General features: G+C 42.2%; 1 protein-coding gene across 3 annotated transcripts; it reads left to right on the top strand.

Annotated features, from left to right (window-relative positions):
• The first annotated feature begins 5,081 nt into the window (after positions 1-5,081).
• TMEM63A (transmembrane protein 63A) lies at positions 5,082-57,887 on the top strand. Of its 3 annotated transcripts, XM_060245605.1 has the most exons (23): positions 5,082-5,278; positions 7,641-7,839; positions 10,110-10,189; positions 14,023-14,086; positions 19,130-19,167; positions 20,406-20,548; positions 23,864-23,915; positions 24,667-24,775; positions 26,052-26,122; positions 28,207-28,287; positions 31,484-31,607; positions 33,068-33,201; positions 34,780-34,917; positions 40,226-40,379; positions 41,127-41,233; positions 42,716-42,802; positions 43,157-43,219; positions 45,128-45,290; positions 47,236-47,341; positions 49,268-49,435; positions 51,342-51,457; positions 52,274-52,333; positions 56,791-57,887. In XM_060245605.1, exons 2-23 carry the CDS (start codon positions 7,651-7,653, stop codon positions 56,947-56,949), a joined length of 2,406 nt encoding a protein of 801 aa, XP_060101588.1. In that variant the 5' UTR covers positions 5,082-5,278; positions 7,641-7,650; the 3' UTR covers positions 56,950-57,887. The 3 variants fall into 3 exon arrangements, with proteins under 3 accessions (XP_060101588.1, XP_060101598.1, XP_060101607.1); XM_060245615.1 differs by lacking the exon at positions 51,342-51,457 and having other exon boundaries at positions 56,791-56,952; XM_060245624.1 differs by lacking the exon at positions 5,082-5,278 and having other exon boundaries at positions 7,704-7,839; positions 10,139-10,189.
• The last annotated feature ends 14,202 nt before the right edge of the window (positions 57,888-72,089 follow it).

Here is a 72,089-nt window from a genome sequence, read left to right on the forward strand (position 1 = left end):
ACCGAATTAATCCTTCACTAATGTAATGTACTGAGAACTGAGACGGTTTGAAGGCAACATAGTTTATTCAGTAGCACATTACAAGAGGGAGAGCACGCGGGCCGGGTGTCACGGCTGGGGCCGGGTCAGGCAAAGTCCAGGGGCAGTCCGAGGTCTGTAGCCAGTAAGCAGGAGGGTCCGAGGCGCCAAATCCGAATCACTGTACAAGTATCGCAGGTCCGAGGTCCAGAAGCCGAGGTCAGGGAGTCCAGAAGTCACAAGCCAAAGTCAGGGAGTCCAGAAACCAAAGTCAAGCCGGAGTGGATGCTAGAACGTCAGGGAGATGACTAGTTGCTTCCACAAAGCCTCCTCCCAAAGCCTACAGCTATATAGCCCTCTGCTGGCTGTTGCCCATTTGGGCTAATTGCTGGCTCAGAGAGGCAGCCAGGATCCTGTTGCAACTCAAGCATCCTTGCTCTTAGAAGGGCCAGAATCCTCTCAAAACTCAGGGCTCAGGGAGCGTCTTGCTTGTGAGCGTGCCGCCCTCCTCCAATCCTTGAGGTCCTGACGGAGGCGGTCACGCACATACGCCACCCGAGAGGGCGAGGCAGGGGCACTGGTGCAGGTGGCAGGGGCACAGTTTCTTCTGCAGGCTCAACTTCCTCTGCAGGGTCCCCAGCACCCATGACACCAGGCCCCACTTATATACAATGCCGGGTACAGCCCCCTCATCCGACCAGGCCAATCCTGGTTGGTCAAACTTCCCGCCACAGATCTTGATGGGCGGGGCCTCAGGTGAGTTCCATCCGGGGACCCAAGGGTCGCCTTTAGTCACGATCGCCATGAGGTCTGGTTGCTTATGTTCGATACATAACAACTAATAACTCAACTTGCTTCCATTCCTGAGGACTGGAAGGTAGCAAATGTCACCCCCATCTTTAAAAAGGGTTCCAAAGGAGATCCAGGTAACTACAAGCCAGTCAGTCTGACTTCAATACTGGGGAAGTTGGTAGAAACCATTATCAAGGACAGAATGAGTAGGCACATTGATGGACACGAGTTGTTGAGGAAGACTCAGCATGGGTTCTGTAAGGGAAGATCTTGCCTCACTAACCTGTTACATTTCTTTGGGGGGGTGAACAAACATGTAGACAAAGCAGACCCGATATTGTTTACCTTGACTTCCAGAAAGCTTTTGATAAAGTTCCTCATCAAAGGCTCCTTAGTAAGCTCGAGAGTCATGGAGTAAAAGGACAGGTCCTCTTGTGGATCAAAAACTGGCTGAGTAATAGGAAGCAGAGAGTGAGTACAAATGGACAGTCTTCGCAGGGGAGGATGGTAAGCAGTGGAGTGCCACAGGGCTCAGTACTGGGTCCTATGCTCTTTAACTTGTCATAAATGATTTGGAGTTGAGAGTTTGCGGATGACACTAAATTGTTCAGGGTGGTGAGAACCAGAGAGGATTGTGAGGAACTCCAAAGGGATCTGTTGAGACTGGGTGAGTGGGCGTCAACGTGGCAGATGTGGCCAAGTGCAAAGTAATGCACATTGGGGCCAAGAATCCCAGCTGCAAATACAAGTTGATAGGGTGTGAACTGGCAGAGACTGACCAAGAAAGAGATCTTGGGGTCGTGGTAGATAACTCACTGAAAATGTCAAGACAGTGTGCGATTGCAAAAAAAAAGGCCAACGCCATGCTGGGAATTATTAGGAAGGGAATTGAAAACAAATCGGCCAGTATCATAATGCCCCTGTATAAATCAATGGTGCGGTCTCATTTGGAATACTGTGTGCAATTCTGGTCACCGCACCTCAAAAAGGATATTATAGCACTGGAAAAAGTGCAGAAAAGGGCAACTAGAATGATTACAGGTTTGGAACACTTTCCCTATGAAGAAAGGTTAAAACGCTTGGGGCTCTTTAGCTTGGAGAAACGTTGACTGCCGGGTGACATGAAAGAGGTTTACAAGATTATGCATGGGATGGAGAAGGTAGAGAAAGAAGTACTTTTCTCCCTTTCTCACTACAAGAACTCGTGGGCATTCAATGAAATTGCTGAGCAGTCAGGTTAGAATGGATTAAAGGAGGTACTTCTTCATCCAAAGGGTGATTAACATGTGGAATTCACTGCCACAGGGGGTGGTGGTGGGTACAAGCATAGCCAGCTTCCAGAGGGGGTTAGATAAGAATATGGAGCAGAGGTCCATCAGTGGCTATTAGCCACAGTGTGTATATATATATATAGAAATTTTTGGCCACTGTGTGATACAGAGTGTTGGACTGGATGGGCCATTGGCCTGATCCAACATGGCTTCTCTTACGTTCTTATGTTCTTACAGTACGATCTACACTTTTTAATTACCAGATAACAATACCTAGCAACCTTGCGTGAGACGGATTCATAATTGTCAGCCAATAAAAATTTCATCACTTGTTCCTCGGCATATTTACAATCATTTGCCAGTGGTTTAAAATGTGAGAGAAGGGGTATCAGCAGCTGCTGTCTCTCTTCATCATACACAGGGCAATGAGGAAATATATGGGCAGCTGACTCCACCTGATTCAACGAACAAAAACAAATCCTCTGATGCATGGGAGTCTGGGTATATCTACCAAAAAGGACTGCTGATGGGAGTGCATCGAAACGGGCTCTAGTAAATGCCCATCTGTAATTAGGATTTTTTTATAAATCCAAAATAAGATGCGGATCTTAGGCTTGGTCCCAGTTTCAGTTTCTTGTAATAACAAGGTAGGGCTGCATAATCATTTTGTGCTTCGATATCCTTAAATCTTTGAGAAATCAAACTCCTTGCATACTTCTGCCCTCCCTCTAATAAATTTTCAGGATCTAACCCAATTGATTTCAGGTTATCAACTACTCTATGAGACCATTGGGAATAAGGAGTTGATGTCAGAAAATCTGGGATAAGCCCCAACGGGTTCAGATGAGTCTTAACCCAATAGTTACCCCTCTGAATCCAGACATTCAATGTGACTGTAGATAAACCAGCTTCCTGTCTCAATATCAAACTTGGTGTACCTTTTGGGGTATAAAAAAGTGCTTTAAGACATTTCAATTGCGCCAACTCCAATTCTTTAATTTTACTCACAGACAATATTTGCGTTCCATAAATCATCTGAGGGAGAACTTTGCTCACAGTTTGAGCAGCCGGCACATACTGGGCTCCCTCATTCCTAAAGAAGTGCAGTATAGCATTTGTGCTCTTTTGTGCTGAACATGCTGTATATTGAATATGACTGGAAGCCCTGCCGTTAAATGTAAAAGTTAACCCCAGATATTTAAAATGTTTAACCTGATCTACGCGGACCCCATCCATTATCCATTTCATTTCTTTGTATTTTTTATGGAAGCGCATAATCTTTGTTTTTGAGTAATTTATTGCAAGTGACTCTTTTTGGCATTGCATGCTAAATTTTTCCATTGCCCTATTTAGACCCCCTCTAGATAAAGCATCTGTTCTTCTGCGCTTGGCCTTCCTTATGATCCAGCTCTCACAGCCATACATTACTACTGGGAATACCATCGCTTTGACTATACAGACTTTTGTTGGCAGGGTGATGTCTCTACTATTTATTTATACTGCCCAGGTTTGCCATAGCTATCCTAGCAAGGAGCAAACATCTTTTAATTTCATGGCTACAGTCATCATCGGCAGTGATCTTGGATCCCAGAAATGTGAAGTCTGTCACTGCTTCCATGTCTTTCCCTTCTATTTGCCACAGTGTGATGTGGCCGGATGCCATAATCTTAGTTTTTTTGATGTTGAGTTTCAAGCCTAGTTTTGTGCTCTCCTCTTTCACCCTCAACAAGAGGTTCTTTAGGTCCTCCTCACTTTCTGCCATTAGAGTGGTGTCATCCGCATATCTGAGGTTGTTGATGTTTTTTCCGGCAATCTTATTTCCGGCTTGTGCTTCATCCAAGCCAGCATTCTGCAAGATGTGCTCTGCATATAAATTATGCAGGGTGACAATATACATCCTTGTCGAACTCCTTTTCCTATTCTAAACCAATCAGTTGTTCCATATCCCGTTCTGACCGTTGCTTCTTAACCCTTATACAGGTTTCTTAGGAGACATGTGAGGTGGTCTGGTACTCCCATCTCTTTAAGGACTTGCCACAGTTTGTTGTGATCCACACAATCAAAGGCTTTAGCATAGTCAATGAAACAGAAATAGACATTTTTTCTGATACTCCTGTGCATTCTCCATAATCTAGCGAATGCTGGCATTTGGTCTCTAGTTCCTCTATCTCTCTGAAACTCAGCTTGAACTTCTGGTAGTTCCTGATCTACATACTGCTGAAGTCTAGCTTGTAGGATCTTTAACATGACCTTGCTGGCATGTGAAATGCTTGCAATGGTGCAATAGTTTGAACATTCTTTGGCATTACCCTTCTTTGGGATTGGAATATAAACTGATCTTTTCCAATCCTGTGGCCACTGTTGCATTTTCCAAATTTGTTGACATAATGTGTGCATCACTTTAACAGCATCTTCTTTTAGGACTTTAAAAAAAACTTAAAACATGCTTAAAACATTAGCACTTGTTGGTTTTAAAGGTGCTTTCTTTGGATTTCTCCCATGGGAACTAGGGAACGGGGCAAAGGAAGCTCTGGCTCTTTGCTTCCTTCCCCAGGGTGGAGGGGGGAGCTTCAGCCAATAGAAGTAAGAGAGGCTTGGCTCAGTAGCTCTGCTGTGTGAGAGAGCCTGGGAAAACAAACTCTGCCTCCCCCCCCTCTTCCTCCCCAACGGAGGAGACTCAGCCAATAGAGAATATAGAGGTTTTCCTCTGTAGCTCCTATGCAATTGAGCAAGCCTTGAAAAGTAAGCTGTTATGCAAAAGGAAGCAAGAGAGAGGGAGAAGGAAGCAGATGACAGCCAGCAAAACCCAGAGGTTCCTTCCTCTCGTTTCTTCCTCACTGCTCCGGGAGAAAGAATAGGTTGAGAGAAATTGCCTAGCGAAAAGACATCGGGTAACACTCGAGGAAACACTTGAACGCCTTGCGGAACGCGAGGGTCACGTGGGTTCCACGGTCACGGGGACGCTCTCGGAGGCACCGGTCAGCCTTATCCGCCCAGAAACGGGCCTTCGAATGACACCCTGAAGACAAGTGCCTTTACTTTGGGTGAGGGCCATACACCATGGACGCATGCGCGTCTCTAAGGCCCACCTGTCGCTTCGACTGTGTAGGGAGATAAGACCTAACGTGTACGGGCTCCAGTTTCCTCACCACGATCCGCGCAGTTCGTCACTGAGCGGACAGCTGCCCTCGTCTCAGGTAACGGGGTACTTCTGCCTAGTGGTTCATGGCAGGTTAAAAAAAAAATCTCGTCCGAAACCGTTTTGATTTTCGAGCGTCTATGTTGGCAGTGGAATTCCTTCCAGAGCAAGGAAGGGGGGGAGTGCGCCAGGTAGCCCCCATAATAAGTAGTTGTCCGCGTAGAACGCACTTCCTTCTAGCCTCCCTTGTCTTTTCTCGGGGCGAAGCTGGTGGGAAGAGCTGCTCCTTGCTGGCCCTCTGTTGTGACGCCCAGTATGTTCCCAGCCGCTTCCTGCTCCCTTTTTTAGTGGAAGGCGAAGGATGGGGGTCTGGGTGGAGCCCTGGGGCCTTTCGAAGTTTCGACTCTTTTTTGTAAAGCCTCGCCTCACGAGCTCTGTGGTTTCAGGCAAGACTGCGTCATCTTTGCGTAACCCCTAGTTTTCTCTTTTGTATGAATAAGAAAGATAAATTGCCTGTCAAGAATGCAGGGAAGTTACCATTCTGTTAGCCTGCTTTACTTGTTGAAGTGGACTTGCCTTGCCTGTTTCACGACTCTTCCAAAGCTGCTAGTGTTTTTTTTTCTCTGACAGACTTTAAAAGTTTTATTAGGTTAACAGTTTCCAGCATGGCGATTCAATAATAATGCAGACTGTGTGTGTTAAAGCACAGAATAGCCGTAAAGCCACCCTTCCTTCTCCGATAGGAGCACAGTTAGGTCCATAATTGCTGATCTGCTATAGAGTAGGTGCCATATGGCAGCATTTCATTTCATTTATTTTATGCTGTCATAGATTCAGGCCTTTAAAAAAATCTAAAAAAAATAGTAGTGTAATTCCTCTTTCTTATGACCACTTAAAATGGCTCAATATCGTGAACTCGGTTTTGAGTTCTGCAGAATTCACCAGATAATCACTAAAAGGAGGGCTTTAATTTTTTGTTGTGCTGCAAATTTTAGCGTCTAATCCTCATAAGAGAGATGTAGACATAACACATGTTAGTGTTACATATCGTTTCTAAATGTATTTCTTAAGTTTCTCATTCTTTTTTTTTTTTTGAGCAAAGATTGGTCAGTGTTGTAATTGATGGTGATCAATCTGACTCCCTTCTGCCCTCTGCAGGGTTTAGAATGGTTTTAGATCGGGGTGGCCAAACTGCAGCTCAAGAGCCACATGCGGCTCTTTCACACATATTGTGTGGCTCCTGGAGGTCAAGGTGGAACTTAATGCAGGCTCTCAGGTAAGGATGATTAGCATCAGGACAGTCAACCTCTGAGCACTGACCCATAGGTAGGCAACTATTTCCACCATGTGTGAAGCACAGAAGGAGGGGGAAATAGGCAGGCTTGCAAGCTCTTCACCACCATCACAGAGGTTATCTGGAGACCTAGGTCGTTTTCGCAAGCACCTTAATCAGCAGCGACGACCCTCTTCACCGCGCAGAATCTGTGCGGATTTCGCACTAATTGCCGCGGAGCACCCAGAAGAGCCGGAAAGTCCCGGCGCTTTTGCGGCGCAAACGGAAACCGCAAAAAACCAGTTTCCGTTTGCGCCGCAAAAGCGCCGGGACTTTCCGGCTCTTCTGGGTGCTCCGCGGCAATTAGTGCGAAATCCGTGCAGATCCTGCGCGGTGAAGAGGGTCGTCGCTGCTGATTAAGGTGAGTGCGAAAACGACCCTAGAGTGGAGAAAGGGAGCATAAGAGCCGAGGGAGCAATTGGAAGGAAGGATGAAAGTAAAGAGAGTGGTGCAGGGTTCCCCCTTAGCTCATAGCTCTTGTAGGAGTTGTATTTACTAACCTTGGTGTCAAGGCACAAAGAGATGCATAATGATGTGAACAGTGATCAGTAATTTATATGGTACATGTGGGTTTCCTTCTCCCACTGGTGCCAAAAAATAATATTGTAACCTTTTTCTATGCATGTTTTATGGGGATTGTTATTCCCAGGTTTTATTTTTGTAAAAGTCTCCTTCTAGCTTGGTTGTGTTGTAAAGTGCATTCATTTTATTTATTTATTTCTGTAGCTTTATAGGCTGCCCTTTCCCATAGTGGGCTCAGGGCAGCTTTCAACACAATAAAACAATCAAATCAATTTAAAACAATTAAAACAGTTTAAACACTGTTTCATGTGTATTTTATCTTTTTATGCAAAGAAAGTATTAAGAGTTTTAATAAAGACGTGTGTGTAATATTTGTTCATGTCTTGTGGCTCTCAAACATCTGTTTCACCATTTTTAAAAAAGTTTGTTTTGTGTGGCTGGAACTAAAAATCATCTACTTCAAATTATTATACCATCTGGCTTTTTAACATGTTGAAATTAGGGGATAACATCACTGAACTATTGCTGTGTATAAAACAATGTATTCCTATCTTATTTATTTTAGGAGAGACAGCATGGGTCCATTCCTGTTTCTGGATGTTGAACATTCACGCCTAGCTTATTTCTCAAATAGAACTAATGCCAACTTTAGCTCTCCAAATGGAACATACTGCTACAACACTGCGCGTGGAAGTACTGTACTGCAAGGTGTAACCTTCGGTGGTGTGCCTACTGTCCTGCTGCTTGATGTAATTTGCTTTTTGGTACGTTTGTTTATGTCAGCACTCATGAATGGTAGAGTTCTCTGTTACTTAGAATCTTGTTCAGAGACATCAAACTCATTTGTTACAAGGGCCAGATCTGATATAAATGGAACTTTGTTGGGCTGGACCACATGTGTCAAAAAATGTAATGCCAGGTAGTAGAGATATAAACTTTATAAAAGATACAAACACAATTAAATATTTTTTTAAAAACTTAAAATACAGACATGAATAAAAACCTTGCAATATTTTGTTTAAAATGGAAATGTGGAGAATAGTGGTATTTGGCAATGCAATTTTAAAAATAGAACATCAAGAAAAAGCACAAGGATCACAGCGGAAACTAAAAATATAAAATACTCTGAACCTAGAAAAACATGACATGTCTGGGCATTGCAAGTTTCTCTACTCCCCCCCCCCCCGGTCTACTCAAATTGGTAATGGCTCTCCAATGTAATTATCCCCCTTTGGATGCGAGTTCCCAGGTAAGAGTATTCACTAGGCACTAGTTCTCCAGTCCATCCAGTAGAGACAAGCTGGCTCAAAGCATTAACCCTTTATTTGCAAGGATACAACTCCAGTAAACAACAGCTTCTAACTAGCCATACAAATGCTGGAAAATGAAACTACTTGAGCTCCACTCCATTGAAATACATTGCAGTGCAGACAAAGTTGCAAGGAATATGTGGAATTGATTTTCCATTAGGGTCTCTGGACCCAGATAGACTACTCCCAGAGTGCAGAGACCATAATGGAAACTCCATTCTGCATTTTCTTTGCAGCTTTGCAAGCCCAGAAGAGCTTCTTGCTGAAGCAGGTAAAGACAAGGCAGAAAGGGCTGGGAAGCCTCGAAGCTTTAAAGAGTGAGAACAGGAGGGGAGAGAAAAGAGCTGCAGGATTGATTAAAGTCCTGGCAGGCCAGTTGCAGCCCATGAGCCATAAATTTGACACCCCTGCACTAGTTACTAGGTGAAGAAGAGTGGAGTCGGCATGCACGTTACTGTTCTGAAATGGCAACTGGAAAGGGGACACCAGCATCACTCTGTCTCTTCTCAAGATTGATCATGCTGCAGTGTCTAGCAAAGTGATGGTAAGGTTGTCCAAAGTCTTTGGATAACAAGATAGCAGCACTGAAAGCAGACATTTTGGTTATCTCAGAAGTTGGGTTAAAGGGACTAGGTCAGGGGTGTCAAACGCGGCCCAGGGGCCGAATCAGGCCCCTGGAGGGCTCCTATCTGGCCCTTGAGCAACTGGCTGTCATCTGCTTCCTTCTCCCTCTCTCTTTCTTCCTTCTGCATAACAGCTTGCTTTGCTAGGCTTGCTCAATTGCACAGGAGCTACAGAGCAAAACCTGTATTTTCTTCATTGGTTGAGTCTACTCCATTGGAGAAAAAGGAGGAGAGGCAAAAGTTGCTTTGCCAGGCTCTCTCAACTGCACAGCAGAGCTAGTGAACCAAGCCTCTCTTCCTTCTGTTAGCTGAGGCTCCTCCCCCTCCTGGTCTCCTGGGAAAGAAAGGAAAGAGCCAGAGCTTCCTTTGCCCATTTCCCTGGATCCCATGGGAGAAATACAAAGAAAGCACCTTTAAGATCAATGAGTGTTAATGTTTTAAGTTTAAAAAAACCTTTAGTTGCGTTTGTCTGTGTCCTTTATAAAGTTTGTATCTCCGCTACCCAATCTTAAATAAGTACACACCTGGGCCGGCCTGACATGGCTCGGCCCAACAAGGTCTCAGTTATGTCAGATTTGGCCCTCATAACAAAATGAGTTTGACACCCCTGGACTAGGTTATAGTGAAAGACCTTGATGTGAACCCTGGAGAACTATTGCTGGTCAGAGTAGATAGTGCTGACCCTGATCAACAAATGGTCTGACTCTGTGTGAGGCAACTTCGTGTGAGTGTATCAAGTTGATATCTGCCAAATTAAAGTTTATGAGTACACTGACAGAGGTTATTTGGCTGAAATTAGCTTTTAGATAATTTAATACCAGAACACTGAATAATCTTTTATTTTCATTCAGGGTACATGTTTTACCAGCTTGTCAGTGAAAAATAATATCCACTGTGTTGAATATCAAAAGCTCAGACTTTCTGGTGGTGAGTCAAGGAAATCAACTGGTTTATGCCAAGTGCAAGTTTATTTCTGGATCCTTTATTTGCTGCTGTCAAGTCTGAAGAGCTAGAAACCAGTTTAACTCAAAATGATTAATACTTACGATGTTACATTATGATTAAAATTGATTGTTCCTTTTTTTATAAATTCTTTCATAGATTTTAATCTTGGTGTTCTCTATTATAAGGAAAAGATTCTGGGATTATGGTCGTATTGCACTTGTGTCGGAAACAGAAAGGTAAAGATCTATAAAATAGGAGTTAAATTTCAATTTTCAAAGCTGTAAGAAGCTCTGTACAACGTAGACAGGTACAAAGATGACAGTGCCATGCTGTGTGCTGACCTTACAACTAGTATCCATAAGTCTGTGAATCACAAGGGGTAAAAAGATAAGAAACACAACAGGAAGCACATCAGAGAAAGAAATCCCACAGTAAATACCAAGTCGATTGAAAAGTGAGATTTTCTGCCGCTGATTGCTTTATGTAGAATTCTGCTATCTATGTTGTACCATAGCAGCTCTATTCAAGCAGCTACAGTGCAGTTGTCCATGTAATTTATGTAGCAATTTGATTTTTCTGTCACCCAAAGTCAGGGAAATGGGCTTGTAGCTACAGCAGAGCCATTCCCCCCCCCCCCCGACAACTTACTGCCAAGGCCCTGACTTCTCATCCAGTCCAGTCCCCCTGACTTTTTTAAAAAAAAAAATTTTTTTTTGCACCATGGCAGGACCATACTGGGGAATGCTGTTGCCCTCCTCCCCTGCCTGCCAGCACCCTGTAGGTTTGCAGCATAGATTGGCAGGCTGTCAGTCAGCAGGAAGGGAGGCCTTGCCACTGGTCTCTTTTGCCTCTTGAAAACATCTGCCTCCTTCTACACTCCCCCAAGATCATGATCAGGAAATTGACAGGGCCGCTGTGAGGTTGAGCTGCTGAGGAAGGGCAAAATGAAGGAAGAGTGGGAATTTTACTGTGGCATCCTGTAGTGTTGTGGTCTCTTGCTTGGCTGGAGGAGCGGCGGCCTTTGAGAAATGGCAGTTAGCTGCAGCTGGGCTGGTCCTGGGGCCTGACTGGGAAAGCAATGGGATGATGTGCCAGGCACAGTAGTGCTGCTACAGCTGGGACCAGCCAAGATCCACTCTGTGAGCCTGTGCTACTCGCTAGTCAGGGCTAGAAGAGGCACAGGTCTGCCAGGGCCCCACAGCTGAAGAGGGGCTGCTGGACAGAAAGCCCTTGCCACCCAGGCTGCAGCCATACTGTGGCTAAGTGGAGGAGGCAGCAGCAGAAACAGGTGGCCATGATGGGACAAGGGACAGGGCAGACTGGATGGGAGATCTTCTGCTTGCTTGCCCCCAACTTATTTTAATATCCCCAACTTTAAAAATCCTGGCTATGCCCTTTAGGGAAATAAGATGTAAATTAGTTGGTGATCACTATTTTAAAGAAACAAACTCAGCAGTATTTGACTCTGGAGGGTAGGGCATGTTTACAAGAATTGGTCCAATAAATATATTGATGTGGGCTGGGGCTTGGGAATGGAAAGGAATCATCCTGATATAATGTGGAAAACGTGACAGAAATGAACACACCATTTTAAATCAGTGTAATGCTTCCTTAAGCTATTTATCATTTATTTATTTCTGTCGATTTATAGCCTTCTCTATCCCATGATGGACTCAGGGTGGGTTCCAACACAATAAAACAATCAAGCCTACAATAAAACAGAATCAAACAATTGAAAACAGATTAAAATTTATAAATAATAATTATAAATTTTATTTTATATCCCGCCCTCCCCCGCCAAGGCAGGCTCAGGGGGGGAGGTTTAAACAGGTTAAGCCATTTAACTTAATGTTATTTCAGTGCAGCATGGAACGGTGTAGACACATCAGTTAAATACAGCTTTGGTGTCAAAATTATCAGCTGTATTGGCCCAACTTAAGTAACAGCAAAGGGAGGCCAGTTTGATGGTATAAGGTAAGGACATCCGCCTGCCTCAGCCATAGGCCTGGTGAACAGCTCTGTCTTACAGGCCTTCTGGAATAAGAAGAAGATATTGGATTTATATCCCGCCCTCCACTCCGAAGAGTCTCAGAGCAGCTCACAATCTCCTTTACCTTCCTCCCCCACAACAAACACCCTGTGAGGTGGGTGGGGCTGGAGAGGGCTCTCACAGCAGCTGCCCTTTCAAGGACAACTTCTGCCAGAGCTATGGCTGACCCAAGGCCATTCCAGCAGGTGCAAGTGGAGGAGTGGGGAATCAAACCCGGTTCTCCCAGATAAGAGTCCGCACACTTAACCACTACACCAAACTGAATAGCAACCACTTAACCACTACACCAAACTGAATAGCAACAGATCCGGCAGGGCCCGAACATCTAAAGGGAGCTGGTTCCATCAGACTGGGGCCAGGGCCGAGAAGGCCCTGGTCGAGGCAAGCTGGATGTCCCTTGAGCCAGGGATGGTCAAAAGATGTTGATTTGCTGATCTTAATTACCCCCGGGGCTCATATGGGGAGAGACAGTCCCGTAGGTATGTCGGTCCCAGGCCGCGTAAGGCTTTAAACATCAGTACTAAAACCTTGAAGTGGATCTGGTACTCGATTGGTAGTCAGTGCAAACTGCACAGCATCAGCCGACTGCTCGCCCGTACAGGCGATTCAGTCAGCAATCATGCTGCTGCATTCTGCACCACCTGGCATTTCTGGGTCAGCCTCAAGGGCAAGCCTGTGTAGAGCGAGTTACAGTAATCCAGCCTGGAAGTGACTGTTGCATGGATCACTGTAGCTAAGTCTCGAGGGACCAGATAGGCTCTAGTTGCGTGGCCTGCCAAAGAGGTAAAAGGCAGATTGTGCAAAAGCTGTGATCTGGGCCTCCATAGAGAGGGAAGCATCCAGTATCACACCCAGACTCCTCACCTTCTGAGCTGGCACAAGAGATGTGCCATCCAGGGTGGGGAGCCGGATGCCCTATCTTAGCCCCCCCACGCCTCACATACAGGACCTCCATCAGGGCTGGATTGAGCTTCAGCCGGCTCCGCTGCAACCAACCAGCCACTGCTTCCAATGCCCTGATTAGATGGTCTGGGGTGGAGACTGGGTGGCCATCCATCAACAGATAGAGCTGGGTGTCATCTGCGTATTGGTGACAACCCAGCCCAAAACCTCTGGCAATCTGGGCAAGGGGGCACATATAGATGTTAAACATCATTGGCAAGAGAATAGCTTCCAGGCGGCACACCACATCCACTCCAGTGGATGATGCAGGGAGGACTGCTCACCAATCACCACCCTTTGTCCCCAACCATGGAGAAAGGAGGAAAACCACTGTAAGGCCATCCCCTGAACTCCAGTGTAGGCAAGGCGGTGGGTCATTAGATTGTAGTCGACCGTGTCAAATGCTGCTAAAAGGTCTAAAAGCAATAGCAGCGCTGATCCGCCTTGGTCCAGGTGCCTTCTGAGGTCATCTGTGAGGGCGACCAGTGCAATCTCCGTCCCGTGACCAGGGCGGAAGCTGGACTGGAAAGTATCAAGGACAGATGTATTTTCCAGGAAGACTTGAAACTGCTCTGCCGCTGCTTTCTCAATTAACTTACCCAGAAACGGTAAATTCAAGATTCTGATAGTTTTAGAGATGGAAAAGCTTATAGTGTCATTTGTGCTTGATTACAGTGACCCCCTTGTAATATTTGGAGTTTAGGACGTGTGTGTTTGAAATCATGAGCAAGCTTTAAAATAATGGGATTGAGAAAAATATTTCTTTGAGCTGTCTTTCTAGTTCACTTCAGAACCTTACTTCTATCTGTACAAAAATTCATTCTTGTTTTTTTATTTTCTATAATGCTATATATGCTAGCTATCTGCTTTTCCCTCCATCTGAATTTTGAAACAAGCTCTTACTACATTATTTATTGTATATGTAACTTTATCAGAAATCATTCTCTGTCCTCCATAGATTGATCATTTTTGTAGCTGGTTTTATAGCCCCAAAATTCCTATGTGTGTTTTTGAGAGGTTTTAGCTATTATAGTTTGTATAGAAATGCTGATTCTGAAGCCTGCCTTTGTATTCTAGTGAAACAAGATTTCACAGATTATCTTCTTCCTCATCTTTGTCTGATGACTTGGACCTTGATACGGTCAGTATTTTTGAGTGGGTTTGTGACTCATTTTGGAGTGTGTGTATATGTGTTTGTGTGTGTGTGTGTTATGAACGCTTAGAATTGTCTACAGGAGAATAGCTCCACTGTTTGAAAGATTAGGGCTGAGGTGTCAAACTCATTTGTTACAAGGGTTGGATCTGATATATATGAAACTTTGTTGTACTAGACCATGTGTACTATAAAATGTAACTTGAGGTACAAGAGATATAGAAGAAGAAGACTGCAGATTTATACCCCACCCTTCTCTCTGAATCAGAATCTCAGAGCGGTTTACAGTCTCCTTTATCTCCTTTCCCCCACAACAGACACCCTGTGAGGTGAATGGGGCTGAGAGAGCTCTCACAGAAGCTGCCCTTTCAAGGACAACTCTTGAGAAAGTTATGGCTGACCCAAGGCCATTCCAGCAGCTGCAAGTAGAGGAGTGGGGAATCAAACCCGGTTCTCTCAGATAAAAGTCCACATACTTAACCACTACACGAAACTGGCTCTCTTGAAAGATGAAACTTTAGAAAGATTATTTCAGATGCCAAATGGCAATAGGCATGATTGGATTAGGTGTGATATGCAGAGGGGTAGTAGGCATGGAGATATAATCATTGGTAATGACACAGGAAATGTAGGTCTTAGTTTGGTTCAGGAGGATGCAAAGAATAAATGGACATAAGCAGGCCTCAGATTCAGCAGGAGCTCACAGGAACACAGTTCCTGAACCTTTCTGAGGGTTCCCCCTCTTCCTCCCCACCTACTGTCCATTGAATAGTAGGTGCAGCTGCATAACAATCCCTGGATTAGGAGAGTGGACAGCCAGCCACCAGAGGCTTTGCCATGCCCCCAGCAGCCCTCATTAACCCATGGAGAAGCCCGTGCCATCCTTTCTCCACTACTTATGTGATTTTGGGTGGTGGGTGACTTGCTGGCCTTTTGACGGGGGGGGTGGGACACAGCCCAGGAGAGCCCCAGGCAAGCGAGGCCTGCTTGGGCTCACTGGATCTCTAGCCAGCCTAAGAAGGCCTCACTCGCCCAGGACTCTCCTTTCTTGCATTGGGTAGCTTTTGGCTGGGGGGAGCATATGCTAATGAGTTATGCTAATGAGCTCCACCACCTGTTTTTCTACAAAACGACCCCTGGATATAAGTATGAAGAAGTGAGCAGTGTCTCACAAAAACTCATACTCTGTTTTAAATACTGGATTCAAGGGAAAGAACAAGGACTCCCAGAGTAGTTAGCAGCATCTTTTACATAGAGCGATTTCAACTATGTACAAGCAACAAGCATGAGGAACTCCCCAGACCCGGTTATATAAAGTGAAGCTCCACCCTGCTGTAGACCCATAGGTGCATTCAAACTTCACCTCAGTTCCCCTATAGGTAGTCCATGGCAGCCTGGCCAACTGGACTGCAGCTGTTTCTATCCTACCTGGCTATTGTCTACAGCGGGTGGCCAACGGTAGCTCTCCAGATGTTTTTTTGCCTACAACTCCCATCAGCCCCAGCCAGCATGGCCAATGGCTGGGGCTGATGGGAGTTGTAGGCAAAAAAACATCTGGAGAGCTACCGTTGGCCACCCCTGGTCTATAGGGTTGAAGCTCACCCAGTTCTCAAGCAAACATGCCCAGACATAACACCCCTCCCCCTCCTAAGTTTGCAAGCACTTAGCAAATATAGTCCTTGAAGAAGAAGAAGAAGATATTGGATTTATATCCCGCCGTCCACTCCGAAGAGTCTCAGAGCGGCTCACAATCTCCTTTACCTTCCTCCCCCACAGCAGACACCCTGTGAGGTGGGTGGGGCTGAGAGGGCTCTCACAGCAGCTGCCCTTTCAAGGACAACCTCTGCCAGAGCTATGGCTGACCCAAGGCCATGCTAGCAGGTGCAAGTGGAGGAGTGGGGAATCAAACCCGGTTTTCCCAGATAAGAGTCCGCACACTTAACCACTACACCAAACTGGTGTAGTGGTTAAGTGGTTAAGCTGGGCTGCTGTCTGGGGCTGTGGAGGCCTCACTTGCCGGTGCAGGTGGTGGTGGTGCGGCTGGAGACTCTGCGCTGGCTGGCTCAGGTGTGGGTGATACTTCATGCTCAGAGGGCTCACTTGTGTCTGGAACTTCCTCGGCCTCATTGGTGTCCTGGAGTGGTGGCAGCTCGGAATGGCAGTTCTCTGATGTGGCTGGTAGCAGCTCCAGCACTTCTGACAGAAAGCAACAATGCAGCTGGTTGATGTGCCATCTCAGGACTTGCCTGTTGTCCATGGAGACCTCATACAAGACAGGGCCAGTGACCTTGGTGACTCTCACAGGGAGCCATGCTGAGCCACTGGAGAAGTTCCAGTTGTAGACTGGATCTCCCAGGAAGAACCCTGAGTTGGGGATTCGATCTTCCAAAGATTGAATCCTCAACTCAGCTCTAATGGCAATCCCTGCAATACAGTAGGGGGTAGCCAAGAGTTTTCTAAGGAAGTAGTGCAAACCAGTATCTAAACACTCATTTGCTGAGTCAGTCCATAAGGGAGCTCCATACAGAAACTGAGTAGCCACTTTAGCATCAAAAAGATTGATTGCAGAGGGGACATATTGCTCACCTCTGGAAAAGAAATGCAGGATTCCCTTGATCGTTCTCAGAGCTTTCTCTTTCATAAGGTCCATATGATTCTTCCAATTAAGTTTAGATTGGAATTTCAGACCCAAATAATTATACTGGTTACTTGTTGGATCTTCCTACCATTTAAGTACCACACATGTGGAATGAATAGAGATTTTTTGGTAATAACTATCTTAGATTGATTATAGTTGATGGTTAAACCCTCGTTACTACAGTAGTGTCCAACTGCTGACAATAAACGATGCATGCCCACTAGAGAGCTGGCAATCAGCAGGGTGTCATCAGCATACTTAAGTGTGGCAATTGGAAGATTTGCCAACATGGGTGCATGCGAATTATGAAGCTTAAGATTATCCAGAAGGTCATTTAGAAAAAGATTAAATAAGAGGGTGCCAAAACACAACCCTGTCTGACTCCCCTATGCAATTTGACGGAATCTGAAAGCAGTCCTTGCTTATTGGTTCATACTCATGCTTCAGATTTATCATATAAAGATCGAATTAGCCAAAGTAAGTTGCCTCCTAATGCCTCTAGTTACTGCTCTCTGATTTTTACAAAAATGGTATCTCTCAGTCCTGTGAACAGCTGTGTTGCAAAATTCTAGTCTCATTTAGCAGTTGCCTCCTTAAAGAAGATAACATGACTCTGTATACTTATAAATACACAGAAATACCCATAATGTCATTTAGTCTAACCATGTTGCACAATCGGTCTGCTGGTTTCAGCTGTGGATAGAGAGTGTTATTATGATAAGCGTTTACCACTTCTCAGTTCCTCGTCCCCAAGTCCAGGGAACTGGGTGCTGGTAGTAGAGTTTCAGTTCCTACTTCAGTGTGGATATATGTCTGTACATTTTTTAAAAACTTGTTCTTCCTTCAGGGAGCTCAAGGCAACTCTGACAATATAATTAACACCAGGGGTGTGCATTCAGATCGACCCTATATATATATATATATATAATATGTGTGTGTGTGTGTGTGTGTGTATATATATATATATATATATATATATATATATATATATATATATATATATATATATATATATATATATATATATATATACACACACACATACACACATACATACACATACACACCTGGAAAATACCTTATTGGTATTTTTCAGGTCTATTTCAACATCCCAAATGTATCTGGGATTTTTCGGGAGAACAAAAAAATCTCTCCCCAAAATCTTGGATATGTTTGGGAATTACTGGCAAACTGTGAAAAACGGCTGAGCAACGAGGAGATTGCTCCTGCTGCTCAGCTGGAGATTTCTTCTGCAGTCCCTTTAAATGGGCCATTTAAAGGACTGCAGAAGACAGCCTGCAAAACAGCCAGGGGTGGGTGGAAACACTTTCTCCTGGCTCGGCTCAGGCTTTTTTAAATTGGACTGCCCAAGATAGCCCACAAAGCAGCTGAGCCAGTGGGGAGAATTTCCCTGCTGGCTCAGCTTAAACTCTTTTGGGCAGTTCCGTTTAACGGGACTGCCCAAAAGAGCTCAAGCTGAGCCAGTGGGGAATCTGTCTCCATGGGCTTAATTGCTTTGCAGGTTCTCTTGAGCAATCCCCTAAATGGGACTATCCAAAAGAGTTTAAACTAAGCCAAAAAATGGGACTTCTCCAAAGAGTCCCAGGTGAACCTGCGGGGAGAGTGCTCCCTGTGTTTTTCCCAAGAGTCCCCTAACTGAGCCGCCTGCCACCTGTTTACTGTGGCTTTGCCACTGCCTCCCCTCCATCCCCCCCTTGGGTCTATTGAACCTGAAGAAAAAAAATCAAGATTTGCAAAAAAATACTTTACCAGTATTGGGATCTGGATTTTTGGAGAGTCTCATAATTTTCTTAGCTTCAAGAGATCTGAACTGAAGAATACAGAGAAAAAAATAATTACAAACCCCTAATTATTACCTCACAACAGACTGGCTCCATAAGCTAGTGGCTGGCATGGTCCAGGAATATCATAGGTTTGTGTACCTGGGTGACTGTAGAGGATTGAATCTCTTCAGCCTTGGGAATTCTTACCACCGCCACCAGGTCAAAATGCTTACATGCAATAACTCTTCCCCCCTTTTATTTGGATTCAGTTTACCTGAAGACTCAGGAATTGAAATAAGCCCCCTCCCTCCAGTCTCCCTGCAGTACAAGCATAAATGTTACTTGATCTCATTTAATATTTCTGGTAACTTTAACAGTTGCCAAGTTTCTTTTTTTCTACCTCTTTCAAAACAATTTTTTAAGAAATGCATTAAATATTCTTAGTGGCTGTCTGAAACCTGATGTCCTGATTACTTTACACACAAAGACCAAAGCTGAAGAGCTTGTTTCTTGAAGAATCTACTTCTATGTATTAATAAAAAATATAACATTGTTCTGTTCTGGAGGGCAGGGCTAGTATTTAGATAACAAATTTTTCTTTATTCTTAGGGGTTTTGTTCTTGGATAACAGCTGCCTTTCGGATGCAGTGAGTATATAGATGAATAGTGATCTGAGTACTATCGGCCCCACATACTGCCTTCTACTCTTTGTTTCATAGCAGTTCCGAAAATGGAAAACTATAAGTGAAATGTAACAACAATTGGGAATATTTTAATAATACTGTGCTTTACTGTGTATGTGTATATACATTTATGCTCTCCAGTTTATTTATTCAAGCTCTGCAGTTTTATGTTTAGAGTTCTGTAAAATAAGCCTTGCATTTTTATTTAGCATCTTAGTTTTATTATTTTCTCATAATTCTGTGGTTTCATTTAAATCTACTGCTAGATTAAAACAGCCTGCAGACTTCTTTGGTTACTATGCATTGGATGAACAGACTTGCTGTGATGAGACCAGGCCTCAAATAAAAAATTCACTGTGGAAAGACAATAACATAAGCTGTTGGATTGTTATATGAGTTTATGGAAGGAAATGGTTCTAAAAAAGGAGTTTGCAGATGGTGTCAAACATAGGAGCTTTGTAGAGACTATGCTTTTTCTCTTCCCCACCTCCTCACTTAGTTTCACATCAAGAAACTCTGGTTATTACGACTAGCAATGGTAAATAGCATGTTTCTCAATCAACATCTACTGGAATAAAGAGCAAAAGTGGCTCACAAACCTTGTCTGGTACTTGTATCTTACAGCAAAAGAGGATGAGGCTTAGTTCTCTCTTCCATAGTTGGCATGCAGAGACCTATTCTGTTATCTTCTTACAGCACAAGTTAAAATTCAGACTGAAGCCTTGGAATAATGCTGGGGGGTTGATTTCTGTGTATTTTTAATTTCATATTCTGAAGCAGTGAACACAGATGCCTTCCTGCCTCTTTTTCAAAACAATCTTCCCTTTTTCTTTTGGGAATGCAGCCATTTAGTAGAGTTTATATTTGTACTCTGAAGGGAGGGAGGTCATCTCTGTTTGCTTTGATTTTCATTTCCTATGGAGTAATCAAGTTATAGAAACAAGTGTTCAGCAAAATGCTGCCTGCAAGAGCAGGGTATACTGGCATGCCACCTTTCCAAGACACTGCCTTTTCCCCCCTTGAGATTTTGCTACTGTGCCTTATGCCCATATGACATGTTATGAAGTCTCAGATCACATTCTGTCTAGCATAATTTATTCTAGCTCCTTCTTTGCAACAAAACTCATAGCTTGACTACTTAAGAAAATTCCACCTGGTGAACCTTGCTTGCTGATTTGTTACCATTCTTATTTGTGGTGCAGCGATGAAGAGATCCATGAAAAATGTGGGGATGATGCCATTCACTATCTTACCTTTCAACGTCACTTAATCTGCTTATTGATTGTTGTCACCATTTTGTCTTTGTGCATCATACTGCCTGTCAATTTGTCGGGTAACTTACTTGGTGAGTACAGTATTGAGGATCAAGACTTGCTGACATTGACAATAATATATATGATTGTACATTGCAGTTCAGTAACTAAACTCTAAGCAATTTTGTTATGTGTTTTCTAGTTTCATATTGCTAGCCTCAAGATAGTCTTTCCTTAATACACAAGCCTTGGGCCTTGCTGCCAATTTCCATGCAGGCCTACATTTTCCAGAAACCATCTAAGCCTCATAACTGTACCAGTGATAATGGGGGGAAAAACAGAATCCATTTACTGTTAAGGAAGCCAAGTCTTGAGGAACAGGGAAAAACTGAAGTTCTGTAACAACCTGCCTCAAGAAATTACAAAAACATAATTTCACTGTCCAATACTTGTTAAACAATAAATGTAATACAAAGTCATATCAGAAAACATATTCAAACCATAAACAATACAGTGTTACAAAAGGATACTCCAAATGGGAAAGTTACAATTTCAATCAAAGTCTATTAAAGTGAAGTTCTCATGAAGTGAAACTGTGCATAGTTCCTTTCATTGTTCAGCTGTGCACAATGAATCCTATGTGAAATGGGATGGTACTCAAATTCCCCGTTTCACAGATGCTTTTTTCAGCTTAGTGTCCAGTTCAAGTGAACTCATCAAGCCTCTCTCAAATCATTATTCATCTCTGTAAAGCCCATCACTTTATTGTTTTAGGGGCAAACACATCAGTGCTAGGCACATGAAACACATCAAACACTAAAGTCCAGTCTTAGCTGAAATCTGCTAAGATTTGGACTGCTGCACTTGAGAGTTTTGAGGTGCCTTGAAACTTTCTTGCCATGTTTATGCCTAAAGCACTAAACTGGAAAAAGCTTCTGTGAAATGGGGACACAACACAAGAAGTAGCTAAGAAGAAATCAGGGAGGAGCAGGAAGATTTAGGAGAGGTGATAGACAGTTACAAGTCTCAGAGAGCAAGATCTGTGGATGCTGCAAAGAAGAGAGGACACACACCCATATGTGGGTGTATGGATGGTAACCAGAACACATGCACATATACTACCATGGAGTGGCATGCTGCAGTTATAGGACAAAATGCATCCCCGAGGCTATGCTGATGTGTTTGCCCCTAAAACAATAACATGATGGGCTTTTCAGAGATGAATAATGATTTGAGAGAGGCTTGATGAGTTCACTTGAACTGGACTTTAGATGCTAATGGTTCTTGATGACATTTTGAGTACTGGGTGGGAGAGGCTACCAGATTTGTGTTACCAGAGGCTACCAGATGTGTGTTGCATATTTAGAGTAAGTGGTCACAGGGAAGTGAGGCTTGGTTGGTTGATGAGACTAGTCCAAGGTGCAGTCATCTGCCTCCGGAGCCCCATTGTTCTTTAATTATGCATTTCTCTAGGGTGGGGAGAGGGTCATTAATGAGTCAGCTGCTATAATTTATTTTCTAAAATACTTCCCCAGGCTCTTACCTGACCAACATTCATTTTGTTTGTACCAGATCCACTTAGGTTTCACTCTTAGGCCAGTTAGTTCACTTCACGCATGATTTTGAGGTGACATGAAAGAGGAATGTTATCTCTCTCTAGCGCTTAACTGCCCATCTATTGAAAGAGAAGTCTGATTGCTAACAGTACAAGGAAGGAGAGTGTTCACTCCCTGAAGCCAGGCTGCAGGGGAGGCTGCTGTTGGAGGGAGCTGATCCCTCATTCTAAAATAGGGGTGAGTCTGACCTGAAGGTAGTAAAATAGTGGTAGGAATCCAGTTGGTTACATTAGGAAATGTTATTGTTTGCTAGCTTTGGAAGTTTTGCCCTTTTGTTAATGTGCTCTGTCTGCACAACTGTTTTCTTATTTCATCTATTGTTAAATTATTTTGTTGAATAATTTTTTCCCATTGTGCCTGAGTCCTTCATGCCTCAATGTCAGCTGTATAGCTGGGCATACCCCAGCTGAACAGGGAGCTGCCTCAGAGAGCAAGGAGACCTCCCCAGTAAAGCCTAGAATCAGAGTAGCGGCAGCCACTTAAGACCCTTGCCTGTTCCAGGGCTGGAGGAGGGAGGAAGAGACTGCCCACCCACAACAAAAACCCACAGACCTCACCCCTTCCTGTATCAGCTGCACAGCCTGTTAACCTTAAAACAGTCTGAAAAACAAGTAATGGGCCCCTAATTATTATGGTCTCATCCACCACTGAATTCCTATCAACCTGTATTCAGATCCTTGATGATATAAAAAGACTGGATAGTTAAAGGAAGGCTTGATTTAGTAAAACTGACAATCTTGTATCAAAAGGTTGTTTATGTACATAAAAATATGCAGTGGATTTTAAAATGGTATACTTAAAAATGTATGTCTCTTTTCCTTGCACTGCTTGAGATGCTGGAATTCTTAGGTAAGAATCTAATAAAGTATACAAAGGCAGTCTTGTTGCCAGGATTCAAAGCCTAAAGGCTATTCTGTGTTTCTGTTTTAATTTTATGAGATGATAGAATGGCAGGTGACATGTCATCTTCTATAAACACAGTACTTAGAATAGCATTAAACACTACAGAATATTAATGTAACAGAATCCAGGTTAAGGCCCGTGATAATTCACAGTGAGTGAAGGAAGCTCCCTCCCTCCACTGCAGCTGCTTTTGTCCTTGGTCATCTCAAAGGACAGTGAAGGGAGCAATGGAAAATAATTTGTCATTCTGAATCCTCACTATATTTCTCAGAGTATAGACAGAGAAAAGGAGAAAGAATCCTCCCTTCTCTGTGTTTTCTCTACATCCCAAAGGGTACTCTGTTTCTATCCTGTTCAGTCCAAGAACTCCTGATAGGTTCCTCCGCCAGTTGGAGTAATCTGACAAGTTAGTGGAAACTCACTTTTCTGGTGTGCTAGGAATGTTAGCATTTTCACATGTTTACCCCTTCCAGAAAAGAGTGTGCATATAGAGGTGGATGACAGTATTAAAATGTTAGGAGTTTGGGAGGAGGTGATTACACTAATAGAAGAAAATGCAGGCAACTTAATTGAATCAACATCCTCCCTTCAGTCTGCATCTAATATATTCCCAGTAGCTTCCCTGTCTGACTAGCCTGTCTTGCAGGTAGAACTTCAGTCTTCCTGTATTGCCCCTGCACCTAGATAGCTGTGTTCATAAATAAATAAATAAATATTTTATTATAAGAGAAAGCAGTAGTAGTTATAAGAATATGATCATTTGTAGACGTGTTTTGTTTGTTCAAATGAATCATTAGTCTAAGACTATCGATAATGTCATTTGTAGAAGCGTTTTATTTAAATAAATCACTTCAAAGTATAATACTGGCCTGTGTTCCAATTCTTCAGAGAAAGATCCTTATAGCTTTGGAAGGACTACTATAGCCAATTTACAAACTGGGTAAGTAATAATAGAAAAGTTGCATTTTTTATTTTATGTAGTATTCCTGTGTTCTGCAATGAATTTTAGAACTGATCCCCCCCACCCCAATTATAGTATATACATTAAGACATAGCATGGCAGGCAGGCAGGCAGGCACAGGAGAACAAAGAAGGCTACATAGCAGTTTTAGGTGAGTTCCCCACTGGCTAAATTTGGAATGGGTCAAATAAAATGAGCCTACTCCATTGTTTGGTTTGCTTGTCTTTTGATGATGATAGTGGAAGTATGACAGGTCCTGATTATAACCGGTTTTTGTTTCTTCAAAGCTTTTAATCCTGAGCTGCTTTAAATATGAAGTAGATTTCCTATCCTGTCTCCATAAAGGCCCATCCAGTTGACAGAGTATTTAAAGATCTGCTCCGTAGTAGTAGTATAAGTACTACTGTGGTGATGGTTATATAAGAGCAAATGCAAGCTACTAATGATGTTGTGAAATAATGCAAAACATTACCATGTTAGAAATTAGTCTCATAATCTGGTGAAACGCAGTGAGATCAGTCGAAGGTTTGGACTAAATTGGAGTCCTCCTCCCCTCAACCCCAATATAAGCATTTTGCAGTGTTATTAAACTGGAACTTGTAAAGGGAGAGGCATCCAGTCTGACATTTGTTTTTTTTCTTGTTCACTGAATGTACATAAATTGAATAGTAGTCTAGACAAGTGTCACAAATCAGACATCTCATTTTTACTGAAACATTATGTCCCACAGAACCAATCTTCTTTGGCTTCACACAGTATTTGCTGTTATCTACCTGATTTTGACAGTGCTGTTCATGAAACATCACAGTAAATCCATCACATATAAAGAAGAAGACCTAGTAAGTTTTTAATTTTTTTCTGAAATATTTCAGTTTATCCTACTATACAAGTTGACTGGGGTGGGGGAGAGATGTCTTCTGTAAAATTCTGCTTCACTGTCTCTTCCGTGAAGTCTGTGAAACAGGGTGAAAATGTTCTCCCACTTAGAATGAGATCAGAAAGCATTGAGTCTTATGATAGCACTGCACAGTCAGCTATATGGCTTCATCTGGAAGGAAGCCTATTCATGTGTGAGGGTAGTGATGATCAGCAAGCAACAAGTATTAGTGTGACTGCGTAAAACTTCTTTCCTGTAGTCACAAAAAAAAAGTCTTCATTTCACCCTAACATTGTTTCTTGGATGAAATTCAGTGTAGCCCTGATCCTGTGTTTTTCATTTTCATTTCATTTCATTTTATTCGATTTATATCCCACCCTCCCCACCGATGTGGCTCAGGAAGCAAAGAATTTTTAAAACCCTTTAAGTCAGTGGCAATATTATGATGAAACCAATTGAGAGACAGACTTTGGTCACTTGTACACGAACTGTTTGCTGCAACTTGGATGCTGTTGAGAAGCAGGTTTTTTTCTGCTTCCCCAGAGCATTATGGCGCCTCCTGTTTTCCACAACTTTTCTCTGATCTTTTGCAAACCTGCTTTTCTTCAGTGTGATGATATGTCAATAGGTGATTAAAAAAAACCCCAGTGGTGGCAGGGAGGCAATGACTGCTGTGTGGGGACTGAGGCATGGATCTGCCACAAGGAAGCCTCATTGCCACTGCGTTGTATTGGCAACTGCAGTGTCAGCATGGAGAAAACATAAACCCATCCCTGTGTGGGAAACATGTTCAATGGACCAAGTATTAATATAGTTCTTAGACTGCATGAAGCGGCCCCGTGGCACAGAGGGGTAAAGCAGCAGTACTGTGGTCTGAACTCTCTCTGCTCACGACCTGAGTTCGATTCCGGCGGAATTTGGATTCAGGTAGCCGCCCCAAGGCTGACTCAGCCTTCCATCCTTCCGAGGTCAGTAAAATGAGTACCCAGCTTGCTCGGGGGAAAGTGTAAAAGACTGGGGAAGGCAGTGGCAAACCACCCTGTAAAAAGTCTGCTGTGAAAACGTTGTGAAAGTAGTGTCACCCCAGAGTTGGAAATGACTGATGCTTACCTAGGGGACCTTTCCTTTCCTAAACTGCATGTATTTAAAATATAAAAGGCCCCTAAGAGAAAATATCCACATTGCTATTTATCTATTCTCTTGTTTTTATTTGAGAAATTGATACTTTTGTTTTGTAGGTAAAACACACACTGTTCATAAGTGGCCTTCCCCAGACTGCCAAGAAAACAAACCTAGAAAATCACTTCATGTAAGTTAAAAAACCTAGTCTATCTCTTAATTTCTCTGTTTAGAACATTCTTATGCTGCCCTTTCACCCAGTTTAGGGTTCCCAAGCAACCAATCAACACCATTAAAATAATTTTTAAAAAATACATCCTATCAAATGAATTAAAACACATAAACAGGGTCAGTGAGGGAACTCTGAATGAAACGCCATGCTGGGAATTATTAGGAAGGGAATTGAAAACAAATCAGCCAGTATCATAATGCCCCTGTATAAATTGATAGTGCGGTCTCATTTGGAATACTGTGCGCAATTCTGGTCACCGCACCTCAAAAAGGATATTTTAGCATTGGAAAAAGTCCAGAAAAGGACAACTAGAATGATTAAAGGTTTGGAACACTTTCCCTATGAAGAAAGGTTAAAACGCTTGGGGCTCTTTAGCTTGGAGAAACGTCGACTGCGGTGTGACATGATAGAGGTTTACAAGATTATGCATGGGATGGAGAAGTTAGAGAAAGAAGTACTTTTCTCCCTTTCTCACGATACAAGAACTCGTGGGCATTCAATGAAATTGCTGAGCAGTCAGGTTAGAACAGATAAAAGGAGGTACTTCTTCACCCAAAGGGTGATTAACATGTGGAATTCACTGCCACAGGAGGTGGTAGCAGCTACAAGCATAGCCAGCTTCAAGAGGGGTTTAGATAAAAATATGGAGCAGAGGTCCATCAGTGGCTATTAGCCACAGTGTATATATATATGTGTGTGTAGGTGTATATTATATATATATATATATATATATATAAAATTTTTGGCCACTGTGTGACACAGAGTGTTGGACTGGATGGGCCATTGGCCTGATCCAGCATGGCTTCTCTTATGTTCTTATAAATGGACAAGCTTTTGCCTGCTTTCAGAAGTCAGTGATAGAGAGGCACAGATGAATCTCACTGGGGAGGGAATTCCATAATTTTAGTGCTGCAACTGAAAAAGCCCCTTCTCAGATTGCTATTTCGGTGATGAGGGCACCCTGAAGAGCCCCTGAAGATTACTGCATTTCTCAGGAAGGTTCATATGGGAATAAGTGTCCTTAAGATATGTGGGTTCCAAGCCGTATAGGTCAACACCAACACTTTGAACTGGGCCTGGAAACAGATTGGGAGCCAATATAGGTGAAACAAGATTGGACTGATATGGTACCTATGTCCTATTCCAGCTGTCGTTTTAGCTGTGGTATTCTGTACCAGCTGGAGCGTCCAAATATTCTTCATGTGTAGACCTCATATAGAGCACATTGCAGTAGTCTAATTCAATCTAATTTCAGCAACATTTAACAGTTATAGTTAATAGTCCATTCAAAATTCCTAATCTTATTTGATTTGTAGATTATTTTTTCTTTAAAAATTGAATTGCTGGGTTTGTCACTTAGGAGTTAATGTTTGTCTGAGTCAGTGTAGTCATTTGTGTGTTCAGCTAGCATTAGGGAGAACAGAGGTGAAATCCTGGGTGACCTTGGGCCACTCAATATCTGCCAGCCTAATCTGCCTCCACAGGGTTGTTGTGATAATGAACAGGTTCAGGAGAGCCCTGAACTTTGAACAGGGGTGTATATGTAATTCTGCTTGTTCTGTGTAATGGCAGCAGGGGATAAGTAAACCTCTGAATTGCTGATTGAAGGAGAGAACATATCCTGTTGTTTGGTATTTTTAAGCTAGTTTGGCTGGTGTGTTCATTCACTAAAGTACTGTAAAGAAAGCCTGGGGGGATAGATGAGGGTGGGGGATGGATTTTCATAGTTCTTACGAACATTCAAGAGCTCTAGAAACTGCATTTTTAAGGATCCATGGCCCTGGAAGCCCTTGTGGGTGGCCCCATGCTTACTTTCTCCAACATTGCAGCTAGCAGGTAGATTTATGTGAAAGAGCAAAGGGGCAAGCAATAAGGTAAGCCCACTCCATCAATCTTGATCTTTGAAGGAGTTTGGAACAGTTAATGGAATTCTGGCATCACAGTGTGCAAATTCATGTTCTGAACCCTCTACCCCAAATTCTGCATCATCCCTAATCTCTTATGATCTTCTCTTCTAACATATCTGTTTTGTCATTTTTCAGTGAAGCATATCCAACCTGCACTGTGAAAGAAGTCGACTTGTGTTACGATGTATCCAGACTTACCTATCTGTATAGAGAGAGGTACCTGTATGAATAATGTCCTGGTGAAAACATATTAGCTTCATATAAACATAAAAAAATTCTGTTAAGGTGTAATGTTATGAGTATTAAAATGATTTCTAGCCTCAGGCAATGTTAGCATGTGTTGTTTATGGATTCAGAATTCTGAGCAGAGAAATTCATGATGAAAAATCATGAAAAACAGATGCTTAAATTTTTTAGTGTAGGCATCACTTCCCTTGTTAGGTGCCTGTCTGCTGTGTGCATCCTTGAGTACATAATGGGTGTTGTGTGACAGCTCTCTTTGTTAGATAGTTGAATGGGTTTAGATTTGGGAGACTATGCTTCAGATTCCCAGTCAGTCTTAAAGCTTACAGATATACCCATTGGTGTGTGTTCTGAGGGCAGGGCTTTTTTTTTTTTAACAGGAATGCACAGGAATGCCATTCTGGTTGGCTTGGTTTCAGGGGGTGTGGCCTAATATGCAAATGAGTTCCTGCTGGGCTTTTTCTACCGAAACCCCCCTTGTGTGAACAATGGTGATTGTAGCAAAATTGCTGGGGGGGGGTCTCCTCTTTTATGGGGGGAATTAGCAGGGGGGAGACTTAGGTAGAGCCAATTAGAGTGGAGATCTTTTCCAATTATATGAAGGTCCAGTTTCAGAAAGAAGACTCCAGAATAAATATATTTAAAAATATTTACTATAGAAATATATGTAAAAATACAATCACACATATAAGCCATACCAAACATACAATCAACTGTCTAGGAAATCAGGGGTGAGGAACAGAGATTTTTAGGAATTATTGCAGAGGTGATATTTACCTTTCTAGGTGTGTTCCAAGGATCCATGAAGTAGAGGAGGTGAATAATGGAAGTGACCCATGCAGAGTTTGAGGGTGCAAGTCTCTGGCAGGACAAGACACACATGACACCCTGAGTCCGTTAGGGGAGGGCGGGATATAAATCTGATAAAATAAAAAATAAAATAAATGAATGAATGAATGAATGGTCAAAACATGGCCTTATATGGCCAAATTCATATCCACAGGCCATATCAGGTGACCCATGACACCAGTACATGTGACCTATGACATCATTAAGGAACAGGCTCCCAAAATGTTTGGAAAAAGGATTAGTGGGTACTAATGGGTTTACTTAATGTAACCCTTGCTAAAACAAAGAAACATAGGTGGGGGAATTTAGAGTCAAATTGCTATATATCGTAACACCATAGCAAACACAATGGGGAATGGTCTGCATGACAGGATTAAATTCTTTGCAACACTCTCTTTTGAGTGACTGCTTTGTTGTCAGCAATCTCCTAAATGGTTGACAGGAACAGTCTTTTGTTAGGTGTGAAGACGTGACAGCAAGTCTTTGGTGACTGTTGGCTGCTCCATTAACATCTCCAAAGCTTGTCTGGCCTCTGGAATGCGGTGCATGGTCTGCATGTCTCCTTTGCATGGCGGTTTGCAGGAGGAAACACAGTCCTTTTTGGAACATCTCAGGAACATGGCTGACCTGGGCTGCCTTTCATGCTGTCTTCTGGGGACAGGAACACAGTTGCTGTCTGCAGGGCCTAGCAGCAGAATCTGGAGTCTTCCTTTGCGGGAGAAGTGCACACAGTCACACCAATAGCAGGAACAGGCAAGGGATCCTTTGTAGCCTGGATGGAAAACTTGCTGTTTGGGTTCACACTGTGTAAAATGTCCATATTGGGTTGGTTCTTGAATCCAGTACTTTCTGTTTACCACTGAATGTCCATAAAGGCAATTTGCCTGTTCTTTCAGTGGCACAAGTCCTTAACATAAGTCCATAATAACTAAGAGTCCTGTATGTCTGGCACTGAGCCAGAATGAACACAGTCCATAAATGGTGGAAAAGAGGGGTTCAGGGCTTATAGTGATATCAGGGAGGGGGGTGGCCTAATATGGAAATGAGTACCTGCTGGGCTTTTTCTACAAAAAAGCCCTGTCTGGGGGTAAGGTAAAAGACACTCATAAGACTGAGCTTTTTGCAGGAAGAACAAGAAATGCTTATTTATTTTTAAAACGATACCTTATTTTTCAGTCTAGATTGCTTTATGAAGGAACACTTAATAATAAGAGAGTGTGTGTTCTGTACTGCCAAGTCTCTGACTTAGGGTGACCCTATGAATTAATGAATTCCAAAAACCCTATCAGTGACAGTCTTGCTCACGTCTTGAGCATACTGAAGACTGTGGCTTCCTTTATTAAGTCAACCCATTTCATGTTGGGGCTTCCTCTTTTCCCCTACTGCCTTCAACTTTTCCTAGCATTAGTGTCTTTTCCAGTGAGTCTTGTCTTCTTGTGATGTGACCAAAGTAGGAATAACCTCAGTTTAATCATTTTAGTTTCTATGGGGAGTACAGGCTTGATTTGATCTAGGATTTGATTTAATTTATTGTCTTTTGGCAGTCCTTAGTATCTGTAAGACGTCCACTCAATTCTGCATTGCAAATGAATAAATTTTCCTCCTAACAGCTTTCTTCATTACTTTGTTGGCCTCTAGGAGCCGCACAATATGCGTGAAAGAGCCACATGTAGTCCCTGAGCCACAGTTTAGCCTCCCCTAATTTAAACAATGGGGAATACCATTAATAATCATGAATACTAGTAATAAGAGAATGAATCTTAATACATTATAGTGAATGCCATGCATTATGGGAAGATCGCACATACAATATATAGATGGATTCCTATTTTTGCAACATAGTGTATGGCCCTTTCTTGATAACTTCTTGTGTTTCATACAGTATCAATATATCTTTGCCCCAAAGCATCAAAAACTTGCTCCAGAGAGCCCTGTCCCAATTTTTTTACATAGTGTGTTATTAGCAACATTAGTAAAAAAAAAATATTTCATTTATATCCCACCTTTCTCCCCCACTGAGACCACAAAGCAACTTACATCATTCTTTTATCCTCACAAGTTTGTTGTGAGGTAGCTTAGGCTGAATGTGACTGGCTCACGTTCACCCAGCAAACTTTCATGGCTGAGTGGGGTTTTAAACCTGGGTCTCCTAGATCCTAGTTTAGCACTCTAACTGCTATACCACACAATGCATGTTCACAAATTTATGTAGATTTCATCTGCGTGAGAAGGTTACATACATGGAAAACTGAGCTTATGAAATACTCAATTTTGGGTATATCTACTTTTGCATCACAGTTTTTTTGCTTTTTTTGCCCAGAAAAAAGGCAGAGAAAAGTGTGGTTTATTATACACACCTTTATCAGAGATACGGAAGACGGTTTCTCATAAACCCAAAACCACTTGGCCAGTTGTGCTGTTGTGAAATCAATGGCTGTGAAAAGGTAAACAATTATTGTTACTTCATAATTGGCTAAAATTGTGGAAGATTGCAACTGAAAAATCAAAATTTCTGAAGCTTTACTACTTACTTCATAGGAAAATCTTAATATATGAAAAATGATAATCTGGGTGTTACTGTAAGACTGAGCATAATTTCTCCTGTTGTTCTTGAAATTGTTTGATACCTATGAAATTTTATCCTATCCATTTTGAGCTGGTTATGTGCCTCACATCTCATATAGTGGTAGGACCTCAAAGAATCCTTGTTACAAATGTAGACTTTACAAATTCTCTTTGCTTCCAACTCACACATCTACAGTATTTATTGAACACGATATTTGCTGATAAATGAGATGTTTGTGGATACATTCATATATAGTGATTACCTGTTGTTTATTGTATTCATTAGAAACTCTTAACTTGACAATACTGCATGACTGAGGAAGGTGGTAAGCAGGGCTGGCTTGCCCACTAGGCAAACTAGGTGGTTACCTAGGGCGCTGGCAGGGTGGGGGTGCTGAAGTCGACCTTCCCCCCTAGGCAAACGCCTAGTTTGCCTGATCCCCAGCCTCCTCCGTCCGCCCCCCCCAGGTCTATTTCAGCCCCACCCCCCAGAATTGGTGGTGGAGCGCCATGCTCCGGGCTATCTAAAGACACTCCCCCCCTGCCGCTGCCTTCTCCCCACTTCCTTCCCATCCAGGAAATGGAGAGGAGGTGGCAGCTTCACGGTCACCCTTTCAGGTTTCATGGTCCGCTGCTGCTGGCCTTTCTGGGCATTGACAGTGCGCCACATGGTTTTACCCGCTGATCAGCTGATCGGCAGGGGGGGAGTGTCTTTAGATAGCCTGCTGCTGCTGGCCTGCCTGGGCATTGACAGTGCGCCACATGGTTTTACCCGCTGATCAGCTGATCGGTGGGGAGTGTGCCTTTCGATAGCCCACAGTGCGCCAGTTCTGGGTGTTGAAATAGACCTGGTGGGTGGGGGGGAGGGAGGAGGCGGTGCCAGGGAGCACGGTGGCCACTAGTCTGCCTAGGGCGTTATGTGCCCAAGGGCCGGTCCTGGTGGTAACTGAAGTGTGTTTGGTGTTTTATGATATTCTTTAACCAACTGACTATGTGTTGCATGGTGATTGCTACGCACAAATTGGTTTAATGGTGTATCTGTCATATTGGTCAAGGTTTTTGTATACAACAGAGCAGTTTTTTATGGCTTGTGTGTCTACTGTGCTATTGTCTACTGTCCTATTGTGTGTCTACTGTGCTACTGTCTACAGAGCCCGCCTTGGTGGGGAGAGCGAAATATAAATCGAATAAATAAATAAATTGTGATTAATGAATGATCAAAACTCAGTTTTGTTTTTTATTTGTGTAAACACAAACACTTCTTGAGGCCCTATTGATTTTCTGATCTGTTTTGTTTTTAATCCAATACTGATTTATAAAAGAAGCTTGCTCTCCACAGGAGGATGCTATAGATTACTACAGCAGAATTACTAATAAATATTTGGAAGAATATTTGAAAGAGGAGCAGGTAGTTTATGATAAGCCATTGGGAATGGCTTTTGTAACATTCCAGGAAAAATCCATGGCAACATAGTAAGTATATTATTGAATCCAATATTATATCTGTGGTTGGATTAATTATGAGAAATAAAAAGACTTATTCCAATTTGAGTTTCAAAAACGTTTGAGTGAGGTTATATTTAGGAAAGTATCCATTAAATCCATACTATGGAGAACCCAAGTGACTGGACACAACTCAGAATCCACTGATTTTCCCCATCTCAAGCTTTTAAAAATCACTTTATACATTTAATCACTTTCTAATTTTTGTTAGTAATTTATTGATTTATCTTAAACAGAGCTTTCTGTCTGAACTACATGTGATATAATTCAATGACTGGGCTTTGCTCTTCCCCATACATTATAGTCAGTGTGATCCTGTATAAGCAACCATTCCATTTCTTAAATTTGTCTTAAGTTGAGTTCTGTGAACATATTGGGTGCCAATTCGAATAAAACAAGGTGTACAGTAATTTATGTATGTACCACCACAGTATTTTAAAATGTTTCATGCCCACAATTGAGCACTATATAAGCAACATTTTGTGGCCAGTTTCTTTCCATCGGCCCCTTTATCATGGTGGAGGATATATGCTGATTTGTATTCTGATCCAGTGAAGTAGAATGCCTTTATCCCAGCAGTCTAGCTTAACTTCATTCAAAAATATCAATATTAGAAGTACATTATGGTAGCATTTTCTCAGGGCATTACATACTATTTATGGGTTTGTACTGGTACTGTGGACCAGACTATGCTTGGAAATGTATGTGTACTAATGGGATGCATAGACTACCTGCAAGTTTCCCCAGAAGGGCAGTTAGTGCCTCCCTGGGGCCCTTTCAGGTCATGAAAACAGCACAAGAGGGAAGACTTATCTCTTTCCCAATGTTATTTATTGGAATTGGGCCATCATCTGCTTGAATTTAGAAAAAAAGTGATGAGGGAAAATGTTAAATCCTCAGTGCTATAGTCCTGATTGAATTGGGGCAGGATAGCCATGACCAGTGTTCCCTCTAAGTTGAGTTAGCATGAGCTAGCTCACAAATGTTTTGCCTCCAGTTCACACATTTTTGTCTTAGCTCAGGAAGAATGACTCCAGAGCACAATAATTTATGCAGTAGCCCACAACGTTAATGCCAGTAGCTCACAAAGTAGAATTTTTGCTCTCAAGACTTGGCAGCTTTAGAAGGAACGTTGGCTATGACTGTTCTTTCTTTTTTAAAAAACCCCACGGATATGTTGAAGTTACAATCAATTTTATCCTCAGATATTGAAGATGGATTAGAAATTTTAATTAATTGATTTCCTGCCTTTTTGATACTGTTTCCAAATTAGAAATGAGGTAGGCTTGACTTGTTTGGAAAGTTATGGATACATTTGTAAAATCCCTTTCAGATTGAACCCATATTTACTGAATTCATGTCAGAATAATATTATCTATAATGTATATGTATTTTTTGCTGGTACTAAAAAAGCAATAGTGTCATATTCTTAACAAGTGACATGGAAGGGATGTTCAGGCACTTTTTTGATCAAATACAGTTATCTTTTCTGTATGGATATTGGCCATTTCCAAGCTTAAAAGCTAAACTGTTTTCTTTTACCTGCAGTATTCTGAAAGATTTCAATGCCTGGCAGTGTCAAAGTTTTAAATGTAAAGAACCACCCCAGCCATCAGCTTTCAGCAAAGAACTATGCATTTCAAAGTGGAATGTTGCCTATGCTACCTATCCACAGAATATTTGCTGGTAACTTTTTTGTCTTTCTCAATTTCTTTGCATACGAATATTTTTAATTTGGAAGGAAGGTGGGTGGTAAGGTTATTTAGGTAATATCTAATCGTAAATTGAGAGTTCTGGTCATAGGATGTGCCCTCTCCTCTGCCCTTCCCCTCAAAAAAACAACAATAACCAAACACACACAAAAACATTCTTTTTGAGGCAGGATGGAGAGTGGTGTGAGACATGGCAGAAATGGTTGTAGATGGTGGAAGGAAGGAAATTAGCAGAAACTGCAGATTGTTCTTGCCCAAGCAAAAATGCTACCCTGGCATTCAAGCAGGCTTTAAGAATTCACTATCTTGCTTTCTGGAACATCTGTTATTTTTGTGATAGCTATTGCATATATTGGAATAGAGGACTGAAAACCTCCATCTATATTATCCAGCCAGCCAGTTGAAATCTTCCTCACAAGCTATGCTTTCTGTGCTGTTGCCTGAAGAAGGCACCAGAGATGGAGCTTTTTCAGTAGTTGCAGCTGCCTTTCCTCTTAAGGCATGACTGGTGCCTCCCCTGCTCCTATTGTAGATGCCTGGGCAAAGTATTACCAGGGTTCTAACTAGGAGTTTTATCTTTATCTTAAAACCTGATATTAGTGTAAGGATTTTTAGGTTGCTAGATGTTTTAAGCTTTTAGGTTTTTATTAGCTGGGGCTTTTCATGTTTTTGTGGTTTTATTTAGTGAGCTACCTTGAGCACAAAGCTGAAGAAGTGGCATATAAATGTTCTAAATAGATAAAGCTGAGATCTGCTGGTAGTACAATCTTAAAACAGTTATATGCATGATGATGCTAAGAATATAAATTGGTTTCAAGACAGTTAAATGTCATGGCTTTTTCTAGAGAGCTCTGACTCTCCAGTACAACGATGTTTGTCCATGCAGTACATAAGAGAAGCCATGTTGGATCAGGCCAATGGCCCATCCAGTCCAACACTATATGTCACACAATGGCCAAAAACCCCCCAAGTGCCATCAGGAGATCAAGCAGTGGGGCTAGAAACCCTCCCGCTGTGCCCCCCCCCCCCAAGCACCAAGAATACAGAGCATCACTGCCCCAGACTGAGAATTCTAACAATAGGCTGTGGCTAATAGCCACTGATGGATCTCTGCTCCATATGCTTTTCCAATCCCCTCTTGAAACTGGCTATGCTTGTAGCAGCCACCACCTCCTGTGGCAGTGAATTCCACATGTTAATCACCCTTTGGGTGAAGAAGTACTTTCTTTTATCAGTTCTAACCCAACTGCACAGCAATTTCATTGAATGCCCACAAGTTCTTGTATTGTGAGAAAGGAAGAAAAGTACTTCTTTCTCTACCCTCTCTATCCCATGCATAATGTTGTAAACCTCTATCATGTCACCACAGAGTCGACGTTTCTCCAAGCTAAAGAGCCCCAGGCATTTTTACCTTTCTTCATAGGGAATGTGTTCCAAAACTTTAATCATTCTAGTTGGCCTTTTCTGCACTTTTTCCAATGCTATAATATCTTTTGTGAGGTGCGGAGACCAGAATTGTGCACAGTACTCCAAATGAGGCTGCACCATCGATTTATACAGGGGCATAATGATACTGGCTGATTTGTTTTCATTTCCCTTCCTATTGATTCCCAGCATGGCACTGGCCTTTTTTATTGCAATCGCACAGTCTTGACATTTTCAGTGAGTTATCTACCATGATCCCAAGATACCTTTCTTGGTCAGTCTTTGCCAGTTCACACCCCCATCAACTTGTATTTATAGCTAGGATTTTTGCCCCCAATGTGCATTACTTTGCACTTGGCCACATTTGAACCTCATCTGCAACGCTGACACGCACTCACCCAACCACAACAGATCCCTTTGGAGTACCTCACAATCCTCTCTGGTTCTCAGCACCCTGAACAATTTAGTGTCATATGCAAACTTGGCCACTTCACTGCTTTGATGAGGAACTTTATTAAAAGCTTTCTGGAAGTCAAGGTAAACAATATCTATCGGGTCTGCTTTGTCTATATGTTTGTTCACTCCCTCAAAGAAATGTAACAGGTTAGTGAGGCAAGATCTTCCCTTACAGAACTCATGCTGAGTCTTCCTCAATAACTTGTGTTCATCAATGTGCCTACTCATTCTTTCTTTGATAATGGTTTCCACCAACTTTCCAGTATTGAAGTCAGACTGACTGGCCTGTAATTTCCCGGATCTCCTCTGGAACTCTTTTTAAAGATGGTGGTGACATTTGCTACCTTCTAGTCCTCAGGAACAGAGGCAGATTTCAATGAAAGATTACATATTTTTGTCAGGAGATCCACAAGTTCAACTTTGAGTTCTTTCAGAACTCTTGGATGTATGCCATCCAGGCCTGGTGACTTGTTAGTTTTGAATTTGTCTATCAGTTGTAGGACCTCCTCTTTTGTCACCTCAATCTGACTCAGATCCTTCAACACCCTTTCCAAAATTAGCAGTTCTGGAGTGGGCAAACAGTTCTCATCTTCCACTGTGAAAACAAAGGCAAAAAATGCATTCAGCTTCTCAGCCATTTCCCTATCCTCCTTCAGTAATCCTTTTACCCCTTGGTCATCCAAGGGCCCCACTGCCTCCCTGGCTGGTTTCCTGCTTCCAATGTATTTTAAGAAATTTTTATTGTTGGTCTTTATGTTTTTTGCAGTATGCTCCTCATAGTCCCTTTTTGCCTGCCTGATCAGTCTTGCATTTGATTTGCCACAGCCTGTGTTCCCTTTTATTAATTTCACCTAGGCTAGCTTTCCACCGCTTAAAGGAATCCTTCTTACCTTTTACAACTTCCATTACTTTGTTTATTAACCATGCAGGCTTTTTTTAAATACCTATTTGTGCCTTTCCTAACGTGGTATATATTTTATCTGAGCTTCTAGAATTGTAGTTTTAAATAGCCTTCAAGCTTCCCCAAGAGTTTTGACTGTATTTACCTTTCCTTTCTGTTTCCTCTTCACAAGCCTCCCCTCCTCATGTCAGAGAATTTACCCCTTTTAAAGTTAAAAGTGGTTGTGTTGGTCTTTTGGAGCAACTCTCTTATTTATACAAATGTTGTGTTAAGCCAAATGCCCTCAAAACGAGGTTGGGGAATTAGTTAGGTGGTCACCTGGCTCATTAGGAATCTTTTTACCAATTTATACCAGGCTCAACCATCCAGAGGGTAAATGCTCAATAAAAAGGACTCTAATTTAATAAAAACCAATTGTAATTTATTTAGAATAATAGTTCTTTCACACAAGATAAAAATACAATACAATCACACATTCACACAGGCCTAAGAAACACAGATAGATTGATAGGGGAACATATAAGGGTAAACAGACAGGGTAATATTTACCATCGTAGTCTTCGAGGAAGGTTCCAATGGCGACATAAGAGGACAGGGGAAATGGACCCAAAACTGTGGCCAGAATTGGGGATGGATCTAGACAGCGGAACTGGGATACTGTTAGATGCACACATGAGTGGAGTTGGGTCAGAGGTTAAATAGGCTCCCTTAGGCCCCTACAGGGGCTGGGAGGGAGGAGAGATGGGAGGCTCTGTGATGACCATGAAGGCTGGACATTAGCAGAGCCAATGGTGAGTCCTTTTGTGACATCCAATTGGGTGTTTGCTTTGACCAATGAACTTCACCTTCGTCCTGGGCAACCTGGAAACTTCCAGGTTGCGACAGGGCCTGGGGCAGCTCCAAAGGTGTCAGTATGGAAATGGCTAGGTACTTGGGATTAAGTGGGCTTATCTGGGAAGGTGACAATAGGGAATCAAATATTGACCTAGGTATCCCCGGTGGAAACAAAAGACTTGGTTGATGGAGGAGACGTTCTTCCTCTTTTCTCATCATCTTCTGGGCAGGAGTTATTGTTTAGGGTATTGGCCGGCAATCAGGAACATTAGTTGAGCTGTTAATCCATTCATGGGGCAGATGGGTTGCTTGCGAGCCAAGGGTGACACAGGGTGTGTACGTGAGCCTTCCACTATGAAGGAATGAAGTCCAGTCTGGCAGGAAGATGGCTACGTTAGCCCTTGGTTCATGGAAAACAGGCTAGAAACTGCTTGCCTGTACAGTTCATGGTGGTGTGGCTTCTGCCACTGCAGTTGCCAAGACTGGGCACACAAGGAGTAGCTGGCAGCTCATTTGTAGAATGCTGCTGCAAAGCTGAGGCTGATAGTATCCACATAAGCCTTAGAAACTGTAAGCAAAGTCCACTTCTTAGAGCAGATGTGTGCGAGTCAGAACTCCAGGCACCCTGGCAACCATACTGGTGATCACGATGCCCATATGTATGAGAAGTAGGGGGCTTTTTCCTCACAGTTGAAATCAATAACGTTATGGTCACTGCTCCCAAGTGCGATCACTTTACATCTCTCACCAGGTCTTGGGCATTACTTAGGACCAAATCCAGGATCGCTCCACCCCTGGTAGGTTCTGTGACCATCTGCTCCATAGCACAGTCATTGAGAGTGTCTAGAAACTCAGTCTCTTTCTCCCGACCAGAACACATATTGACCCAATCAATCTGCGGGTAGTTAAAATCACCTATGATGACACAGTAAGTTTATCAATGGCTGTTCAGGAGTGAGCAGGTAGTATTATACCCAGCTCAACAATAAGGAAAAATCTAAAATACTGCAAGACTACAGTGTGGCTCCAACTGTTCTTCAGCCTAAGGGGCTCTGCTGTTGAAGGAAGTATCATTTAAACTGGGAGAAGGCTTCAGACTTTGCTCAGTGGGGTGGTGGGATAGCAGTAGGAGTCATTCCCACATTTATTAGGGTACTGCAGCATGTTTTTAAAATATTGGCTAAAGGAGTGTTAACCAAGAAACAACCTTGCTCTGCAGGCATGTAAACCAAGATGAGTATTTATTTCTTGATTGAGAATTACTCTGTTGAATTAAGAGCTTACTGCTTGAAATGTGTTTGAGATTCTCCAATATTGCTTCTCCCACCCAGGAAGAATGTATGTTTGCTACTTTGCCCATTGTTCTCTGCTTCAGCACTTCCAGTGGTATATTACATCTGATCAATGTTCCAGTTTCAAGTTTTGTTTAAGATATTACTTAAAAGTGCAGTTGCTCTGAGAACCCTCTCAGTCCCACCCACCTCACAGGGTGTCTGTTGTTGGGGGAGAAGATAAAGGAGATTGTAAGCTGCTCTGAGTCTCTGATTCAGAGAGAAGGGCGGGGTATAAATCTGCAATTCTTCTTCTTCTACTTATACGGTCTATTATTCATTAGTATTATTATTTCATAGTCTAAAGTCTTACTGATCTATTGTTGTTTTGACAGGACTAACCTCTCAGTTCAAGGGCTGAATTGGTGGTTTCGGTGGCTTTTAATAAATTTGTTGCTTTTTGTTGTGCTCTTTTTCCTGACTACACCTTCCATCATTATTTCAACTATGGATAAGTTCAATGTAACAAAGCCTATTCATTATCTTAATGTGAGTAGAGCATTATTTCTATATTTTAATAGCTATTCTTTCTGTATGTGCATATGGAAGAACTATCTCTAATCTTGTTAGTGATTTTACAAGCTTGAGCTGCCTTTTTGTGTTTGTGTGTGTGCTTAATTTTTACTCTGGTTGCATCCAAAAAGGAAAGGTCTTAACAGCTAAAAATGATACAATTATGTATTAAAAAATTCCTGGATAACCTTGGACCAGTCATACTCTCAGCTTAACCTACTTCACAGGGTTCTTGCGGGGGGGAAATGGAGGAGGGGGGGAACGATGTAAGCCACTTTGGGTCCCCATTAGGGAGAAAAGGTGGGATATAAATGAAGTAAATAAATACAGTTATTATGATGTAATGGTTAGAATGTTTCACCAGGACTTGGGAGACATGATCAAATCCATACTTAACCATGAAGTTCACTGGATAACCTTGGGCCAGTTGTTCTCATTCTCTTTCAGCCTGGTCTACTTAACAGTAGTAGCTGCTTGGGGGGGATAAAATTGTGATAGTGTAGATATCTCCAATAAATCATAATTAATAATGCCACTTATTGCAGTGCAGAATTTAATCTCTGGTCAAATCCTAGCCAATATCTTAAAATTGCTTCTATAACCTAAGCTGTGTTTCAGTGAATTGCATATCTTTAAAAGCTAGTGTAATATTTGTGTTTTCATGACAGTTCCATTCAAGTGCTGGCCTACATATCTCATTCTTCATTCCTTTTCTTTCCCCAGAACCCTGTTATTAGCCAGTTCTTCCCTACAGTCCTCCTGTGGTCCTTTTCATCTTTACTACCAACAATGGTCTATTTCTCAACACTGTTTGAATCACACTGGACAAAGTAAAGAACACATCTTCTTACTTTTTTTAGTCGGTTAAAAGTTTCAAAAACTGTTGGGGGTAAGAATAGGACAGAGGAAAAATGTTCAGACAGTATAGAAAACAGAACTGGCAAATCCTAGTAGTTCCATTCCTCTGAATTCATTTTGTGCGTATTAGTAACTGACAAGACCAAAAGGCAATTGTTACATTATTTCTTAAGAAATTACTGCCTCTTTTTAATGAACATGTCTTTTTAGTGTTAGTCTGCTTCCTAAGTGTTCCGATGAAAAATATCCAGTCTGTGGGGTTTTTTGGGGAAAGATTTGATCAAGTTCTGTGCTTGACTTTCAGAAGCATATATATTCAAAGACCAGATGCCAGTCATAAGAACATAAGAGAAGCCATGTTGGATTAGGCCAATGGCCCATCTAGTCCAACACTCTGTGTCACACAGTGGCCAATATATATATATATATATATATATATATATATATATATATATATATATATATATATGTGTGTGTGTGTGTGTGTGTGTGTATATATATGTATGTATATATATATATATGTACACACACACACACACACACACTGTGGCTAATAGCTACTGATGGACCTCTGCTCCATATTTTTATCCAATCCCCTCTTGAAGCTGGCTATGCTTGTAGCTGCCGCCACCTCCTGTGGCTGTGAATTCCACATGTTAATCACCCTTTGGGTGAAGAAGTACTTCCTTTTATCTATTTTAACCTGACTGCTCAGCAATTTCATTGAAAGCCCACGAGTTCTTGTATTGTTAGAAAGGGAGAAAAGTACTTCTTTCTCTACCTTCTCCATGCCAGGCATAATCTTGTAAACCTCTATTGTGTCACCCTGCAGTCGACGTTTCTCCAAGCTAAAGAGCCCCAAGCATTTTAACCTTTCTTCATAGGGAAAGTGTTCCAAACCTTTAATCATTCTAGTTGCCCTTTTCTGGACTTTTTCCAATGCTATAATATCCTTTTTGAGGTGCGGTGACCAGAATTGTACACAGTATTGCAAATGAGACCGCACCGTTGATTTATACAGGGGGATTATGATACTGGCTGACTTGTTTTCATTTCCCTTCCTAATAATTCCCAGCATGGCGTTGGCCTTTTTTATTGCAGTTGCACACTGTCTTGACATTTTTAGTGAGTTATCTACCATGACCCCAAGATCTCTCTCTTGGTTCATGGAGACTTGCTATAATAATGGCTTGGATTATATGTAAAATTTGTTATGTGTTTTGGAAGCCATGTGGCATGCTTAATATCAGCAGTGTTATTTGGATGAATAGTAGTTTCATGATTGGTTTTGAGTAATCTTTTTAAAAGTAATGTAATTAAAGCAACAAAGCATATGTAGCAAAAAGAAAAGTAATAGTTTTTTGAATTTATTCTGGTCAAAATAGCAGTTTAGAAAAGAATAAAGGCTGTATGTGACTGTAGCAATGGCTACTTAATTATGTTCTTATCGATAGGTCTGGTGAAAACAGGATAATGATGCATAAAGTCTACATTTTTGTGATCTTCATGGTGTTAATTCTGCCTTCACTTGGTTTAACCAGGTAAACACTATATTACATTCCTGTTGCTTTTCATGTACAATTGCAGAAATCTCTTAGAATATATCATGTTGGAACTTCAGACATGACCATATGATAAAACGGGAGGGGGGGAGGGGTTGCTTCAAGTAGTAAAAAAGCTCTATTTCCACCCACTGAAATAAATCTATCTTTATAGTTGGTTAAGTAAAATAAATGATTAACAAATAAATAGGATGTAAATGGTTTCCCTTTCTTGAAGCTAAACATTTTTGAACAGGACACTAGCATTCTGGACACTAGGACACTAGCATTCTGTAGTTCCAGTCTTTACCCTGTACTGAGTTGGTGAACCTGATATCAACTGTCTTTTTCCAGTCTAGATTTCTTTTTTCGGTGGTTGTTTGACAGAGCATCTGATGACTCTACAATCAGGTTAGAGTAAGTACTGAACATATATGAACATATGAAACTGCCTTATACTGAATCAGACCCTCGGTCCATCAAGTCAGTATTGTCTACTCAGACTGGCAGCAGCTCTCCAGGGTCTCAAGCTGAGGTTTTTCACACCTATATGCCTGGGCCCTTTTTTGGAGATGCCAGTGATTGTACCTAGGACCTTTTGCTTCCCAAGCAGATGCTCTACCACTGAGCCACCATCCCACCCCAAAGAAAAAAACCCACCCTCTTGGTTTTGACTTAACGGGAGAAATGAATTTGTCTTTCTCCGTAATCATTTGTCTTTCGGTGTAATCACAGTACAATTATCTAGTAATGGATAAGATGGAGCTGGGAGAAAGTTTTATAAGAATAATAAAAGCAATATACTCTGAACAGAGGGCAAGGCTGTGTGTTAATGCAGACCTCACAGAAGAAATGAAAATTAGCAAAGGTACTAGACAAGGTTGTCCGCTTTCACCATTGTTGTTTATAATGACTCTTAAAATTTTATTGATTCAGTCACATAAATCAGAAGGGCCAAGACCATGTAGGGCTTTATAACCATTCTTTAATCAATACTTTAAACTGAGTTCTTTAACAAATGGACAGCCTATGAAGGGTCTGCAGAATGGGAATAATAAACATGCTCTATCTAGCTCATGCTAATAGTTGAGCTGCAGCATTCTGGGCCAATTTGAGTTTCTGAATTGGTTTTGAGGGAAGACCAATGTATAATGTATTACAGTAGCCTAGTCTCGATTAGGGATGATCATGAACCTAAAAAGGGCTGTTCAGGGCGGCCCACAGACCAAACCTTGAACTGACCCAAGCAGATCCCACTCAAACTGAACCAATCCAGCAAGTTTGGTTCTCCCTTTCTCCCAGCTTCTACGGCCAGCAGAAATGGAGGGATTGCCTAGGAAAGGACTTCCTTTCCGCCTTCCTCCTGGCCACTGTATACCTTGGCTGGGAGCAAAACTGAAGGGTTAAGAGGCTCATAACCATTTAAACCTAACAGCTGAGTGATGGACCTGCTCAGCTGTTAGGTTTAAATGACCGGTCCCAAACAGTAAACCAAAATGGCCAAAAGTCTTGTAAATGTTCAGGGAAGGAGCCTTCTTGGAACATCGGTTCCTGAGCTCTGTACTGGCTCAAGTTTGTGTCAGTTTTGGCTTGTGAGCCAGTTGATGCCCATTCCTAGTCTTGAAGTTACTGTGGCAAGGATCCAGATGGACTATATCAGGTGAATCAAGGTATGGGGCCATTTTATAGGGTAGGCTAAATTGGAAGAAAGCTGTTTTTTAGCAGCTGAATTAACTTGTTTCTCCAGTAATAATGCTGGATCCAGTTTGACCCCAAGGCTCGTAACTGAGTCAGCAAGGGTCAGTTGTTCCATCAAAAGAGGGGAGAACAATGTCCTGAAAACGGTTTAGATAAGATTAATCATCCACAGGGAGTTGGTCTGCTACTGCTCTCTCAATCATAACCATAACCATTTGACAATTAAAAGACTAGTGTAAACTAAAATACAAAAACCACTTGAGGCAATTACTTTTTCAGATGAAATGATACAAAGTGTTGCAGATCTTAGTACTTAAATTAGCTGAGAGAACTGCTGAACTGGCTTTGATGAATGAAAGATAAAATTGTAAACATTGTTTCCAAAACAATTCAGGAGGCTTCTGGGATGCTCAGACTGAGGCATTTGCACAGAAAACTTCTTCAGAATTACAGAAAATGTAGGAAAGAGGAGAGGTACTCACTGGAGTGTGACCCACTGAGTAAAATTATGGAACCCTGATGTGGTGCATAGCACAATACAGCCAAGATCTGAAGAGGCTTCTTTGTGCTTCTGATCACTGACTGGCTTGTTTATTTTATTTTTTTAAAATTAAAAATCTACTGTAGGTGTGTCTTTCTGCCCGATCAGGGAGCCTTCTTTGTGAATTACGTGATAGCATCAGCTTTTATTGGGAACGGAATGGAGCTGCTGCGTTTGCCAGGCCTCATTCTTTATACCTTTCGCATGATGTTGGCCAAATCTACTGCTGAGAGGAAAAATATTAAGCAGGTATGAAGGCTTTCTATGGTGGAAGATAGGAGGGCCTGGTGTGACTTGGTCCATCTGGTCGCAAAGAGTCGGACTCGACTGTGTGATTGAACAACAAAAATGAAGGCTTTCTATAGCACAAGGATATGTTGTTATGTCAGCCAGACTTAAGGATTAACAATTTGCAGTAGGGGTGGGCACAAACCAGAAAAAAATAGAGGTTCAGGGTTTGGGGTTTTCACAAACCATGAACTTCCATAAACGTCTACACTGCGCACTTTGTGCTTCAGGAAGTTACATGCCTTTGGAGTTCATTTGAGCCACCATGGCTCCACCCAGAAGTGAGTACCAAAGGCAGGGCCGGTGCTTGGTAGTTGGTGAAGTAGGCAGCTGCCTGGGGCGCCATCTCGCTGCGGGGGGGCAGGTGCCCCCACCCCGTCCCCACTCACGCCAACCTAAACGTGTGGTTTGGCCTGTTCCTTGCCCGGCCCTCTCCTCCTTCGCAAGAGAAGTGGCAGAGAGCTCAGGCGGCAGACTGCCTTCCTCCGGCAGTGGGGCCTTGGAGGACCAAGCCAGGCCCACACCCCAGCACAGCACGCTTCAGCCCGCCTGCAGCCCGGGGGGGAGAGGGGAGGGGGCCAGCAAGCCACCCAGCCCAGGTGCACCTGACCAGTGGTGGGGGATGCAGCTGACTGGCCAAGGGGCTGAGTGTTTGTGCTTTGTGCGTGGCCTGGTGACGTAACTTCTAGTGATGTCATTGGGCTGCACTTGCTTTGCGCGCTCAAGAAGACCCTGGGAGGGGTTATGGGGTTCGGTCTGGGGTTCCAGAACCCCTAGCACTGGGCCTGCCCAAAGACATTTAAATGCCCTCAGAGCCCACTTCTGGGTTGCCTGACTGAGCTCAGTTGAGCAGATGGCCTGATTCGAAGTGTGAACGCCAAAAGCCTATAAAGGTAGGACTGGTCTGACCCAAGGTGGGCTCTGAAGGCATTGAAATGCCTTTGGAACTCTTGGTTGGGCAGGCCATGGGCCTGTGGCCTGACCCAAGTGAGCTCTGACAGCATTTAGATGTCTTCAGAGATAAAGGTAGTCCCCTGTGCAAGCATCAGTCGTTTTCAACTCTGGGGTGATATTGCTTTCACAACATTTTCACGGCAGACTTTTTACAGGGTGGTTTGCCATTGCCTTCCCCAGTCATCTACGCTTTCCCCCCAGCAAGCTGGGTACTCATTGTACCAACCTCGGAAGGATGGAAGGCTGAGTCAACCTGGAGCTGGCTACCTGAACCAGCTTCTGCTGGGATTGAACTCAGGTCGTGAGCAGAGAGCCCCAACTGCAGTACTGCAGCTTTACCACTCTGCGCCACGGGGCTCTTTTATTAGAGCTAGCTGGCATCTGTAAAGTGCTTTGGAAAGCTATAAGTGGTTGCAGACTTCATGGGTATGTTGCAGTATTTTGGACTTGGAGGCAGGATGGGAGACAGAACTTGTATTTTTGTTCTGCTTATATTGTATGGCATTTTTTTAAAAAATACACCAGGGTTGTTGTTGGCATCTCTTAAACCCGCTAAGCCTGAAGTTATGCCGATTAAGCCCTGCTGCATTCCCACAACATTCCTGACACTGTCCATATCTATGCCAACACTGGGGACACAGTGGCTTGACACTATTGTAGAATTTAGGATGTTGAAATAGGGTTTAGGGTGGAGCTTTTACCATGTTAATTAACATAGACATGTAAGTACACACAAAAGTCTACAGTGTCACTTGACAGTGAAGAAGCAAACTAAAATTTGGCTAGTGGGAGGGTTGAGGATAGAGAAGAGCCGTGGGGAAGAAGAGGTGGAGGCAGCAGTGGGCAAGTGAAAAAAGAGTAAGGGCAGTGGGTCTGTACTTTGACAGAAACATTCAGTGAAGGTTTGGGTTCCCACCCCCCTCCCATAGCCTAATCTTTTTTTTCTTTATAGCATCAAGCATATCAATATGAGTTTGGAGCAATGTACGCCTGGATGTTATGTGTTTTCACAGTCATTATGGCCTACAGTATCACATGCCCCATTATTGTCCCATTTGGTAAGTTGATTGATGAGTTGGGATTGGCACAGGCAGAAGACCATAGTGGAAGGTTTGTCTGAGTATGAAGATTTGGAATCACAAGGGCTTACTTAGGCATAATAGAAGTTCTGTGAATGGACCTTTCATGGTTTTTTTTAACCATGATTAGTATTTGTGGGAGTCTTCAAGAAGGGGAGGTAAATATTAATCACCTCCCATGTGTTCTTACAATCTTAGTTGTGTCCTGTGGGATAGGCCACTATTCACCCGATGGACGAAAATATGCAGGAGCCCATATGATGTCTATATGTTTTCATCTGCGGTGCAGTTGTCTGATCTTTGTGGCAGGGGAGGGGCACAACTTGAATTGAAATAACAATGTAGAAAGGGAAAGGGTAAAATTTTCCCATAGTACTGTAACATCTATAAAAATGATCCCTGCAGCTGTTTCTAGCCCTTTATAAGACTGCAGAAGAACCTAATACTGGATCTTCCAGCTCACATCCAGTTCAGCAGTTATTCTACATGCTTTAACATTTATTTGATGCCTGATACCACAAACACCCCCGTTTCATTGACACACACATACACGCACATGTTAAAAAATCCATATAGGAGGTGCTGGACGGTAGGAAAGCTATCTGATTTGTGTTTCAGCTTGTTTTCATTTAAAGCTTCAGAGAAGTTGTAAGGCTTAACTCAGTTTCCATATTGGATTTTGACTAGAACTTCTATTTGGACATAGGTTTTCTCGCAGTATTTGCGTTCTAGAAATAGATTATTATAAATTTCTAGAATTACATATTTATTGATCTAGTGCTCTGCTTTCGTATACATAAGATGCATTTCTCATAGGTTAGAACTAGTCCCATTATTTTTGATGCAATGTTGCTTTATGTAGAAAACTCTCCCTGATAAACCTATGTTTATCTAACAGTGATGCCAAGCACTGGCCATCAGAAAAGAATGGTCACAGTGAAGCATATTGGTTTTTTTCCTATGAGAGATTAAGATAAATAGATAACTTTTTTCTTTACTCTGCTAAAAGTGTAGTTGCTTAGTATTTGTAAAATAATAAGCATTTGAAACCTGCATGAAATTCTGAAGCAGTCACATGAATAGAATGCTTATAGTAGCAGAACTGAACATACTTGTCGGTGAACATACTTGTCATTCCAAAAAAAACTACAAGTAAACCTTTGGGGGGCAGTATTGTGTAAGAAAAATGTGCTGCCTCCTATCTGTTAAATGAACAAAAAGAGCACACAAAAATCTTGGATTTCTTAATTTTACCCTACCATGAACAGAGGAAACTGGCCTAAATCTTATGTTGGGTTGGGACCCATTGGGCCTAAATAACTAGAGGGGGCTGAGGGCATTGGTGACAACTAGGAGGCCTTTTGAGCTAGGGGGTGGAGCTGTACTTCCACAAGGGAATCAACAAGGCTATCTAATCTAATCAAGCCTGCTATTGTCATTCACCTGTTATTGCCATTTGACATCTGAAATCACTTTTATAAAGTTTCCAGTAACTCATGTTAGATTTTATGGCAAGCGTGGCCTGGCCTAACAAAGTGACATTTATATCAGCTCTGACCCTTCTTAGCAAATGAGTTTGACACCTCTGCTCTATGCAGCTGCTCAGGCTTCCTGTGCTACAGACCTCCTAGGAGGCCACCAACCTGATAACCCCATACAAACCAGATCATATCCTTTTATCAGAGTCAATGGCAGAACTGTGAAACAGGATCATTTTGTGTCTACGCATGTTGAAGTTCTTTGCTAGTGTAGAAAGCTTGAACATTTTTGATGCCTAGGCTTGTGCTGAATTTAAAAAAACAAAACTAGGTCTTGGTTGGTCTCTTTTTGCACTAGGAAATGGGGGTAAATATGTATGTTACTAACAAAGTTTTTAACAAATTTGGACTTGTTTGCTGTTTTCAGGATTAATCTACATACTGATGAAGCATACCGTTGACCGCCACAATCTGTATTATGCATACCTCCCTGCTAAGCTAGAGAGCCAGATCCACTTTGCAGCTGTGACTCAGGCCCATGCAGCTCCAATTCTCTGCCTGATTTGGCTGCATTTTTTCTCTTTTTTGAGACTAGGTAAGTAATGGATGGTCTTTTGTGTGAACATACTGAAGACGGTAAAAACTTCTTATGGAGCAGAGTGACAGGAAAGAAGGCAACACGGCAACCTGATCTCTGAAGCTAAGCAGAATCGTACTTAGATAAGGGCATAAGAGCCCCGCTGGATCAAAACTAATAGTCCATCTAGTCCAGCATCCTGTCTCACATAGTGGCCAACCAGTTCCTCTGGATGGCCATCAGCAGGGCATAGAGGCTGAGACCTCCACTAGTGTTGCCTCCTGGCTCTGGGATTCAGATGTTCAGTGCTGAATGTGGAGGTTCCCCTAAGTCACCATGGCTAGTAGCCACTGGTAGTCTTATTCTCCATGAAATCTTCCTTTTAAAGCTGTGTATTCCTATGGTCATCACTGCATCTATTGGCAGAGAATTCCACATTTTAATAAATTTGTGTAAAGTAGTATTTCCTTTTGTCCATCCTTAGTTGTCTCTTTTCTAAAATTAAAACTGTCCCCCGTAATTGTCTCTTTTCTAACCTGAAAAGTCCCAGACTTCAGCCTTTCCTCATAGAGAAGGTGCTCCAACCCCCTAAGCATCTTGGTTGCCCTCTTCTGTATTTTTTCCAGCTCTGCAATGTCCTTTTTGAGATACAGTGACCCAAAACACTGGGTTGGTATTTCATTGAGCTATCCAGTATGACTCCAAGATCTTTTTCCTGTCACTCAGCAAGTTCAGACCCCATTAGCCTGAACTCAAGGCTGGCCCTAGTCCTTTCTGGCGCCCTAGGCAGCACAGCTCTGCCCCTGCCGCCTACTCGTGAGTAGCCCTGCACCTGCCACCTACTTACGAGTAGCCTCCGCCTGCAGCCTACTTGCAAATAGCCCCACAAGTAGGTGGCAGGCACAGGGCTACTCACAAGTACGTGGCAGATGCAGGGCTACTCGTGGGAAGGGGTGGTGGCAGCAGGGGGGAGAGGCAGGCAAGCAGGCAGGCAAACTAGGTGCCCTCCCCTCAGAGTGCGGCATGATTCAGCCCGGCCCTACTGGCCAGCTTCTTATCTTTCTTTGAAGAATGCACTAGAGGAGGCTTCTCCCTCCTCCTTTCCGGAACGGAATAGAGGGGAAGTGAAGCTTCCTCCAGTGCGGTCTTCAAGGGTAAGATGCTGGCTGCATCAAAGCCGGTAGGGCTGAGCCTTGGCACGGCACACTCTGATCGCGCGGGGGATGGCGGGCAGAAAGGGAGGGAAAGGAAGGGAAGGTGCGGTGGGGGCAGCGAGAGGCAAACAGGCAGGCAAACTGGGCGTTTGTCATGGGCACCAGGAGTGGGGAGCCCAATTTGGTGCCCCCTCCCTCCCGGCACCCTAGGCAAGCACCTAGTTTGCCTAGTGGGCAAGTCAGCCCTGCCTGCACTTGAAGTTGAGATTTTTTTGTCTCAATATACAGCACCATACATGGAGACCACTAAAAATGAGACTGTACAGAATAGAGCAGTGTCAAACCACCTGTGCTTCTCACTTGCCTTGAAAGCCCCCTGTTAGAGTTGCCATAAGTCAGCTGCAAATTGACAGCATTTTTTATACATGCACAGTCACACACACACACAAACACCAGTGACATTTGTGTGGATACCTCTAAATTACAGTAAATTTTAGTATCCAGCCCACAGAATGAAGATGAAGCACAGGGCCTCCGGAGGTTAGGGACAGGTAACAAAGCAGTCTCAGATATTGAGACTACTCCTTCAGTGTAAATGACAGAAGAGGAGGAGTACTTTTTCCTCCAAGACTTGATATATGTTAAGGTTGTGTGTTTGCCATCTGATTTCTTCTGTACATTTTGTAATCAGTATAATTCCCACTCACCACAAACAATATCTCCTGTTTTATATTTTATTTATAGATCTCTTTATTCCCCCCTCACCTTAGGTTTTAGAGCACCTACAAGTTTATTTACATTCCTGGTTGGCGTTGTAGCAGTTTTTATTTGCTTAGTTTCCACTTGTTATGCTGGCCTGAAATATCTGAACCCCCTCAATTATAAGGTAAATTTGCACTGGTTATATTGGGGACTTGCTAAATAATAATCTGTGCTTTATTATAGGTCAGGTTTGCTGCTTTATATTAATGTCAGTGTGGTCCAGCTATTTTTTTCTTCAATAAAAACTAGTTATGACTATGATTGCTCAATTCAGGCCATACACAAGGAAGCTTAACTGGAGAGTTGGTGTGGTATTGTGTTGGACTAGGGCCTGGTGAACACCAGTTCAAAGCCTGTCACATACTCTCAGCCTAACCTATTTTACAAGGATGTTGTGAGGATAAAATGGGAAAATAAGAGATGTGTATGTTGTTCTGAGCTCTCTGGCCAGGTGAGATAGGGGTGTATGACTGGTTGGAAAACCAGACTTACACAGTAGAATTCAGTGAAGATGCAAAGCAGACAATAGACACAGCTTTTGCAGTGTCTCCTATTGGTGAATTTATGAAGTTGAGTGCTGAGAGCTCAGAAGACAAAAGCAAACAAGTTGTTCTGGAGTTTAATTGTACATTTGGAAGTTCAGTCAGTGCTTAAGGATCTCAGCTGTGGTTAGTGCAAATCATGGTTTGGTGTGATGTCTAAATTGAGCCTAAGTGCCATTCCAAGTATTTAAGTGTATTTAAACAATGGCTTTAAAGAGGAAGGAAGCACTTTGTATTCACCTTTTGAACAGAAAACTGTAATACAGAACAAAGTGGGGCATTGAGAATTCTGGGAGACTGTAATTGAGAGCCATGTCTAAACATTGTGTTTATGTAAGACTGCACATACTTTTGAATTTTGCTTTATTGGTTCATCTCTTCTCCATTGATATCTGTAGCTAGAAGACTCAACTGTTGAAAAAGGAAGTGAAATGGATTTAGCAACTGGAAACATTTCTGTAAGCATTTACCAAAAAATATATTTAACATCCCTTCTGTGAAATGGTTCCTTGCCAGCAAAGGGTTAGCAAGTCCTGTGTTAGTGTCAGACTACTTGCATTTGCTGACTTCTTGACTAGCTGACATAAAGTACTTGTCTGCTGGCAAAATACAGCAAAGATTCAGGTTCAGTGAGATATGTTTAGAGTATCTTTGCTTAACTAAAAAATGTGTGAATTGCTCCAATTTGGCAATAGCTGATGTTTTAGATCACAGTGGCCAAACTTGCTTAACGTAAGAGCCACATAGAATAAACATCAGAAGTTTGAGAACTGCAAGACATGAATATCAGATGTTTGAGAGGCGGAAGAAAGGAAGAAGGAAGGAAGGAAGGAAAAAAAAGATGGGGAGAGGTAGAAAGAAAGCAACTTTAAATGCATTCTCTAAGCTGTTGGCTGGCTTGGCTTGGAGAAGTGATTACAGAGACAAATGCCTTCTCCAAGCTGGCCGATGGGGTGGGGTGGGCTTTGAGAGCCACACAATATGTGAGAAAGAACCACATGTGGCTCCCAAGCCACAGTCTGGCCACCCCTGTTTTAAATACTTTTTTTGAGCTCTCTAGGTCATGAAGTGTTTTATCTGAGAGTAGTCACATTAGTTAAAAGTTGTTTGCTTCTGCTCTTGAAAAGCATATCATTTATTGTAGAACAGGGGTGTCGAATTCATTTGTTATGAGGGCCATTTCTGACATAAATGAGACCTTGTTGGGCCGAGCTATGTCATACTGGGCCGTATGAGTACCTATTTAAGATTAGATAGCAGAGATATAAACTTTATAAAGGACACAAACACAATTAAAGATTTTTCTTTAGAAAAAACTTAAAATAAAACATGTTTGGTTTTAAAGGTGCTTTCTTTGTATTTCTCCCATGGGATCCAGGGAACTGGCAAAGGAAGCTCTGACTCTTTCCTTCATTCCCCAGGGGGCCAGGAGGGGGAGCAGCCTCAGCCAATAGAAGGAAGAGAGGCTTGGCTCAGTAGCTCTGCTGTGCAATTCAGAGATGACAAGAAAAATACTCTCTGTGTAAAGAAACAATATCAAAATATAATTACAATTATTCATATTCTACAATACAACAATATATTACAGTGACAGCAGTATAAATTTTCAGTGACAAAAGTACCATCCGAAGCACATAACTTCACTTCTGTCCTTGAGATGATGCAACATTCAATAAATACAGTCCAGCGATGATACAAAACTGGTCCATTCTCATTTCGGATCCATGCGATCCTTCTTCTGGGACCGTCTTATTTATTTTTAGGTGCAGTAGTCTGATAGTGCCTTATTTCAGGGTTTCCCAAACTTTTTTCCTCCGTGGCCCATTTATTTTTACACTTCTCCTTAGTGGCCCACTAAAATTTGGGGGTGGAGCCAGGAGACTTTGGGGTTGTAACTGGGAGACAGGAATTATGTCATTTCCTGTGGTGTCACTTCCAGGTCAAGGGTCAAGTGATGTCATTTCTAGGGCACACTGAACCAAAATTCCACCTCTTCCTGTGATGTCATTTCCAGGGTACTCCCCCAAACCTGCCTCTTCTTCTTAAGTAACTTCGTTTTCAGAAATATCTCTCTGAAACTCATGCTGAGCCAAAATGGGGGTGGAAAGTGGGCGGTCTGGGGTCCTCTCTTTCCACCTTCACACCTGCATGCACCTATCTGTTTGTGTGTTCTTTTCCAGCTTGCAAATACTCCTAATGCCCATGCTCAGTTGCCTGCACCACCTACACACCCCTTCCTCAACAGCACTGGCCAATGTATGCAGTTGGGAGTGCTGTTGCCATTGCTATCAGGAATGCCAGCACTGTGTACCACCCACACTGGGCCCTGGCAGCTGCTGTAGCTCAAAATATGCTGACACATTTAGTAGGCCCTTCCTTCAGCTTCTACTACTGGAACCCTGCCTCCGGCTACAACCAAGCTTTCTTGATTTCAAGAAAATCTTTTGACAACTTTCATACTTTTCCTTGACTGAAACATTGGGAAATTGCTGTGAAAGGTAGCAGAGAATTGTTCGGCAATGAATGAATTAATTTCAAGTTATATGAAGTTCATACAAGCTTTTCTAGTTATCTCAAAAAGGATATTTGAGAGGCTTGCAAATTTTTACTGACTGTGTTTCCCATGCCTTTAAAAGCAACCTGTTGTGCAGATACTTAGCCAGTGAACTTCTTTCATCCTTTTAAATATCTACAGGAGTTTAATTTTGGTGTCAGACAGCTGTTAAAAGCTGGACCAGTGAAATGGTGCCAAGTTCATAATGCCATCACTTCCAGTGCTGTTGAGATATACATCAGTAATCTCCAATAATCTCTTTCTGCCCCACACCTCTCACTCTCTCACACAGAAATCTCATAGAAAGGCCAGCTGGCTACAGCTGGGGGTGCCAACTTTTCATTGGCATAGCTGCTATGTCTGCAACAACAGTATGATGAACAGAAAAGTTTATCCAGTAAAAATGGAAGTAAAGAAAGAGAAAGGGAAAGAAAGAAAGGAAAAGAATTAAGTGGAAGGAAAGGAAGACATGGAAAGAAAGAACATAAGAAAATAAGAGAAACAATGTTGGATCAGGCCACTGGCCCATCAAGTCCAAAATTCTCTCACACAGTGCCCAAAAAGCATCAGAATGTCCACCAGTGGGGCCAGGACACTAGAAGCTCTCCCACTGTTGCTTCCCCACCCCAGCACCAAGAATGCAGCGCATCACTTCCAGGGAAAGAAAAAAAGAAGGGGGGACAAAGAAAAAAAGCTCGGTGACCAGCAGATGACCCCAGCCAGCAACAATTCTGCCCAGGGGTCATTTGGGGGAAAAAAAGCTACTGGAATGCCCACTCCCCACCCCTACTGGCTGAAAAAAACATCCCGCCCTTCTTTGCCGCCCAGGCCTCCTGGGGAAATCTCCCCAAAAGAACATACTGCAAGGCACATGAAAGCTCATACTTTGAAAAACACTTCATGGATCTAAAGTGCCTGTGGATGCTAGCTTTTCTCTCAAACATTGGGAGGGGGGGGGGAGAAGGAAGAAGAGGCAGCCCAGCTCCTCTCTGCACAACACAGAGACATTGGGGGATGGAAGGAAGCAAAACAGAGGCTTTGCAGCCTATGTTAGTCTTCAAGGCTAGCTTTTCTCTGCACAAAACAGAGATGTTGGGGGATGGAAGGAAGCAAAACGGAGGTCAGGCATTGCAGCCTGTGTCAGTCTTCAAGCCTAGCTTTCCTCTGCACAACAGAGAGACAGGAAAGGAAGGAAGCAGAGCAGAGCTCATGCTTTGCTGGGGGCAGGGCTAACTTTGGCTTTTCTTGTGACCCGGTATTGAGGCTTCCGTGGCCTGGTACTGGGTTGCGACCCTGCAAATGGGAAACGCTGCCTTATTTTATTATAATTCACTGTTTTCTGTAAATAAATTATACATTACAATTTTAAACACAGACTGAGCTACTCTAAACCTCTCAAAAGGTTATTTATTTTATTTATAATTGCCAAGCTTCCTCTAATTAATTTCCTTATTCAGAACACTGCTGCCATTTTCCATCTATCAGCATTTCATCACATTCATTTTCCCTTTCCTTAATAAATTAAATAAAAAACCTTTTGAGAGGTTTAGAGTAGCTCACTGTATTTAAAATTGTAATGTATAGTTTATTTACAGAAAACAGTGAATTGTAATAAAATAAGGCACCATCAGACTACTGCACCTAAAAATAAATAAGACTGTCCCAGAAGAAGGATCACAGATCCGAAACAAGAATGGAGCAGTTCTGTATCATCATTGGACTGTATTTATTGAATGTTGCATCATCTCATGGACAGTAGTGAAGTTGTGTGCTTCTGATGGTACTTTTGTCACTGGAAATTTATATTGCTGTCACTGTAATATATATTGTATTGTAGAATAAGAATCATTGTAATTATATTTTGATATTGTTTCTTTACACTGAGAGTATTTTTCTTGTCATTTCCTGGTTGTGAAACCTCCGTGGTCTTGGCATTGTTTGATGTGCAATTGAGAGAGCCTGGCAAAGCAAGTTCTCCCTTCTCCCTTCCTCCCCAAGGGAGGAGCCTCAGCCAATGGAGAAAATGGAGACTTTGCTCTGTATCTCCTGTGCAATTGAGCAAGCCTTGCAAAGCAAGCTGTTATGCAGAAGGGGAAGCAAGAGAGAGGGAGAAGGAAGTAGATGACAGCCAGTTGCTCGGGGGCCTGATAGGAGCCCTCCGTGGGCCTGATTCAGCCCCCAGGCTGCATGTTTGACACCTCTGTGTTAGGTGGTATACTTGGGAGTTGGATGCATTTAATGGATAATAAGAAGGGAAGGAGGGGACACTATGGGGCAAATGTTTGAGGAGACAGTTTGAAACAATTATGCAGCATCTCCTTGTTTTTCATTATTCAAGATATTAATTATCTGCCATTTTAGGTATATATCCCACATGTTCTGGTTCCCAGTTCTACTGAAAGAGCAAATTTGTTGCATCTGGAGAGGCTGAATTATGGTGCCATGGGAAAGACCACCCCGAATGTGAAACGAGGCCATGTCCCTTTATGTGAGGAAACAGTCATTGGACAATGCAGTTGAAAGATAGAAGACCATCATCCCCCTTATTCTGAGAAAAGGGTCATTGGGAAAACATAGAAGTGTGAGTTTCAGACTAACACAAGATGGCATCCTCAGCCCTGATTTAGAAGAAACAAAAATCCATTGAAAGGTTAATTTCCCAGTCTTTTCTACCAGGAGTAGCTGTCATAAGAATGTTCAAGAAGGGCTCAGTTGCTGATGTTACAAGGTAGCCACACAAGACTGTTTGCCTTTTAAGTCTTCACAAAAATTGTGGCATAGGTGTATTGAACAAAAGTGCTCAGGGAAGCTACTTTGGGTTTTTTTTTCATTTGCCTTTCTTGAAGAGATTTGACTAAATGCTTGATCTTAGATCACTGGAGCCAAAGAGTTATCAAAACATCAGGACCTGTCTTATTTTTTGAAATTATGCCCTTTTACTTTTAACCAGTCCTTGGTTGTCTGCTATATGCTTAATTAAGCTCAAAGGCAACATGTCCTATGCCAAAACAAGCATAGGCAAAACTAAGAAAATGTAGTCTGGAGAATAGAGTCCAGTGTTCTGCCAGTACCTCATATTATCAAGATAGGTGGGAACATTTGTATTTCTTGAAAAGAGGATGGGTCCAGTAAGAATATGCCATAACTTGAGAATTTAGTACAAGAATGTATTTATCTGAGAACTTTTAAGTATGGATTGAATTTGTTAATTTTCTGGTCACTATTTTATGGGCCTCACAAACAGGAAAATTTTCTTGACAAGCAATAAATAATGTAATTTTTAATTATTTTTAATATCTCTGGTTATAAAAATAAATGTCTGCTTTAAGTGCCAAGAGTATCACAAATATATGAAGTGTTGGGCTGTTTTTAAATTATGTAGTAGGTATAAATTTCTGCAAAAGCTGTGTTGAATAAATTAAGTAATCACATTAAATAAAACACTGTATTCAGATATACCTCTGTGATGGACTTCCTTAACACTCTTTACCACAATATTGCCAAGTTGTAGTTTTATAATGAGACTCTTAATTTAGAACTGCATAGGAATAGGTATGTAAAAATTATGTCCCCAGGTGCTCACATTCTTCCTTACAAAAAGATGATGAAAATATGCATTTTCAGAATGGTATATTCTACATCCAATATCCATGGATGAGTTGAAATTTGAAAAATAACAAAAAAAATGTGTCGAGTCTCTAAAAAACTTACATGAATTTTGCATAGTAGTTAAAATGGTAGACTAGGATTTAGGAAACCCAAGTTTGAATCCCTGCTCTGCCATGGAGGCTTGCTGGGTGATCTTAGGGGAGTCACTCTCTCTCGGCCTAATCTGTTTTGCAGAATAAAATGTAACGATAAAATGGAGAAGAACATTATAAGCTGCTTTGGATCTTCCTTGGGGAGAAAAGTTGAGTATGGGTATATATATATAGTGGTAATGATTTAGGAGAAAGTGTAGGGTGGTGGTTGAAGTGTCATGTGAGAATTTGAGAGAACCAGATTCAAATCCCCACTCTACCATGATGCTTTTTGGATGACTTGGGGTAGCTGACCCTAACACCCAGGATGGTTATGAGGATAAACTCTAGGGAGACCTGTACATGCTGCTCTGAGCTGCTTGAAGGAAAGGTGGAATAAAAATTACTAGGTGAATTTTTGCAGCATTATTGGTGGCTCTTCGGTTTTTCTCAAGCTGCTGGTCAAGCCAGCTGTTTTTGCACAGAAACCGCAAACATAGCAAAACTTAGTCCAGTTGTACTAGACCAGGATGGGAATTCAAACATGTCAATGGAAGTCAGTATTTAGCTATTTAAAAACTGGAATCACAAAGCTCACTGCCAAGATGCTTTGGTCCAGGTCTGGACTGTATCACTTTAGATTGGTAGGATTGCCAGTTCTGGGTTGGGAAATTCCTGAATACTTGAGTGGGAGGGTAGAACTTGAGGGCAGTGTTTGAAGAGGGAAAGGACCTCAGTTAGGATATCATGCCACTTCCCAAAGCTGTCATTTTCTCCAATGGAAATGATCTCTTTTGTCTGGAGATAAAAGAGACAGCCTTGATTCTGATGCTGAGCAGTTTGAAGCATTGTTGATTACTTTGCCTGAAACTTTGTGGGAGCCTAATGAAGTGGGAACTATAAAAGAGCCTGTTTCAGTGACTCTAGAGACTGGATGTGAATTGTCAGTGATAGAATCATTGCTGGAACAAGGTGTTTTGTGTGTGTTACCTCAAGGGTTGCTCAAGGATCCTGTAGGTATTGGCTGAATTAGCTTTTATAGCCGGGACCTGACAGATGTACCACTGGATTCACCTGGTTTTTGTTTTTCTTTTGTGTTCCAAATGTGATTCTGTAAGGAAGCTTGGAATTCTGCTCTGTTTTCTCTTTTTGGAAAACATAAGAACATAAGAGAAGCCATGTTGGATCAGGCCAATGGCCCATCCAGTCCACCAATCTGTATCACACAGTGGCCAAAAATTTATATATATATATACACACTGTGGCTAATAGCCACTAATGGACCTCTGCTCCATATTTTTATCTAACCCCCTCTTGAAGCTGGCTATGCTTGTAGCCGCCACCACCTCCCATGGCAGTGAATTCCACATGTTAATCACCCTTTGGGTGAAGAAGTACCTCCTTTTATCTGTTCTAACCCAACTGCTCAGCAATTTCATTGAATGCCCACGAGTTCTTGTATTGTGAGAAAGGGAGAAAAGTACTTCTTTCTCTACCTTCTCCATCCCATGCATAATCTTGTAAATCTCTGTCATGTCACCCCGCAGTCGACGTTTCTCCAAGCTAAAGAGCCCCAAGCATTTTAACCTTTCTTCATAGGGAAAGCGTTCCAAACCTGTAATCATTCTAGTTGCCCTTTTCTGCACTTTTTCCAGTGCTATAATATCCTTTTTGAAGTGCAGTGAGCAGAATTACACACAGTATTCCAAATGAGACCGCACCATGGATTTATACAGGGACATTATGATACTGGCTGATTTGTTTTCAATTCCCTTCCTAATAATTCCCAGCATGGCGTTGGCCTTTTTTATTGCAATCGCACACTGTCTTGACATTTTCAGTGAGTTATCTACCACGACGCCAAGATCTCTCTCTTGGTCAGTCTCTGCCAGTTCACACCCCCATCAACTTGTATTTGTAGCTGGGATTCTTGGCCACAATGTGCATTACTTTGCACTTGGCCACATTGAACCTCATCTGCCACATTGATGCCCACTCACCCAGACTCAACAGATCCCTTTGGAGTTCCTCACAATCCTCTCTGGTTCTTACCACCCTAAACAATTTAGTGTCATCCGCAAACTTGGCCACTTCACTGCTTACTCTCAACTCCAAATCATTTATGAAGAAGTTAAAGAGAATGGGACCCAGTACTGAGCCCTGCAGCACTCCACTGCTTACCGTCCTACACTGTGAAGACTGCCCATTTATACTCACTCTCTGCTTCCTATTAATTAGCCACTTTTTGATCCACAAGAGGACCTGTCCTTTTACTCCATGACTCTCGAGCTTACTAAGGAGCCTTTGATGAGGAACTTTATTAAAAGCTTTCTGGAAGTCAAGGTAAACAATATCTATCGGGTCTGCTTTGTCTACATGTTTGTTCACTCCCTCAAAGAAATGTAACAGGTTAGTGAGGCAAGATCTTCCCTTACAGAACCCATGCTGGGTCTTCCTCAATAACTCGTGTTCATCAATGTGCCTACTCATTCTGTCCTTGATAATGGTTTCTACCAACTTTCCCGGTATTGGAAGTCAGACTGACTGGCCTGTAGTTACCCGGATCTCCTCTGGAACCCTGTTTAAAGATGGTGACATTTGCTACCTTCCAGTCCTCTGGAATGGAGGCAGATTTCAATGAAAGATTACATATTTTTGTCAGAAGATCCACAAGTTCAACTTTGAGTTCTTTCAGAACTCTTGGATGTATGCCATCTGGACCTGGTGACTTATTAGTTTTTAATTCGTCCATCAGTTGTAGGACCTCCTCTCTTGTCACCTCAGTCTGGCTCAGGTCTTTCAACACCCCTTCCAATAGAAGTAGTTCCGGAGCAGGCAAACACTTCTCATCTTCCACAGTGAAGACGGAGGCAAAAAATTCATTTAGCTTCTCAGCCATTTCCCTATCCTCCTTCAGTAATCCTTTGACCCCTTGGTCATCCAAGGGCCCCACTGCCTCCCTGGCTGGTTTCCTGCTTCTAATATATTTGAAGAAATTTTTATTGTTGGTCTTTATGTTTTTTTGTAATATGCTCCTCATAGTCCCTTTTTGCCTGCCTGATCACAGTCTTGCATTTGATTTGCCATTGCCTGTGTTCCCTTTTATTAATTTCACTTGGACTAGCTTTCCACCGCTTAAAGGAGTCCTTCTTACCTTTTACAGCTTCCATTACTTTGTTAACCATGCAGGCCTTCTCTTATACCTGTTTGTACCTTTCCTAACTTGTGGTATATATTTTATCTGTGCTTCTAGGATTGTAGTTTTAAATAACCTCCAAGCTTCCCCAAGGATTTTGACTGTATTTACCTTTCCTTTCAGTTTCCTCTTCACATGCCTCCTCATCTCAGAGAATTTACCCCCTTTTTTTAATTTTAATAGTTTTATTATATGAAATCAAACAAACAAGAAGAATACAAACAAAGCCAAAAATATCCCACAAATAAAAACAAAAAAACAGTGTATACATATAAACACCAAATCCACCATATCCACCCACCACCTTCTACCACATATAAAAGGAGCCTTGAGGGTATTATGAAATAAGAATCCTAGTGTCTCATCTCGAATCCCATACTTTTTGCCCATATATATACAGGTTCCCAAGTTTTTATACACTCTTGCCAGTTTCCGTCTCTCAATCTTATTGTCAAAATATCCATTTCAGCAGATTCTAATAATTTAAATAAAAATTCTTCTTTACCCGGGATCTGGGGGGATTTCCAATATTTCGCGTAGAGTATCCTAGCAGTTGTAATCATATATATCAATAATTTTTTTCCCCTCGCCCTAGGTTTTCTCTACATATACTCAGTAAATATAGTTCAGGCAAATGTCTAATCTTTTTCTTTAAAACCTTTTGAATCCATATGTTTATTTGTGCCCAAAATTTCTTAGCAGATTCGCATTTCCACCATATGTGATAAAGTGACCCTTCAACCTTTTTACATTTCCAACATTTATTATTATAAGTTGGGTTCATTTTGGCTCGTCTTGCAGGGGTAAGGTGCCATCTATACATCATTTTGTACAAATTTTCTTTAAGGACTGCCGATTTAGTCAATTTAATATTGTATTTCCAAATTTTTTCCCATTCTTCCAGTTCAATTGAATAGCCGAAGTCTTGTAGCCATCTTACCCAACTTTCTTTAACCATCTCAGTTTGCATCTCATACCCTAATAACCAGCTGTAAATTTTAGAAATAAATTTTTTGGGCTCATATATCATGGTATCAAATTCATTTGCATCTACCTCTCTGGGAAAACCCAAACCTTTATCAGATTGGTACATTGACTTGACCTGGCATCTAACCCACCAGTCCGGGATTGTATTCGTTTCCAAGCTTAAATTATTGTCTGTATCTAGCAGTACAGCGTAGTTTTGGGGGATTCTCCAGTCATACAAGTTCGGGTGAGTAGCTGCTTCAACTGGCGATACCCACATAGGGGTATACGTATAGATTTTTCTTTTAGTTTCAATCCAGATCTTGTAGAGTGCCTTTCGAATTTCATGTCTTTGAAAATTATTATTTTTTTGAGAGGGTTGATACCAGATATTTGCATGCCAGCCTTTGGTCAGTCCTGCACCCTCTAATACTAGTAATCTTTTATTTTCCAGCAAAAGCCAGTCTCTGATCCAGGCTAAACATGACGCCTTGTAGTATAGGTACCAATTCAGTAGGGCCATGCCCCCTCTTGATTTACTCTCTTGGAGGACTTTTAATTTAATTCTAGGTTTCTTGTTTTGCCAAATAAAAACCATAATCATTTTATTAAGTTTTTGAAAGAAAGATTTGGGTATTTCAACTGGAATCATCTGGAATAAGAATAGAATTCTAGGGAGGACGTTCATTTTGATTGTAGCTATCCTCCCCAAAAGGGAGATTTGCAGGCCTCTCCACTTCTCCAAATCCGCTTCAATTTCCTTACGAATCTTCTCATAATTATCTTGGTAAAGAGATTTCACCTCGTTCGTTAATTGGACTCCTAGATATCTGATTCTCTTCTCGTGTTTAAATCCAGATTTATCTTCCAGTTGTTTAATTTGTTCTCTATTCATGTTTTTGGTTAAAAATTTGGTTTTTTGTATATTAACTTTGAATCCGGAAACTTCTCCAAATTGTTGCAGCCTTGTTTTTAATTTATCAATTGATGAGGCGGGGTCTTCTAAAATAAACAGAAGATCATCCGCAAATGCCTGAATTTTAAATTCTTCATTCTTTATCTTCAAACCTCTAATTCCAGAATCGTCTCTTACCTTTTGAATCAAAAATTCTATTACAATTACAAAGAGGAGGGGAGACAGAGGGCAACCTTGCCTAGTCCCCTGTTTTATTTCCACAAATTCCGAATTATTTCCATTTATATTAATTCTCGCACTTTGTTTGGTATATATGGCCTCTATAAGCTTCTTAAAATTCTTGCCACAACCAGTTGCTTCCAATGCGTTGCTCATAAATTTCCAATTCACATTATCAAACGCTTTTTCCGCGTCTAATGAGATACCTGCAAATTGTTTGTCGGGATGGTCTTTATAGTATTCTAAAACATTCAAGAGGTATCTTAAATTCTGCCGCATCATTCTTCCCGGTATAAATCCAGTTTGATCTTCTTGTATTATATTTGTAATAACCTTCTTGAGTCTATTAGTCAATATCGTTGCGAAAATTTTGTAGTCTGCATTTAGAAGAGAAATCGGCCTATAGTTTCTGATTTCTACCGGATCCGTTCCTCCTTTGTGTATTAATGATATCAATGCCTCTCTCCATGATGTTGGGATTAAAGCCGATTTCTGGATTCTTTCTAACAGCTTCTTATAAGGGATTAAGAGGAGATCTTCAAAAGATTTATATGCTTCCACCGGTATGCCATCTAAGCCAGGTACTTTGTTAGGTTTCTGTTGTTTAATTGCCTCGGTTATCTCATGGATTGTGATGGGGCTCTCTAGTAAATCTTGCTGCTCTTTCGTTAATTGCTTCATATTAACATTTTTTATGTATTCTTCTTGTCGTTGTTCTGCAATTTCCTGTCTTTTATAAAGGTTTCTGTAAAAATTTTTAACAATTTGCCCCATTTGATCTTCTTGAGTAATCTCTTCCCCTTCTTGATTTTTAAGTATTTTTATGATTTTTTTTCTCTCTCTTAAGTTTATACGCTAACCACCTACTTGTTTTATTTGCATTTTCAAAGTAATTTTGTTTGGTCCATTTCAGTTTTCTTTCTAGTTCTTCTGTTAACCATAGGTTAATTCCGTGCTGTGTAGCTTGAATTTTAAGTTTTATATCTTTAGTGTTGTTAATTTTTTGTTGCTTCTCATGTTCCTTTAATTCTTTCACCAAATCGTTGTACCGCTTCATACGTTCTCTATTTCTCTTCGCTGTGTAGCTAATAGCCAAACCCCTGAAAAAGGCTTTAAAGGTGTCCCAAATATTCTGGACACTTGTATCTTCTTCTGTATTCCGTTGAAAAAATTCCTTTATTTCCTTTTTAGCTCTTTCCAAGAAAGCCGTTTCTTTTAAAATTTGAAGATTCAAGGTCCAACGATTGTTTCTTGGGGGGTATTGTAAGATCATTTGTACTGGATTATGGTCTGCAAACGTCTTCGGTAAAATGTTCACTTGGTTAATTTGCGGGATTAAACCTATCGACACCCAACACATGTCAATCCTGGACCAGCACTTGTGAACTTGAGAGAAATAAGTAAAATCTTCCGCTTGTAGGTTTTTAGCTCTCCAAACATCTACTAAATTGAATTCTTCCACCATTCTATCAAAAGTCTTGGGCAGGACACTACGTGATGGGTTTTTCTTTGGCTTTTCAGATTTTTTGTCTTTTTTAACATCAAACACTGCATTATAGTCTCCTATAATGCAACAACACTCTGCCTGCAGTTCCGCTAATTTCTCATGTAAGTTTCTATAAAAGTTTTCTTGTTTATCGTTTGGGGCATATATGTTTACCACAAGGATCTTTCTGTCAGTAGTGCGTGGGAGTTCTGCAGTATGAGTATGCTGATAAGTGCAGCCTCTAGTAAAAGTCTACAAAGAAACAACTTCAGTAAGCCGGTTGAAACAGTTGTATTGGGATTACAGCAAAAGAGTAGTTAAAGGCAGTCCAAGATAGTCAAAGCACAGTTAGTTCAGTTCATCCAGGTCAGAAGTACACAGTCACAAATCCAGAGAATAGTCTACACATACCAGGGTCATTACCATCATCAGTCAAACGGACAGAGTAACAGTCTCTGATAACAATAGCTTTCCACTTCTCCAACACGTCCTTCCTCCTCATCAACCCAACAAAGACTAAGAGTTAGGTTCCTTGTTCTTATGGTGCAGCTGGCCAATCATGTTACACCCCACTTAACTAGCTTCACATGCCTCTCATTAGCTAGTATAGTTGGAGTTACATACTGTTGCATCAGCAGTTTTCATCTTAAAGTGCCTGATGCTAACACTTTCTTTTGTTGATTGTAGCTTCTACTATTAAGATTCTTCCCAGTTCATCTCTGAAAATCAGCTTGGAGTCTATATTTAAATTGACATATGTAGCTACTCCTCTTCTCTTCCCTTCATCGCAGGAATAATATAGCTGTCCCAATTTCTTGTTCTGTAAAAATTTAATGTCATTTTTCTTTATATGCGTTTCTTGGAGACAGGTTATTTGCGCTTTAACCTTTTGGAGTTGTAGAAAAATCTTCCTTCTCTTCTTAGGCTCATTTAGGCCATTTACATTCACTGAAATAATCTGCAGTCCTGTTTTGTTATTCATCCTATCAGCGTTCTGCTATCTTCTGTGGTTCTTTGATCTCTTTTGGTGTGTTGTCTTGTTCTAACTCCTTCTCTTTTGGGTTTTTGTGTAGTTTCTTCATCTCTTCCAGGGCGGTCTGCTTCTTCCTCTCGATCTTCTCCTGTATCTGAACCCTGGTTACTTGATGCTACGAAACTATCCCAGAAGTCCTCCATTTTTTCTAGCGTCGTGATATTGTATCTTTTAGCCTGGTAGGTGAAAAAAATTCCCTCTGGGACCAACCACTTAAATTGTATTGAGTGTTTTAATAGCCAGTTAGTCAACCTCTTGTATCCTAGCCTTCTTTGACGAATTGTCCAGGGTACGTCTTTCAGGACTTTAATGGTGTTGCCTTCTCAAACCAGGCCTTCTTCTCTTGCTTTTTTTTTAATCCTCTCACAAGTCGCGACTCTGGCAAACTTTACTAAGATTTCTCTCGGAAGATTATGTCTTTTAGAGTAGGAGGAAGATATTCTTTTAACCCAATCAATCTCGCTCTTTTCTCCCTCCAACAATTTCTCCCCCTCTGTGTTTAATATTTCCAAGATTTTGCTCTCTAGATTCTCTCCCCTTGCTTCAGGGACATTCTGAAACCGTAATATGTATGCCGCTTTTTCCATCTCCAGCCTTGCTACTTTATCTTCCAACTCCGCCAAACCAGTTTTGTTTTCTCGTGCCGTCACCATAGTGGTTTTGTTCTGGTCTTCTAATCTTTCAACTTTTGCTACAAGGCCATGCAGCGTGTTTGCCAAAAGTTGCTTTTGGAAATCTACCATTTTATCATTAGTTTTTTTAATCTCTCCCATTAGTTCCATTTTCATCTCCGTCAGAGCTTCCTGATTTTGCTTAAAGCCTGCCACCATTATAGCCTGTAATTTCTCTAAAGCATCCTGGTTGTCAATTGGTGGCATGGGTTTTGGACCTCCCGGTGAGGTGCCCTAGCCTAATTTTTTAATTTTAGTTTCCATCTGCCTCTCTTTTCTCTCTTTATCTCCCATACTTCTGGTAGCTCTTATTACCACTTCAATATGTATTGGGCCCCCAAAGTTCCTATATTGTTTCTGCTTATATCACTAGCCACAGTCTAGCCCAATTGGTTCACAATATCAATTATACTTCCAGACCTTGGTGACCCACACTGATGTCAATGTCTATACTACAGCTTTAAATACTGTTTCATTAAGTCTTATCTTCCCATAAAGGTTTACCTTTTATACCTTATATTCTCTGGGATCCTTAGAGTATCAGTAAAGCAACCAATCAAAAAATCAATCAATCAATTCTACATTAGCTCAGCAACATTAATTCAGCAACAATCAATACATCAATATTTCATCACATTAATATTTCATCATCTCATCCTCTCAACAATTCATTTACCATCATTAGGTTTGCCCTGAATTCATTATGTTCGATACAATCCATGCAAGTAATACCAAATATTAATTTTGAACTCAAGCTCAGTTAGTTTAACTTTCCTTTCCTTTCTTCTTCTTTCTTCTGCCTTCTTTCTTCTACTTCCTTTCTTCTTTCTTCTTCTTCCCCTTCTTTTCCCTCTTATTTAACAATTTACAATCCGTTCCAGTGAGGTCTCTATGTATGGACTCTGTCTCTTATGTCTCTTAAATTCCCCTTTCTTCAAGAGAGAGCCAGCCGCAGAGTCCGCTGCTAAGAACCGTCTCTCTCTCTCTCTCTCTTGAATTAACTCTATCCGCTTCCCAAGCCTCAAAATTTATAATCCAAAGAAAAAGAAGGAGATCACAGTTTAACTTGCCAATTTTAATTACTCACTCTTTCAGTCTTTGTCTGCGCCGCCATTCCGCTTCCTTCCTCACTTCACTTCCGCATTCCAACTTTAACCTCTCTTTTCTCCCTTCTCTCTCTTCTCTTCTTCTCTCTCTTCTCTCTCACTACTTTCGTTTTCCTTCCACTTCTCCTCTCTTATTATCAATCTATCAATTCTATTCAACAGCTCTTCAACCACTTTCAAATAACTTCCCGGTCACAAGTCCTTTTTGTTTATAACGCTCACTCACCGCCATTTTCTACCATTCTGCTCCCCTCTCCGCCGGGCATCAGCCAGATTTGCCCCGACCTCTCCCCTCAAGCCGTCCAGTGTCTCTGTTGCCTCTCACCGTCACCCGCACGACTTAGCTCTACCTCGTCTCTCCGCCGTCTCGTCTCGCAGCCTCTTTCTGCTCCCCGTCACGGCCGCCGCCACCAGCCCCCGGGGCCTCAGATGCCTGGGACTCGGGTACCTGACAATCCGCTGCTCCGGCGCTGTCCAGTCGCTGCCGCAACTAATCGATCCCGCTGTCCAGCCGCCCGGGCAAGTCGCTTCCCAGCCATCCTCTCCGCCACTCCGTCGCCACGCCGCTCGCCGTTCCTTGCCTATCTTTTCGTGGCTCTCAGCTCGAGACGAAAGTTTCGGTATGTCGAGCTATTTCTTTCCTTTTAGTTTAACTTTCCTTTCGCTTCAGCTTCAATTTGGGCCAAATCATCGGAGTTTCTGTTGCCCCGCTGGCTCCTGCTCCGGAGGCCTAGTTAAGGTGCCGAAGCGTTGGAGAGCTCCAGGCGAGGGAAAGGTAAAGGTAGAAGGGTCGCCTTCGCTTCCCCCCTAAACCCTCAACCAGCTCCCCCAAGCTTCGAGGCACCTATTCAGACGCTTCTTAAGAGGCCCCTGCGAAGAGGGACCTCTCTGGAGCTCTCGAATTCACAGTGCACGCCGGAGCTCAGCAATGCTCTGTGTGTCACCACGCCATCTTTCCGGAAGTCCCGAATTTACCCCTTTTAAAGTTAAACGTGGTTGTGCTGGTCTTTTGGGGCAACCCCCTATTTATACAAATAGTGAAATCAATAACGTTATGGTCACTGCTCCCAAGTGGTGTGATCACTTTTACATCTCTCACCAGGTCTTGGGCATTACTTAGGACCAAATCCAGGATCGCCCAACCCCTGGTAGGTTCTGTGACCATCTGCTCCATAGCACAGTCATTGAGAGCATCTAGAAACTCAGTCTCTTTCTCTCGACCAGAACACATATTGACCCAATCAATCTGCGGGTAGTTAAAGTCACCTATGACGACACAGTTTTTTCGTCTAGCCACCATCTTTAAACCTACCATCGTATTATAGTCGTCCTCTGTCTTTTGATTTGGTGGGCGATAACAAACTCCCATAGTTAAATTGCCTTTTGGGCCCTCTATTTCAACCCAAAGCATTTTTAGAAGGGAGTCTAATTCTCTGACCTCAGTCTTACTGGACCGTATGCCCTCTCTGACATACAGAGCCATCCCACCTCCACCCCTTCCCTCCCTATCCTTCCCCAGCCAGGAGACATTTGAAATCTTGGTTTCATTGGAGACTGAGTACAAGGAAATTGATCAATTTGGAAATAAATTGGAATTTGGAAATAAATTCCCGCAACAGTTAGCATGTCATTAAGAACATAAGAAAAGCCATGTTGGATCAGGCCACTGACCCATCCAGTCCAACATGCTGTGTCACAAAGTGGCCAAAAAAAACCCCAGGTGCCATCAAGGAGGTCCAGGTCACTAGAAGCCCTCCCACTCTCCCCCCCCCAGCACCAAGAATACAGAGCATCACTGCCCCAGACAGAGAGTTCCAACAATAAGCTGTGGCTAATAGCCACTGATGGACATTTGCTCCATAAGTTTATCCAATCCCCTCTTGAAGCTGGCTATGCCTGTAGCTGCCACCACCTTCTGTGGCAGGGAATTTCATGTGTTAATCACCCTTTGGGTGAAGAAGTACTTCCTTTTATCTGTTCTAACCCAACTGCTCAGCAATTTCATTGAATGTCCATGAGTTCTCATGTTGTGAGAAAGAGAGAAAGATACTTTATCTTCTCTATCCCATGCATACTCTTGTAAACCACTATCATGTCACCCCTGAGTCGATGTTTCTCCAAGCTAAAGAGCCCCAAGCGTTTTTACCTTTCTTCATAGGGAAAGTGTTCCAACCCTTTAATCATTCTAGTTGCCCTTTTCTGCACTTTTCCCAATGTTATAATATTTTTTTGAGGTGCGGTGACCAGAATTGTACACAGTACTCCAAATGAGGCTGCACCATTGATTGATTGATTTATATTTTATTACATTTGTATCCTCCGTCCTCCTCAGGGTGGCTAACAACAGTTAAAACAACATGGTGCTAAAATAAAATCACAATAAAACCAAAGAAGCTCGGCTGACCACCACTAGAGCTAGAGCTTTTTCAGTGGCAGCCCCTGCCCTGTGGAACACCCTCCCTGAAAACATTTATATTGCAATGGGTTCAAATACCCATGCTGTGGGGTGGTGGAATAGTGGTCGCCTCCCCATTAGACATTAAATGCCAGCTTAAACAATTCTGTCTTGCAGGCCCTGTGGAATTGTGGCAAGTACCACAGTGCCCTTATGTTTTCGGGGAGGGGGTTCCACAGGGCAGGGGCTGCCACTGAAAAAGCTCTAGCTCTAGTGGTGGTCAGCCGAGCTTCTTTTGGCCCAGGAATCATGAGAAGATTTTGTGAACTTGATCAAAGGGCTCTCTGAGGCTCATATGGGGAAAGGCGGTCCTGGAGGAAGGCAGGTCCCAGGCCATATATAGCTTTAAAGGTCATAATCAGCACCTTGAAGTGAACCCAGAACACCAGTGGCAACCAGTACAATGATTCCAGCGCAGGTTAAATGTGCTCCTATAGAGGTAGCTCCATTAGCAACCCGCCTGCTGCATTTTGCACCAGTTGAAGTTTCCGAATTTGCATCCCTTCCAACAAGAACCTATTGATGATCTTCTGCAGTGGGACCTGTAATTCCATCCGGCAAGCTCATATCAGCCAGGACGGACACAGGTCCAAACTGCAGGTGGTGGGGAGCACAGAACAAATTATTGTCTCGACTTCCCCCAGACTGAGTGGAGCAAAATGATCCAGAATTGAAACCAATAATGTGCTTGGAGCCTCAAGTTCACTTACTGTATCAGAATTGGCGGGGAGGTTGCGGCAGAGAGACAAGACCTTACTGCGAAAAAATCAGCAAAAGCCTCACAACCAATTTCCAATTCCCTATCGTTTGGTTTGCTCTGTGGCAAATTTGTAAGCGTCTGAATAGTACTAAATAATTGGGCCGGGTACAAATTCGCAGATGCAATCTTGGTTGCAAAGTTAGGCTTCTTTGCAGCTTTGACTGCCATCTCATAGGTCTTCATAAACATAGGATGTTCTTGACACCCCATCACGAGCATGCTGCCAGCGCCTCTCTAGCTGTCTAAGCAACTGTTTCATCAGCCACAGTTCCAGGGTATACCATGGTACAAGCTGTGATGGCAGCAAAGAGAGTGCCAGGCAGGCCCGTAGCCGCGGAAAGAAAAGTGGCTGTGGAAATTTTCTGGCTATGGGCCTGGTACCGGGGAGCAATCTCGTCAATGGCTGCAGAGAGTTGTTGATGCCACATCTCCACTAGATCATCTAAGAAGTTGCCAGGGGGCCAAGAGTCCCATAGCGCCATATGAAACTGCATAGGGTCCATCTGGCTCAGTGGGTGAGCAAAAATACGCTTGCTGCCTAAACAAAGTTGTGGTGAAATGACCATACAGGCCTTCAGGGCATGGTGGTCCAACCATGGTACTGCTAGGGCAGTGATCTGGTCCACTGTAACCCCCACCACAAAGATCAAGTCCAGTATGTGCCCGGCCTGAAGGGTAATAGTTGTTACATATTGGGAGAGCCCCAGTGTCACCATGGATGACACCAGGTCCGTCACCCTCAAGGAGTCATCGGCATACCTCATTCTGGGGCCTGTCGAATTGGACCCCCTGGTCCAATTTTTTTGAAACTTTTTTTTTAGGAGAGACACCAGCAGCTATACTGCAAATTTGGTGCCTCTAACACACAAAAAAAACCCCAGCCCCCCCGCAAGCCCCAGCTACAACCTGGATTGATTCTCCACTATAGCCTATGAGGCTTATTGACCATAGTGGTCACCATAGGCTATAATAGAGCCAGAAAAAAATTGCTCTTTTTTGCACATCCCTATTATGCTTTTCAATATCCTTAATAATAAAACTGTAGTGCTATTGGCAAAATAGAGCTCTCCCATTGGTTGAAACCGGAGCTCCAACAGTCATTTGCCTATCCC

This window comes from Heteronotia binoei, chromosome 1, assembly GCF_032191835.1.
Source record: "Heteronotia binoei isolate CCM8104 ecotype False Entrance Well chromosome 1, APGP_CSIRO_Hbin_v1, whole genome shotgun sequence".
NCBI classification, from domain to species: Eukaryota; Metazoa; Chordata; class Lepidosauria; order Squamata; family Gekkonidae; genus Heteronotia; species Heteronotia binoei.

What these genes read in the sequence shown, in the direction of transcription:
- TMEM63A (XM_060245605.1), top strand. Translation starts at nt 7,651, where the DNA reads ATGGGTCCATTCCTGTTTCTGGATGTTGAACATTCACGCCTAGCTTAT. An exon ending in CCTTCACTTGGTTTAACCAG is followed by an intron (nt 42,803 to 43,156) that starts GTAAACACTATA and finishes GTCTTTTTCCAG; the next exon opens with TCTAGATTTCTTTTTTCGGT. An exon ending in CCCCATTATTGTCCCATTTG is followed by an intron (nt 47,342 to 49,267) that starts GTAAGTTGATTG and finishes TGCTGTTTTCAG; the next exon opens with GATTAATCTACATACTGATG.